General features: G+C 44.7%; 2 protein-coding genes across 3 annotated transcripts; both read right to left on the reverse strand.

Annotated features, from left to right (window-relative positions):
- Positions 1–18982: 18982 nt before the first annotated feature.
- On the reverse strand, positions 18983–22548 carry LOC125551913 (NADH-ubiquinone oxidoreductase-like protein). The gene is made up of 2 exons (XM_048715314.2): positions 22088–22548; positions 18983–19391 (listed from the first exon to the last, which is right to left on the reverse strand). Exons 1-2 carry the CDS (start codon positions 22422–22424, stop codon positions 19207–19209), a joined length of 522 nt encoding a protein of 173 aa, XP_048571271.1. The 5' UTR covers positions 22425–22548; the 3' UTR covers positions 18983–19206.
- Positions 22549–40740: 18192 nt separating this feature from the next.
- LOC125551914 (GPN-loop GTPase QQT2) lies at positions 40741–43959 on the reverse strand. Of its 2 annotated transcripts, XM_048715315.2 has the most exons (7): positions 43734–43959; positions 43490–43649; positions 43130–43359; positions 42480–42770; positions 41952–42157; positions 41421–41695; positions 40741–41013 (listed from the first exon to the last, which is right to left on the reverse strand). In XM_048715315.2, the coding sequence occupies exons 1-6, from the start codon at positions 43794–43796 to the stop codon at positions 41422–41424; spliced, it is 1224 nt and encodes a 407-aa protein (XP_048571272.1). In that variant the 5' UTR covers positions 43797–43959; the 3' UTR covers positions 40741–41013; position 41421. The 2 variants fall into 2 exon arrangements, with proteins under 2 accessions (XP_048571272.1, XP_087374638.1); XM_087518512.1 differs by having other exon boundaries at positions 43490–43939.
- Positions 43960–72089: the final 28130 nt, after the last annotated feature.

Raw genomic sequence — 72089 nt, forward strand, 5'->3', positions numbered from 1 at the left:
AGGGGGGCGTGGGGGAACAGTGCCGCCCACGCCCAATCAACCGCCACGCGGCGCCCAAGGCCGCAGGCCGTTAGGGCCCACGGCGCTTCGCCCTTGTCCTTTCGCCTCCCTGCAGGGCCAAGTCCGGGCGCGCCTTGGGCCCGGGGGCTACTGTCGGCGTTCTGGGAACGGGGGTCCCCAGACATGCCTGCCTGCGGCGTGGCTCAAAGGGGGCCCAGCACGGCCCAGCTTCATCAACGCAGACCCAAGACCCTCGCGAGGGGCCAAGCCTCGCGGGGCGGACGACACGGAGCTTCCTCAGGCACGGCCACATCAGGCTGGTCGCGAGGAGGCGGAGAGATCAAGGCGGGGTACCTCACGAGGTGCCCGTGACGCAAGCCATGACGACCAAGGGCGCCAGGCGGGCGCCAGTCCACGCAGTGTCCTCCTTTCCTCTTTGGTGCAAAGGGAGCAAGCGCAGGCGAGAGCATCAAGCAAAGGCACCCGTTTCGGTGCAACAACACCAAGACCAGTCCAACGGCAGGGAGGAAGTCATTGTGGAGCCCAAGCCAGCGTCACCACCAAAGTCTTTGGCAGGCGAGGACTAACTTTAGTCAGGATAAGTGTACCAGATGTTCCCCTTCAAAATGGCCAATTGTTGGCACCCTTCCCGCTCAATATTTGGGAAGAGGCCCAGGGCCTTTGCCTATAAATAGGACTAGCCACCCCCAGGGTAGGGAGGATCCAGAATCGGCCAACCCAGAAACTAGCTAGGGTCGCAATCAAGAAGAGAGAGAGGGAAGGGTGACTGAACTCCCCCTAGCAGTTCATCCTCCCTACCAAGAACAGACCCTCGCGAGGCTGTTCTTCCTTGTATTGCTCATCATCATTAGCCCAAGGGGCAATCCACCACACCACACACTGGAGTAGGGTGTTACACCACAATGGTGGCCCGAACCAGTATAAACCCCGTGTCTCTTGTGCTGTTCTTCCCATAGCTTAGATCTCAGCGAGGCGGAGGGGTGCAGGTAGGTAGAAGGCGAAATCTCCGCGTGCACCCCAGTGTTCGAACCTCAAGGGTCTGCCGGAACCCGAAATCCGACAATCGTCCTCCTCTTGCATGTAGTAGTCCTTGTGGACGATTTGCGCATGGACGTGGGTGATTATGTCGATGGTGTCTTGCTGCGCCAGGCGCTGCGCGGCGAGCGCGACCTCGAGGTGGACATTCTCCTGCGCGACGGCGGGCAGTCGCAGGGCCACCAGTGCGTCGAAGAGGTTGTTACCATAGTGGCCGTTGAGGGTGGCAGGCATCCCAGAGCCTAGGTGCGTCGGCTGGAGGCTTACGTCAAAGACGTCCGCAAGCTTCTTGACGAAGGTGAACTTGTCGAGGAAACCAACGAGGACCTCGTCGAACAAGGAGACGAAGTTGTCGTCCAAGTGGCCCCTCGCCCTGGCGGCCTCAAGCTATACTACCTGGAGATGTTCCTCGGTGTCGGGCCGCATGCCGGCGTCGTGGACCATCTGGCACAGCCGGCTGATGCTCGCGCTCATCGCCTCCATGGGTCTAGCGTAGCTTCTAGTCAACTGATCTTGCAATTCGAGTGATCACTCAGCCCTTGGTTAGCGTGCGTAGGTGCGTAGGATTTCGTACTACTCCTCGGCCCTCTACTGCACCTGCCTTTGGCTGTATGATAGGTGGGCCAGCCACCCCTTGGGGCCACGTGTCATTCACCCAAAGGCAGTTGCCGTAAGTCGATGAAGCTGCATCCCCCTCCGTGCCGGTGCAGTATAGTCATCTCACCGGACCTCTAGTTGGGGCCAAACGAGAGAAGTTTGATGTTTACTGGTTTATTGGTCCCCTTTGCATTTTGCGCCAAGTTTTGACCTTTGATTTAACTAATAAAATGTTAATGCATGTAAACAAAAATGTTGTGTAAGTCACCTTACGAAAACCAAATAATCCCAAAATACTTAGGCACGGTGCATTAACTCCCTCCTTGTTTCTTATTTCGTGACATATTAACCAATGAGAGATGTGGGCCGTGCATGCTTTCAATGACTTGAGACTACCAAACATGACATGCAGTGTTTAGTTCATTGCATGTAATCCTATTAGTACTCTAGTTTGGAGTAGCAAAAAAACATTAAGTTCTCTCGCCGATAGGAATAAAACACCATGTATTTATTTACAGAGGGAGTAGTACATTTTGGGTGACATGCATTACTAGATATTGCTAGTCAAATACTAAAATCCAGATGGACGTGGTAGTACTCCTAAATCCAGACGGTGGTGCTACTAGTACTAGTAGTAGTACTACCAATGTAGTAGTAGGAGTACTAGCACTGTACTACCCGTTGGTCAAATTATTATGTGTTGCTCCTCACAGTGAAGTGACAAGACCCTGTGCCAGAGATGACACCTGAGTATAGGCGCCATGTTCGGCATACCATAGTCAGCCTCACCGTCTGCAGACACTATCATCATGGCTGTAGAGCTAGCCTACTTACAACTAGCCCTGTTCGACATAATTTCCCGTGCGTAGATTCCCGTGCATTGCACGGAACACCAAGATTGGGGGTGGACGGCTCCGGCAGCGGCCATCGCACCAGATTTTTCCATGGCCTTCTACTCCTAGATGTGGTGGGGAGGAGATGAGGCTGATTGTGAGAGACAAGGAGTTGCTTGTAAATAGGGAACAAGTGCGGGCATCTTTTTGCAAAAATGGAGAAGCTTGGTTTGTATGCGTCAGATCTAGATCTGACGGCTATTGGTGAAAGATAGGAGGCACAACATCATCGCCAACTCAGGACCTGTTTGATTCACAGGATTTTGAAAACGCAGGAATAGGACACGATAATATTACAAGTTTCAAACTGATATTACAAATGTTAGGAGTAATGCTGCACCTACGAAGAGGGAATTACTAGGAAGTTTACGTAAGAACTTTCGTTACTTTAGGTGGATGCAGCATTATCGTACAAACTAAAATCCACCGCCCTGACAAGTCAGTAATGGGCAAATAAGTTTTCGAGTCTCTGGCCACTTGATGTTTCAAAAACAAATTCAGCTTCTACGGAGACTTTGTCATTTAGGCTTAGACGCTTGCGGTGATCAGCAAGCCATTCATTGTTGCGCCAGAGAACGCCAAACCTCATTACCTTGAGCACACTTGCCTCTAGAACAAAGAACCTGGCCAATTTAATCTCAGATGTGCTGCCTCGGTAGTCGATCAAATCAATTTCTGTAAGATGGAGATCAAGGCATTCGATGAGATTGTTATAGTGCAGCAAATTTTTCACTTTCGGGTCTTTTTTATCTACAAAAGAAGAAAACATATTAGAGCAGCTGGCTGCATAAGATTGCCGTGTCATCAAGAGGTACCAATATCATTCGCTCAGACGATAGGGTTGGCTGGCTAGTGATATTCTCTCTCTCTCTCTCTCTCTCTCTCTCTCTCTCTTTCGGTTTCCTCTCATTTAGCTAGGAGCACGTGAAGAGCTTGGGCATTTGTTGTCTTCCACTATGTGGCCGATGCCATATTTCGCAGAAGTATGCCACATAACACGCATCGATGTCAAATCAAAAGATTTTGGCACCGCTCTCGCGATGTGGAAGAGTTGGCACTGCTGTGCACACAGACCCACATGTATAAACAAATCAATCAAACCAACTACACCGGCCTCTCACTCTCCCAAACAAGTGTTTTTTGTTGCCTCGGTCCTCTCTCTCTCTCTCTCCCACGCAGTGTTTTTTCATTGCGTGAGTTAATTTGGCACCGGAGCAAAGTAGGTGATCCAGATTGGGACACCAGGTGAGCAATGGAGGGGCATCGATGCCAAATGCATCACAAGTGAATTTGGCACATGTTTTGGCCTACATAGCCCACTTTTGTAATACTACCTCGTTTTTAGTATAAAATTTTGACCATAGATTTACCTAAGAAAATGAGAATGCATGTCACTAAAAATTACACCATTTGAAATTATGTTCAAATACGAATCCAACGATATAGTTCTTAGTGACATGCATTAACATTTTGTCAGTTAAATCTATGGTCAAATTTTGATACTACAAAATTGGAAGAGTAAACCAGGACGGAGGTAGTACTTGCTCTTAGGGTAACCATAGAGTTACTGGAGTAGTCTAAGTTACTTTCCACTATGACTAGCCTAGGCTACTATAGTAGTACAGCATAAAAACGATGCAGGTGATCACATGAGAAAAAATACTAAAAACATTTCTTTCGGTGCAGTGCGTAGATGCAGTTTTGAACACTACACTTGTCATCGTAATTGGGTTTCAACTTACTAGCGTGCGGGGTGCTACCCCGAGTGGTTTCAACTTTGTTTACTTCACCGCATGTCAGATGGGCCTCTAGTTTACTTATTTCACCCACTGCCACATGGGCCAGCACACGAAGATACAGAACATGAGCTGACAAGGCAGCATGTGGATGGGTTGACCGGTCAACTAAACAATATACGGAGCTATACGCTGACACAGTGAGCGTATAATCCGTCGGTATAGAGAGTTTGAGTGAGAGGGGAGGCCCGTGAGAGATAGCAGAGAGAGAGAAAGAGCTACTCCCTCCGTTCGATAATGTAGTTCCAACATTTTTTTAAGTCAAACTTTTGAAACTTTGACCAAGTTTATAAAGAAATTACTTACATCTACAATACCAAAGATAAATGATAGTATGAAGTAAGTACATGTTGTGATGAATCTAATGATCATTCCAGATGTAAATGTTTTTCTCCACATATACCTGGTCAAACGTTTCTGAGGTTTGACTTTTCAAAACATCCACAAAAATATTTTACATCTCATGTCCACACCAGGCAGTACCGGCCATCAAGGCATGAGGGTCAGGTCACGAACCAAACTGGCCAATAAAGTTTGAGAGAGATTGAGGAGCCCCGATAAGGCTGAGTGGTGCGTCAGATAGCTGAGAGGGGGAAAGAGATATTCCATCCGCTCGATAATGCAGTGCATGTAAATTTTTTAGAAGTCAAACTTTGGAAACTTTGATTAGGTGTCGTATCTACTTTTCCAAACACTTTTTCCCTTGTTTTGGACTCTAACTTATATGATTTGAATGGAACTAACCTGGACTGACGCTGTTTTCAGCAGAATTGCCATGATGTTGTTTTATGTGCAGAAAACAAAAGTTCTCGGAATGACCTGAAACTCCACGGAATATCTTACAATAAATAATAAAAAATCCTCGCCAAAGATGAAGACTAGGGGGCCCACACCCTTTCCACGAGGGTGGGGGGCACCGCCCCTAGGGCGTGCCCCCCTACCTCATGGGCCCCCTGGAGACCTCCCGACTCCAACTCCAACTCTATATATCTGCTTTCAGGGAGGAAAAAATAGGAGAGAAGATTTCATCGCGTTTTATGATACGGAGCCACCGCCAAGCCCTAAAACCTCTCGGGAGGGATGATCTGGAGTCCGTTCGGGGCTCCGGAGAGGGGGATTCGTCACCGTCGTCATCATCAACCATCCTCCATCACCAATTTCATGATGCTCACCGCCGTGCGTGAGTAATTCCATTGTAGGCTTGCTGGACGGTGATGGGTTGGATGAGATTTATCATGTAATCGAGTTAGTTTTGTTAGGGTTTGATCCCTAGTATCCGCTATGTTCTGAGATTGATGTTGCTATGACTTTGCTATGCTTAATGCTTGTCACCAGGGCCCATGAACAAGGAAATATAATAATAGCATCTATATTATTGCCTTTAGGGCATATTTCCATGAGTCTCCGACTTGCACTAGAGTCAGTAATCTAGATTACATACTAATGAATCTAACACCCATGGAGTCATGGTGCTGATCATGTTTTGCCCGCGAAAGAGGTTTAGTCAACGGGTCTGCTACATTCAGATCCGTATGTATTTTGCAAATTTCTATGTCTCCATCCTTGACCTTTTCATGAATGGAGTTGAAGCGTCTCTTGATGTGTTTGGTTCTCTTGTGAAACCTGGATTCCTTCACTAAGGCAATTGCTACAGTGTTGTCGCAAAAGATTTTCATTGGACCCGATGCACTGGATATTACACCCGGATCGGATATGAACTCCTTCATCCAGACTCCTTCATGCGTTGCTTCCGAAGCAGCTATGTACTTTGCTTCACACGTAGATCCTGCCACGACGCTCTTCTTGGAACTACACCAACTGGCAGCTCCACCATTCAATATAAATACGTATCCGGTTTGTGACTTAGAGTCATCCGGATCTGTGTCGAAGCTATCATCGACGTAACCTTTTATGATGAGCTCTTCGTCACCTCCATAAATGAGAAACATATCCTTGGTCCTTTTCAGGTACTTCAGGATGTTCTTGACCGTTATCCAGTGATTCACTCCTGGATTACTTTGGTACCTACCTGCCAAACTTATGGCAAGGCACACATCAGGTCTGGTACACAGCATGGCATACATAATAGAACCGATGGCTGAGGCATAGGGCATGACTTTCATTTTCTCTCTATCTTCTACCATGGTCGAACTTCGAGTCTGACTCAATTTCACACCTTGCAACAAATGTAAGAACCCTTTCTTAGACTGGTCCATTTTGAACTTCTTCAGAACTTTGTCAAGGCATGTGCTTTGTGAAAGTACTATTAAGCGTCTTGATCTATCCCTATATATCTTGATGCCCAATATATAAGCAGCTTCACCGTGGTCTTTCATTGAAAAATTATTATTCAAGTATCCTTTTATGCTATCCAGAAATTCTATATCATTTCCAATCAGCAATATGTCATCCACATATAATATCAGAAATGCTATAGAGCTCCCACTCCCTTTCTTATAAATACATGATTCACCATAAGTCTGTATAAAACCATATGCTTTGATCACATCATCAAAGTGTATATTCCAACTCTAAGATGCTTGCACCAGTCCATAGATGGATCGCTGGAGCTTGCACACTTTGTTAGCACCTTTAGGATCGACAAAACCTTCTGGCTCCATCATATACAACTCTTCTTTAAGAAATCCATTAAGGAATGTAGTTTTGACGTCCATTTGCCAGATTTCATAATCATAAAATGCGGTAATTGCTAACATGATTCGGACAGACTTAAGCATCGCTACACGCGAGGAAGTCTCATCATAGTCAACCCCTTGAAATTGTCGAAAACCTTTTGACACAAGTCGAGCTTTGTAGATAGTGACATTACCATCAGCGCCCGTCTTCTTCTTGAAGATCAATTTATTCTCAATGGCTTATCGGTCATCAGGCAAGTCCACCAAAGTCCACACTTTATTCTCATGCATGGATCCTATCTCACATTTCATGGTTTCAAGCCATTTATCGAAATCTGGGCTCGTCATAGCTTCTTCATAGTTCGTAGGTTCAGTGTGGTCTAATATCATGACTTCCAGGACAGGATTACCGTACCACTCTGGTGCGGAATGTGTTCTGATCGACCTACGAGGTCCAGTAGTAACTTCATCTGAAGTTTCATGATCATCATCATTAGCTTCCTTTCTAGTTGGTGTAGGAATCACATGAATGGTTTTCTTTGATGTGCTACTTTCCAATTTGAGAGAAGGTACAATGACCTCATCAAGTTCTACTTTCCTCCCACTCACTTCTTTCGAGAGAAACTCCTTCTCTAGAAAGGATCCATTCTTGGCAAAAAATATCTTGCCTTCGGATCTATGGTAGAAGGTGTACCCAATAGTTTCCTTAGGGTATCCTATGAAGACGCACTTCTCCGATTTGGGTTCGATCTTATCAAGCTAAAGCCTTTTGACATAAGTGTCGCATCCCCAAACTTTAAGAAACGATGGCTTAGGTTTCTTACCAAACCACAATTCATACGATGTCGTCTCAACGGATTTAGATAGTGCCCTATTTAACGTGAATGTGGTTGTCTCTAATGCATAACCCCAAAATGATACATGCGAATCGGTAAGAGACATAATAGAACGCACCATATCTAATAAAGTATGATTATGACGTTTGGACACACCATTACGCTGTGGTGTTTCAGGTGCCGTGAGTTGTGAAATAATTCCACGTATTTTTAAATGAAGGCCAAACTTGTAACTCAAATATTCACCTCCATGATCAGATCGTAGAAATTTTATTTTTCTTGTTACGATGATTCTCTACTTCACTCTGAAATTATTTGAACTTTTCAAATGTTTCATATTTGTGTTTCATTAAGTAGATATACCCATACATACTCAAATCATCTGTAAAGGTTAGAAAATAACGATACTCGCCGCGTGCCTCAACACTCGTCGGACCGCATACATCGGTATGTATTATTTCCAATAAGTCATTAGCTCACTCCATTGTTCCGGAGAATGGTTTTTTAGTCCTCTTACCCATGAGGCATGGTTCGCGTGTATCAAATGATTCATAATCAAGTGATTCCAAAAGCCCATCCTCATGGAGTTTCTTCATGCGCTTTACACCAATATGACCTAAACGGCAGTGCCGCAAGTATGTTGCACTATCATTATCAAGTTTGCATCTTTTGGCATCAATATTATGAATATGTGTATCACTATGATCGATATTCAACAAGAATAGACCATTCATCAAAGGTGCATGACCATAAAAGATATTACTCATATAAATAGAACAACCATTGTTTTCAATAATCTCTCTTCTTCATGCTCTGAAAGGTTAGCACTAATAATAACAGGATATATCTTTTTCTCATCAAGATAAGCATATTTAAGAGTATCAGGTAACGGTTTAAGCTCAAACACGGGATAACCCTTGGGTGGAGGAGGATCCCCTAGGATTTCAATAGGTAAATTGTTTTTAAGAATAGGTTCCTGTTTAAAGAATACTTCATCTAATTCCCTTCTTTCATTCATAAACATGTCATTTTCATGGTCTAGCAAATATTGTTCTAAGGGATCACTAGGAGGTATGACAATAGAAGCAAGACCAATAATTTCATCCTTACTAGGTAATTCTTCTTCATAGTGTTGTCTACTAAATTTAGAAAAATTAAATTCATGAGTCATATCATCTAAACCGATAGTAACAACATCTCTTTTGCAATCTATGGTAGCATTAACAGTATTTAAGAAGGGTCTACCAAATATAATGGGACAAAAGCTATCTTGTGGGGAACCAAGAACAAGAAAATCAGCAGGATATTTAGTTTTCCCACACAAGACTTCAACATCTCTAACAATTCCCATTGTTGAAATAGTATCTCTATTGGCTAGTTTAATTGTGACATCAATATTTTCCATCTCAGCAGGTGCAATATCATGCATAACTTCTTTGTATAAGGAATAAGGTATTGCACTAGCACTAGCACCCATATCACATAAGCCATGATAACAATGATCTCCTATTTTAACAGAAATAACAGGCATGCCTACTGAAAGTGCAACTATCCCTAGGTGGTTTTGGTAATTCCTAACAACATATAGCTCATTGAGCTAATGCTATTCCAAGATTAATATTTCAGGAAAAGCTCAATGAATGGCATGGCATGGATGAGGAAACTGGACCCCTCAAAATATTAAGGACAAAAAGATTGGCTCAAGCTCAAAGCTCAAGACTCTACATTTTATATTTTAGTGATCCAAGATCACATTGAGTCTATAGGAAAAGCCAATACTATCAAGGAGGGATGAGGTGTTGTTTAATGAGGTTCTTGCTTCATAGTGCTTAGTGATATGCTCCAAAACCCTCAACTACCTTCCCACATCCACATATGACCTAAACCAAAAGTCAAACTCGGCCCCACCGATTCTTTCTATCCGGCGCCACCAAGTTCAGATGTCATAGCCACTGCCACAAACCCTAGGCAAATCAGTCTCACCGATAGGGATCTCGGTCACACCGAGATGGGGTTGTAATCTCTCTGTTTCCCTTCGTAACGTTTCACTCCTACAGAGATGAGCGACCGGTCCCACCGAGATTGCAATGTAAACTCTCTGTTTCTCTTTTGTAACATTTCGGTCCCATCGAAATGAGCGATCGGTCCCACCGAGTTTACCTGACCAACTCTTTGGTTAGCTTATTACCAAAATCTGTCCCACCGAGTTTGTGTAATCGGTCACACAGAGATTACGTTATGCCCTAACCCTAACCATATCGGTCCTACCGAGTTGCATCTCAGTCCCACTGAAAATCCTAACGGTCACTAGGTTTGCTGAATCGGTCTGACCGAGTTTCTCCATTCGGTCTCACCGAGATTGGTAAATTGTGTGTAACGGTTATATTTTGTGTGGAGGCTATATATACCCCTCCACCCACTCTTCATTCGTGGAGAGAGCCATCAGAACATACCTACACTTCCAATACACATTTTCTGAGAGAGAACCACCTACTCATGTGTTGAGGCCAAGATATTCCATTCCCACCATATGAATCTTGATCTCTAGCCTTCCCAAGTTGCTTTCCACTCAAATCTTCTTTCCACCAAATCCATATCCTGTGAGAGAGAGTTGAGTGTTGGGGAGACTATCATTTGAAGCACAAGAGCAAGGAGTTCATCATCAACACACCATTTGTTACTTCTTGGAGAGTGGTGTCTCCTAGATTGGCTAGGTGTCACTTGGGAGCCTCCGACAAAGATTGTGGAGTTGAACCAAGGAGTTTGTAAGGGCAAGGAGATCGCCTACTTCATGAAGATCTACCACTAGTGAGGCAAGTCCTCCGTGGGCGATGGCCATGATGGGATAGACAAGGTTGCTTCTTCGTGGACCCTTCGTGGGTGGAGCCCTCCGTGGACTCGCGCAACCGTTACCCTTCATGGGTTGAAGTCTCCATCAACGTGGATGTACGATAGCACCACCTATCGGAACCACGACAAGAACATCCGTGTCTCCAATTGTGTTTGAATTCTCCAAACCCTTCCCTTTACATTATTGCAAGTTGCATGCTTTATTTTCCGCTGCTCATAGACTCTTTGCATGCTTGCTTGAATTGTGTTAAGATTGCTTGACTTGTGCTAAGATAGATAAAATCTGCCAATGACTAAAATTGGGAAAATGATAGATTTTTATTTGGTCAAGTAGTCTAATCACCCCCCCCCCCCCCCGCGCTCTAGACATACTTTCGATCCTACAAGTGGTATCAGAGCTTTGGTCTCCATTTGCTTTGATTTCCATAGCTTTTGGTGGTCATAGCCTTGGTTTCACAACCTAGGAGAGTATGGCGTCTAGCGAGGGAAATTATCACCGTAGAGGTCCTTACTTTGATGGTACTAATTTTGCTAGTTGGAAGCATAAGATGAAAATGCATATTCTTGGACATAACCCCGCCGTTTGGGCTATTGTGTGTGTTGGCTTGCAAGGTGAATTCTTTGATTGGAGAGAACCGAATCGTGAAGCTACCGCGGATGAGTTGAACATGCTACAATACAATGCTCAAGCTTGTGATATCCTCTTCAACGGATTGTGCCCCGAAGAATTCAACAAAATCAACCATCTTGAGAATGCAAAGGAAATTTGGGATACTTTGATTGACATGCATGAAGGTACCGACTCCGTCAAGGAATCCAAGTTGGATGTGCTTCAAAGTCAACTTGACAAGTTCAAAATGAAGGATGGTGAAGGTGTCACTGAAATGTACTCTAGGCTTGCTCTTATCACAAATGAGATTGTCGGCTTAGGAAGTGAAGAGATGACCGACAAATTCATCATCAAGAAGATCCTAAGAGCCTTGGATGGAAAATACGATACCGTATGCACATTGATCCAAATGATGCCAAATTACACAGATCTCAAGCCAACGGAAGTCATTGGAAGAATTGTTGCTCATGAGATGTCACTCAAGGATAAGGAGGAGCTCCATAACAAGTCAAGTGGTGCTTACAAAGCCTCATGTGAAGCTCCCACATCATCAAGTGAGAAACAAACCTTCAATGAAGAGTTGAGCCTAATGGTGAAGAACTTCAACAAGTTCTACAAGAGTAGAAGCAAGGAGAGAAGTTCCAAGTCAAGGTCATTTGGACTCCGTTTGATATTTATTTTCTACGATGTAAAAAACACGGAAAAAACAGGAAATGGCACTTGGCACTATGTCAATAGGTTAGTACCAAAAAATGATATAAAATGACTACAAAATGATTATAAAACATCTAAGATTGATAATAAAACAGCATGGAACAATCAAAAATTATAGATACATTGGAGACGTATTAGCATCCCCAAGCTTAACTACTACTCATCCTCGAGTAGGTAAGTGATAAAAACAGAATTTTGGATGTGGAATGCTGCCTATCATGTCATATAATATTCTTTTCTTTATAGCATGGACAATTGGACTTTTTATGTGGTTCAAAGCAACAATCTAGTTTTGACATAATAATTTAGATACTCAAGCATATCAACAAGCAACCATGTCTTTCAAAATATCAATGCTAAAATAAGTTATCCCTACAAAATCATATAGTCTTATCATGCTCTGTCTTCTTACCACAAAGTATTTATCATGCACAACCTCGATGACAAGCCGAGCAATTGGTTCATACTTTTTAACGCGCTTCAGCTTTTTCAATCCTCACGTAATACATGAGCACAAGCCATGGATATAGCACTACGGGTGGAATAGAGTATGATGATAGGGGCAAATATAGAGAAGACAAAAAAGTAAGGAAGTCTCACATCGATGCGGCTAACCAACGGGCTATGGAGATGCCCATCAATCGATAGCAACGTGAGGAGTAGGGATTGCCATGCACCGAATGCACTAAGAGCTTAAGTGTATGAAAGCTCAATATGAAACTAAGTGGGTGTGCATCTAATCCTATAATGAAAAATTCCCACTAGTATATGAAAGTGACAACATAGGAGACTCTCCATATGAAAAACATGGTGCTACTTTGAAGCACAAGTGTGGTAAAAAATACTAACAATGCCCCTTCTCTTTTTCTTTTTATTTTTTTTATTTTTTTCTTTTCTTCCTCTTTTTTTATTTTTCTTTTTTTGCTTTCCCCTTTTCTTTCTTTTTCTCTTATTGTACGGAGCCTCATCCCAACTTGTGGGGGAATCATAGTCTCCATCATCCTTTCCTCACTGGGGCACTGCTCTAAAAATGAATAATAATGATCATCACACTTTCATTTACTTATAATTGAAAAAAAATAAAAATTACAACTCGATATCTATGACAAAGTATGACTCTATATGAATGCCTATGGCATGTACCAGGATGTGCAATGATCTAGCGTAACATGTATGAAAAATGATGAACGGTGGCCGAGCCACAAACACTATCTCAGCTATATGATCATGCAAAGCAATATGACAGTGAATGCTCAAGTCATTAAACAGAAATGGTGGAAGTTGCATGGAAATATATCTCAGAATGGCCATGGGAAAGCCATAATAGGTAGGTATGGTGGCCATTTTGAGGAAGATATAATAAGGCTTATGTGTGATAGAGCGTATCATATCATGGGGTTTGGATGCACCTGCAAAGTTTGCACCACGTCTCGATGTGAGAAAGGGCAATGCACGGTACCGTAGAGCCTAGCAAATTGCAGAAAGGTAAGAGTGCATATAATCCATGGAGTCACATTAGTCATAAAGAACTCATGTACTTATTGCAAAAGTTTATTAGCCCTCGAAGCAAAATACTACTAAGTATGCCCCTAGGGGGATAGATTGGTAGGAAAAGACCATCGCTCGTCCCCGACCGCCACTCATAAGGAATACAATCAAAAATAAATCATGCTCCAACATCATAGCATAACGAGAGACTATACATGCATGCTTCGGGAATCACAAACCTTAACACCAATATTCCTACTAGAGCACAATTACTCATCAACATAACTCACATATCACATCATCAGATCTCAAAACTATTACTAAGAGTCAAGTTTATTTTGTCCAATGATCTTCATGACATTTTTTATTTCTTTATCCTTCTTAGATATCTATCACTTTGGGACTAATTTTCACATGTTGCTTTTCATAGGCTCAAACAAATATATGTGAAGATCATGAGCATAACAAATTTGCTTTCTCTCAAAATAATTTAAGTGAAGCAAGAGAGAATTTCTTCAAAATTTTACTAACTCTCAAATAAACCTAAGTGAAGCAAGATAGCATTTCTTCAAAAATACTAAGCATGCCGTGCTCAAAAAGATACAAGTGAAGCACTAGAGCAAGTCCTAGCTCATAAAAGATTTAAGTGAAGCATAGCGAGCTATTCTAACAAGTCATGAAATAATTTTGGCTCTCTCAAATAGGTGTGTCCAGCAAGGATTGATGACTTAAAACACAAAATAAAACAAGCAAAGACTCATAGCATACAAGACACTCCAAGCAAAACACATATCATGTGACGAATAAAAATATAGTTTCAAGTAAAATACCGATGATCGTTGGAGGAAAGCGGGGATGCCACTCGGGGGCATCCCCAAGCTTAGTTGGTTGCTCATTCTTGGATAATAGCTTGGGATGCCGGGGCATCCCCAAGCTTAGGCTCTTGCATCCTTCCTTCATCCATCGTAAGATAACCCAAAACTTGAAAACTTCAATCACACAAAACTCAACAAAACCTTCATGAGATCCGTTAGTATAAGGATAATAAATAACTACTATAAGTGTTGTATCAAACCAATTAATATTTTGTTTTTGTATTATATCTACTATATTCCAACTTTTCCATGGCAAAAACTCATCAAAGAAAACCATAGAGCCATCAAAATAAGCAGACAACACAAAGAAAACAAAATCTGTCAAAATAGAACAATCTGTTGCAATCTGACTATTTCGAATACTTCTGTAACTCCAAAAATTCAGAGAAATTAGGACAACCTGAGAAATTTTTATATTGATATACCGCAAGTCGAATGTGTATTTTATCGCTCTCTGGTAAAAAAAATGGAAATTAATTTCATGAGCGTAAAAGTTTCTGTTTTTTCACCAAGATCAAACAACTATCACCCAAGAAGATCCTAAAGGCTTTACTTGGCACAAACACTAATTAAAACATAAAAACACAATCATAACAGTAGCATAATTGTGCTAGCACACAAGAACATAAAGCAAAAATAGATTTTATTCATTGGGTTGCCTCCCAACAAGCGTTATCGTTTTATGCCCCTAGCTAGGCATAAGACTTTATTGATGCTCACATGAAAGATAATAATTGAAACACAAATAGAGCATCCTAAAACATGTGACAAACACACTTAAGTCTAACATACTTCCTATGCATAGGAATTTTATAAGCAAACAAATTACCATGACAAGAAATATCTAACATATGCAAAGGAAAGAAATAAAACATTGACAATCTCAACATAACAGATGAAATTTAATAACATGAAAATTTAAACAACTATATTTCCCTCTCTCATAATAATTACATGTGTGATCATATTCAAATTCAGCAATATAACTATCACATAAAATATTCTCTTCATGATCCACATGCATGCAATGTTGACACTCTTCCAAAATAGTGGGATCATTATTACCTAGAGTTGACACTCTTCCAAACCCACTTTCAATATTATTGCAAACATATTCATCATGAGGCTTAAATAATTTTTCAAGATCATAATAAGAATCACCCCAATCATGATCATTGCAATAAGTAGTGGACATATCAAAATTAGCATCCCCAAGCTTGGGGTTTTGCATATTATTAGCACAATTGACATTAATAGAATTTATAGTAAAATCATTGCAATCATGCTTTTCATTCAAGGAGCTATCATGAATCACTTCATAAATTTCTTCATGACAATTTTCAGATTTACAGATCTCAAGCAAAATTTCATAAAGATAATCAAGTGCACTCAACTCACTAGCGGTTGGTTCAACATAATCAGATCTTTTGAAAAGATTAGCAAGTGGATGAGGATACATATCAATAGATTTTTAGAAAGTGAAGATGCAAGCAAATAGAGGGCACATGGTAACACAAGAAAAGGTAGCGAACAAGATTGCACACAAAAACAGATCTGGCGCGAAACGGCGAATGAAAAAGAGGGGCGAATAAAACAGCACATTTTTGTGAAGTGGGGGAGAGGAAAACGAGAGGCAAATGGAAAATAATGTAAATTGTGAGGAGATGAGGTTTTTCATTAGGAACCTGGTTATGTTGAAGATCTTCCCCGGCAACAGCGCCAAAAATTCCTTTTGATTGCTCCCTGACTATAGCGCCAGAAAACTCCTGTCTGCTAGGACTACGTCGGTGTTTCCCCAAAGAGGAAGCGATAATGTAGCACAGCGAAGGTAGGTATTTCCCTCAGTGATAAAACCAAGATTATCGAACTAGTAGGAGAAGCAAGCAACACAACGTAAACAGCACCTGCACACAGTAACAACACCTCGCAACCCGATGTGTTAAAGGGGTTGTCAATCCCTTTAACGTAACGATGCGAGAAATTTGTAGTAGATTGAAATAATAGATCATAAATAAATAAAGTGCACCAAAGTATTTTTGTATTTTTGGTTTAATAGATCTGAATAAAAATGCAAAGGAAAAGTAGATCGCAAAGGCAAATATATGAGGAAGAAGACCCGGGGCCGTAGGTTTCACTTGTGGCTTCTCTCAAGAAAGATAGCAAATGGTGGGTAAACAAATTACTGTTGGGCAATTGATAGAACCTCAAATAATTATGACGATATCTAGGCAATGATCATTACATAGGCAACACATCCAAGATTAGTAGACCGACTCCTGCCTGCATCTACTACTATTACTCCACACATCGACCGCTATCCAGCATGCATCTATTGTATTAAGTTCCTTTGAGTAAAACCAAATCATCGTCCTATATATCAATATTTACCTCCGAACCATTATGAAGCTCCTAGTCATGTCCGTGATCTCATCCGGGACTCCGAACAACATTCGTTCATCAACTCACATAACTCATATAATACTATATCGTCAACGAACGTTAAGCACGCGGACCCTACAGGTTCGAGAATGATGTAGACATGACCGAGATGCCTCTTCAGTCAATAACCAATAGCAGAACCTGGATGCCCATATTGGTTCCTACATATTCTACGAAGATCTTTATCGGTCGAACCTTTATGACAACATACGTAATTCCCTTTGTCTGTCGGTATGTTACTTGCCTGAGATTCGATCGTCGGTATCTTCATACCTAGTTTCATCTCGTTACCGGCAAGTCTCTTCACTCATTCCAGAATACATCATCTCATAACTAACTCCTTAGTCACTTTGCTTGAAAACTTCTTATGATGTGTATTACCGAGAGGGCCCAGAGATACCTCTCCGATACACGGAGCGACAAATCTCAATCTCTATCCATGCCAACTCAACAGACACCTTCGGAGATACCTGTAGAGCATCTTTATGATCACTCAGTTACGTTGTGACGTTTGATAGCACAAAAGGTATTCCTCTGGTATCCGGGAGTTACATGATCTCATGGTCGAAGGAATATGTATTTGACATTAAGAAAGCAGTAGCAATAAACTGAACGATCATATGCTGAACTAACGGATGTGTCTTGTCCATCACATCATTCTCCTAATGATGTGATCCTGTTATCAAGTGACAACACATGTCCATGGTTAGGAAATCTTAACCATCTTTGATCAACGAGCTAGTCTAGTAGAGGCTCACTAGGGACATGGTATTCCTTTATGTATCCACACATGTATTTAAGTTTCCGATAATACAATTCTGGCATGAATAATAAACATTTATCATGAACAAGGAAATATAATAATAACATCTTTATTATTGCCTCTCTAGCATATTTCCATCACGACACCCTCGTGTGTCTTAGGGCCGGGTCAACCGGCGGACAGCATGCACCGATGGTGACAAGGACAAGAATAGAGGTGTTGTGTAGATGAATTAATGTATGCCAGCGATAAAAAATTCCGTTCGCATCTGTGGAATCCCGTAAAGGCTGGGCATGGGCGCTTGGAGAGTACTACATGAGTAACATGACGAGTTGATGGAACAACTTGTACTTACTCCAACTTGATCCATCAACTCGTCATACCCCCAAGCGCCCATGATTCATGTTACTCATGTAGAAGCCATCAAGTTAGCAGCATCAAGATGGTGAAGCCATGACTCATTGGTCATGGTGGAACTATGGTAACCGAAAGGTTATGCAAGAAGAAGAAGAAGACGACGCAAGGAAAGAGAGGAATCATGAGAGGTGACCATATTGCCATTTTTTATCCACTAGATTAAGTATAATTCTTACCGCTAATCTATATCGAGATCTGAATAACTTTTTAAGTGGGTGGCATTCCTCAATTTAATTTTTAACTTAACGTCTGAGATTTAATTTTGCTCATTTCTTGAGTCGGTTTCAGAAGTATATAGAGATCGATGGTGTAGGTTGTACCTTGAATAGAACAGTTGGAGATATAGATTTAAATTTGCATAAAAAGTTTGCATCATGTAAGTAAGCCATACAGGCCCTCTGTAAACAAATATAAGAGCGTTTAGATCACTAAAAATAGTGATCTAAACGCTCTTATATTTCTTTACGGAGGAAGTACTATATTTTTGTATATTTAAATATAAAATAGTGATCTAAACGTTCTTATATTTTTTTACGGAGAAAGTACTATATTTTTGTATATTTAAATATACATGATATTTTAAAGAACGAGCGACTAAAATATGGAACTAAATTAATATGACCAATAACTAATAATTTTCTACCGCAACGATACATTGATGCTGCTATGCTAGCAGTTTCTACCACACAATAGTCCAATTTCGCCCCCAGTGTATCCCGTTGCAACGCACCGTAATGTAGTTTTAGAATTTACTACATGGGTTCTATTTTAATCACGGTCAGGTTTTAGTTTCAAGACGGGCAACCCACCTAAAGAGCCATCCTTTCTTGAAAAAAAAACATGAATGTGGTAGAAGGAAAGAAATACCATGCCTACAGGAACATTTGTCAAATACAGTACATGGAAAATGGTGCTTTTGAAATGCTTAAAGACATTAATACAGGTTGCAGGTAATCACTAGGCAATGACACTTAAAGAAGTGCAGGGTTCTAGAAGTACATGAATCGAAAAGTATAAAACAAACCAGCATTTGATCTTTTGTCAACATCGATTAATAGAAAACAGAAACAGTATTTTACTGTGTTGAAGCACTGCGTTAAAAACGCATTCACATTCACAGAAACAAATTTATTCTGCTCAGGACAACAAGCAAACTGCAGGCAAAGGACCCATGAGACTAGTCTCAACTACACACTGCGGCAGGTGAAAAATGATGCATCTTGAAGAGTTCAAGTTTCATGACTTCACTTGCGGAGGAGAGTCGCCCTGCAGAGCTGGATCTGATTTGATGGCATCTAATGTCTTGAAGAACTCCTCAGGTAGTGCAACGGGCCGGTGCTGCGGAACATGCTTGGGAATAGGTGTGTCATCTTCAATCACCTCGCATTCGTAGTCATCAGGAACACCCCAGGGATCCCACTCTGCAATGCATTGCAACATATAGTAATTAAAATAGAACTGATACTGAAAGCTTTTGTATCAATTAGAGATTCTCATACTGGAGACAATAGCCTAAAAAACAGCATTTCGGGCATAGGCACAGTCTGCGATCTTAATCCAAAAGAAATGGAAGATGGGTACATCCATTAACTGTATCAAGTGTTATGGCAAAAGTAACTTTGCGAACCAGTGATGAAACACAAAACGGTTCAGCTTTCGTATTCAACAAATCACCCTGTAACCAACAGGTCACTTTTCAATTTAATAAAACCGAAAGAAATTGTTCTCATAAGGTGTTATGCATTAAGCATATATGGTGACAGACTGACAGATTAAAGAAGGGTTTTTATCAGTTATGCCACCGGTTGTGTCCCACTACTCAGTTTTGCCATTAGAAGTTACAACTGCTCAAAAATGCCATCAATCTGTGAGATGCTTGCTCAAAAATGCCATTAGATATCTCAAAAATGCCATCGTTCTGTTAGATGTTTGCTCAAAAATGCCATTAGACATTGTTATTTTTACGTCAAACCCGTTGACCATGTTCTATGAGAAAAATAAGCCTAGACCCACATGTCAGTTCTCTCTCTCTCACAATGATATGTGCGGCCCCACTTGTCAGGAGTAACCAAGCGAATAATTTTATAGGAAAATAAGAACGTTGTTGGGATCAAGGGGGCCCTATACTTTATTGTAGTGAGATAGAGGGAGAGCTGGCATGTTGGTTCATAGGTATTTATGTCATTATAACATGGCAAAAGAGATTTGAGATCACAATAATGGTGTTTAGTGGCATTTTTGAGCATGTGTCTAATGAAGCGATGGCATTTTTGAGCAGTTGAAATTTCTAGTGGCAAAACTGAGTAGTGGGACATAACCGGTGGCATAACTGATAAAAACCCATTAAAGAAATGTAACTATGATGGTTGCCTTGAGCATCAAATAGCCTAAATAGAATATCATTAGACAATCACTCTTGTGAGTGCATGCTACAACTCTTTGATATCTGCCATCTAATTTGCTCAAAACATATTTACTCCATAATGTGAGCTGACCACTCCCATCTATAAAACAAACCATAGTACTAAACAAAGTATAATGTGCCGAGAAGATTGGAATTCCCAGTTTCTGAAAGAAAATCTGCTGCCATAAAGAGCTTAATACATGTATTGTAATCAGCCGAGCTACCTTGCTAATGATATCAATGAGATTACTTCAAGAAAGCGCCCGTGATATTTGTATCAAATTGGAGCTAGTAACCAATCCCAGCATGATATTTGTATTGAAAAAACTTATATAAACAAAAAATCTCAAATATCCTTCATCGTGAGACATATAACCATTACTATAAATAAGACACTTTTTCACGTATTCACCCGAGATATTGTAGAAATTGGCCATATTGATCTGTCGTCTTGTTCTCGTGTCTAATAGAAATATGGCAGTACAATTATTCCCCAATTAGGAGCATATAACTTGGTTATGTAGATATGAATACTTTAAGTTGAGGTGCTTCCAGATCATTAGATGTCTTATTTTCGCTGGTAATATCATCAAATCCCTCACTCCCTGTACCACCATTTCAACAAGGGGAGCTAAGAGGTGAAGAGCAGGCCACAAAATGTTTAACACCGACCCAGCAACATAGCCAAATTTGCAGCTCATTTAAATTTTACTATGCATAGAAAGAAAAACCATAGTTGATTGTTTCTTCCAAGGTTATCTCAGTTTTAAATGGGATAGAGGTGCATTTAATCTGAATTTGACGAAACAAAAAACATTACATAGCTGATACGTCCAACATCGGCTTAAAAGATGTGTAAGGGGATAGGCTAAAGCTGCACCCTTGTTCTGCCACGGTCTAGCAACGTTTCGGAAAATGTGCACTGTTCCTAATGGGAGGACAATGTTACCAGAAATGGACATTTTCTGATGTAGCACCCGTTGAGCTCCTGAACTGGATTCTGGGTCAACAATGTTATGGGCATAGCAATCCACCGTGAGACCAAAACTATGAAAGACTATAGGGTGTGTTTGGTTTGTGTCCAAGTTTGTCCTGCCAAAATTTTGGCTAGCCAAAATTAGAGGTTTCGCTTGCCCATGAGTTGGCCAACATTGGCTAGACAATGAACTAGGATTACCAAAGAAGCATTGGCATGCCCAAATGTTGGCAATCATCCAAACATGGACCGATGTTTTAGACTTTAGGTCATGACCAAAAAATTGGTAGGATAAACGTTGGTGGCAATCCAAACATACCCATAGTAATCCCACAAAAAAAAAACATACCCATAGTACACCAATAATCACGCAGTCTTGTGTATCTCAATGTTTGAGATGAACATTAATTAATTTCACACAAATTTCCATCTGTTGACAAAGGTTGCCAGATCTACTGGTAGTTGAACAGTAAGCGTTAGCTGCTCCTATGCAACCCTAACGTACCATTTGCACTAGGTGAAGAGCAGAAAGGACATTTTCTCAACGAGCAATCCGCAGGCAACCTCGCATTTCCCCGTATCAAAAGAGAAGACATCCCTTATCACCAAACGGGCAAACAAACTACTCCCCGCACATCCATCGATTGCCCCATATATCGATCAGACAAGGATAATAAAACACAAAAGTAACTAATCGGGGCAAAGAAAGGGGAACGGGTAATCGTAGAGGCACGAACCGATCATCTTGCCGATGAGCTTAAGCTCGTCCTCGGCCTCCTCGATGAGCTCCTCGACCTGGCCGCAGCCGAGGCGGTCCTCGATGCGCTTCCAGTCCTCCTCCTCCTGGCAGATCTGGAGGCGGTAGCGGGTGAAGGACTCGACGGCCTTGCGGTAGCCCTCGTCCTTGGGGACGGCCTCGATCTCCTTGAGGGTGCGCGTGTAGAGCCCGATGAGCACATCCCGCGCCTCGGGGACCACGTCCAGACCCACGATCCCCGTCGTCTCCTTCACCGCCCGCGCAGAGCGCATGGCCGCCAGCCCGCCCCCGCCGCTTAGGATCCGCCGCAGAAACATCCCGCCGCCGTCTTCTTCTTCGGACTCTCTCTCTTCTCTCTCTTTCTCTCTGGTGAGATGAGGTGAGGTGCGGGTGCGACCGTGCGTGTGGGTTAGTGTAGGAGCGAGCAGCAAAGTGAAAAATGGGCCTGGGCAGTGGGCTCGTTCTTTAGATGAGGAAAGTGGTGTGTATATGTTGCATTGCCGTCTGGGCCAATGTTGGAGATGAACCGATCATAACTTCGAGTCCATTTCTCTCTATTTGATCCTCGGAAAAAAAAAGTTTCTCAAAAAAATGACCCTAAAAAAAATTATCTCTATCTTCTTGTCTTAAAAAAATCCTCTCTATTTTCGCATGGAGATTGCCCAAACATTCATTGCCAACTAGTGATGTTCCTCACCATCGGAACATGGGCACCTCCCATGTTTGTGCCTTGTGTGGCGCTCCACACAATAGGTGTCACTCGCTACTCAATTGCAGCGTGTCGTGAAGTGTTTGGGCTCTCTCCAAATTGAGCCGCTCCGTTGCTCGCCGGAGAGCACCGTCGCCCGCGCCTGTGCCCGCCGCTGCCCGATATTGCTGCTGCCTGCCGCTCCAGTACGCCCCTCCGTCCACGCTTTTGCTCCTCGCTGCTGCCACCCCTACCGCGCCCCGCGGCCGCTGAGCTCACGCAGCCCGCTGCTAGCCCCAGCCCCGTCATGGCCGCGACCTCCACCGCCGCTTCAGGTCACCGCCACCGCCGCTAGAGTCCTCCCTGGCGCCAGCCGACGCCACCGTTGGAGGCGCCGCTTCGGCAGTTTTCCAACGGGCCCAGCGGCGCGCCCTTCCGTCGCCGGAGTCGACCGAACAGCCATCACCGGCGCGTTCTGCCATCGCCGCCGTTAGCCGCCGACATGGCTTTGCCTTTAGCGCTAATGACTCTGCTAATTAAGCCCCACTAATGCACACTGACCACTGGGCCCCACTGCTAACAAAAATGATTAACCCTCTATTTTAAAATAAACGTCTCAATGACAAGTGGGCCCGGGGGCCCTGTTGACCAGTCAATGGTCCACTGTTGACTGCTGCGTCAGCAGTCAACTGGGCCCCAATGGTCAGCCTCTGGCGCACTGCTGGGTGCACTGCACCGGGTGCATCTAACACTTTAGTTGGATTTTTGAATTAAAAATAATTCTAGAAATGTTTAAAACTTTGAAAATTAATAGAAAATAAACCGTAACTCTGATGAAAATGTTTTATATATGAAAGTTGCTTAGAAAAATACAACGAATCCGAATAAGCGGCCCATTCATCTGTCACATGCCCCTAGCATGCTGAACATGGAATCGTCCCCTCTCTTTCGTCTGTCCGAAAAAAGCAAGACGCCGGGAAAACCCCTTCGGACAGTTTTCCTCTCCGTTTGCAACGTGTAGTACCGCGTTAGAGCACCCCTAGCATAGCTTACTGCCATGTCGTGCTTTCTGTTGCATTTGTATGCTTGCTATTTATTGTTTCTTCCCCTTCTTCTCTCCGGTAGACCCCAAAACCGATACTGATGCCCTTGTGACCGACTATATCGACGACGACACTTCTTCCTTTTCAGCAGAGCTTCCAGGCAAGCCCCCCCCCCCTTGATCACTCTGATATCGCCCATTCCATTCACTCTCATGCTTGCATTAGATTTTGCTACTCTTATTGTTTGCTCCTATTCTGATGCATAGCCTATTTTTGCTACCTGCTTTCATACCTTACCTGCTTACTCTAAACTGCTTAGTATAGGCTGGTTAGAGATCCATCAGTGACCCCCACCTTGTCCCACTTGCCCCGCTTTATGTTCGATGACTCGATCAACGTGATCGACGTCCAGGCCCCGACAACGCACATTACCCCTTCCCCCCTTAGTTGTACGACTATGCAGAGTTATTATCAAGTGTCGAGGGTGATACCTCGTCAGCACTTCTGGTGTTAACCATGTAGTGTAGCTATTCAGTTGTGCTAATCGAGGATGATTCCTCCTTCACCACTCCTGATAACAACTCTGTCGTGCAACCCCTCAAGTGTGGACGAGGCTGATTCCTCCAAGTCCACCTTGATGGCTACATCGTGTGGGAATCCATCAAGGGTGATTCCTCAGGTTCCCCCTTGCTGTTTCAAACACACAGTTTGTCACGCCCAATATGCGACTCTATCCTAAAGGAACTTGAAGGTCCCGCCAAGGATAGAAGCACATATTGGAGACGCTTTTGCAAGGTGGATATCATTACATCGTACCATTACATAATAATTGGGGATACATACAAAAGGCATACAATGCCACATGAATACATCAAACATCATACATAAGAACAACATCCGACTATGGATGAAACACAAACAGAAACTCAAACGACATCCACCCTGCTAGCCCAGGCTGCCGACCAGGAACCTAACGCAAGATCGACGATGAAGAAGAAGAACTCCAAGACAAGCAAACATCGCTCTCACGATGTGATCATCGCATAACCTGTACCTGCAACTGTTCTGTAGTAATCTATGAGCCACGAGGACTCAGCAATCCCATTACCATGGGCATCAAGACTAGCAAAGCTTAATGGGTATGGAAGGGGTAAAGTGGTGAGGTTGCAGCAGCGACTAAGCATTGTATGGTGGCTAACTTACGAGTACAAGAGTATGAGAAAATACGCAAACGGTCGCAAACTAGTAATGATCAAGAAGTGATCCTGAACTACTTATGTTCAAACATAACCCAACCGTGTTCTCTTCTCAAACGCACCCGAAAAGAGACAGTCACGGTTACGCACGTGGTTGGTGTATTTTAATTGAGTTTACTTCAAGTCCTCTACAACCAAATATTAACAAATTCCCATCTACCACATAACCGCGGGCACGGCTCTCCAAAGTTTAAACCCCGCAGGGGTGTCCCAACTTAGCCCATGACAAGCTCATGATCCCAGGAGACAATCCTCCATCGCGGGAACCTCCGATCAGACTCGTAATCCCAGTGCACAAGACATTTCGACAATGGTAAAACTAATCCAGCAAGACTTCCCGACATGCCGACACCCTGATAGTAGCCGCGCGTATCTCTTCTCAGGCCACGTCCGGATGAGCAGTCCGTACAACTAAAATCAGTCCTCGAGTTTCCCTGTGGCGGCGTTGCAAGGGGCTCTAGTTTGGGACCAACACCATCAGCACTGGCCCCCTGTATGTAGAAAAGAATCCTCGGGTTCATGATGCCATATGCCAATTAATTATTTAGTTCAAGTTTTTATTATGGCAAATGTTAAAACCAATGTTGGGCCTTGCTGGAAGAGTTTTATTCAAAGCGAACTGTCAAGAGGGGCCCATAAACCCTCACCGTGTTAGGGACGCAAAATCAAGGAACATAACACCAGTATGACAGAAACTAGGGCGGCAAGAGTGGAACAAAACACCAGGCATAAGGCCAAGCCTTCCACCCTTTACCAAGTATATATGTGCATTAATTAAATAAGAGATATTGTGATATCCCATGATATCCATGTCCCAACATGGAACAACCTGCAACTGCATCTGCAACTAGCAACGCTATAAGAGGGGCTGAGCAAAGCGATAACATAGCCAAACAACAGTTTGCTAGGAAGGTAAAAAAGGTTAGAGGCTAACATGGCAATTTGGGAGGCTTGATAAATAAGTGGTAGGTAGCGCAACATAGCCATAGCATCGAGACAACTAGCATAGAAAAGCAGTAGTGAGATCTAAGGTGATGGTCATCTTGCCTGAAATCCCTCTAGGAAGAAGAACAAGTCCATGAAGAAGACGATCCCACGTAGTCGAACGAATCCTCACAATCGCAATGAAACAGGAACTATCGAGAAGGAGCACAACCGGAAAGAAGCAAACAACATGGTAAACACACAAGCATGAACAAGACATGATGCTCAACCAAGTATGATGCATCATAAGTCTATATGATACTACTCGTGGCAAGAGATGATGCATACAAGAACAACATACCAAAGCAAGTTTAAATGAGGTCGGAAACAACATATAACAATTCCAGAAACTCCCCATATGCAAATTTCAAAATTGGTACTGATTTGAACAAAACATTATGTTGAAGTTATTAATCATCAAGTTAAAGTGCACCAAGATGATCTACACGCTTTTCTAGTCAAGTTACATATAAAGTTCGTTTAATTCAAAGCTATGGTATAGAAGATATGAGCAAAACAAGTTAAACATGTCATTGATGCAAAAGCAAGCAAAACAACATCACAAACACTCCAAAACATGGATGCAACAAGGTAACATGAAACTACATGCAAAACTAAGCAAGTTTCATATAGAGCATACTCCAAACGGAGCAACGGTTCAACAGATACACTCAATACAAGTTTCACACACAATCTGCCCAAAACTGCAACTAAGCACTTTGCAATCAAGGAAACAACATGCTACAGGAATCATATGGATACAAACTTGATATGCACTCAAAGTATAGACAACATGCTTCAAATAACATTAAGGTTCAGGTTCATAGGCATCAAGATTAATCCAAGATGATCAATGCAAAAAGCCACTTGATAACATGATACGTCTCCAACGTATCTATAATTTTTGATTGCTCCATGCTATATTATCTACTGTTTTGGACATTATTGGGCTTTATTATCCACTTTTATATTATTTTTGGGACTAACCTATTAACCGGAGGCCCAGCCCAGAATTGCTGTTTTTTTGCCTATTTCAGAGTTTCGCAGAAAAGGAATATCAAACGGAGTCCAAACGGAATGAAACCTTCGGGAACGTGATTTTCTCACCGAACATGATCTAGGAGACTTGGACCCTACGTCAAGAAATAAAGGAGGAGGCCACGAGGTAGGGGGCGCGCCTACCCCCCCCCCCCCAGGCGTGCCCTCCACCCTCGTGGGGCCCCTATTGCTCCACCAACGTACTCCTTCCTCCCATATATACCTACGTACCCCCAAACGATCAGATACGGAGCCAAAACCCTAATTCCACCGCCGTAACTTTCTGTATCCACGAGATCCCATCTTGGGGCCTGTTCCGGAGCTCCGCCGGAGGGGGCATCCATCACGGAGGGCTTCTACATCAACATCATAGCCTCTCCGATGAAGTGTGAGTAGTTTACCTCAGACCTTCGGGTCCATAGTTATTAGCTAGATGGCTTCTTCTCTCTTTTTGGATCTCAATACAATGTTCTCCCCCTCTCTTGTGGAGATCTATTCGATGTAATCTTCTTTTTATGGTGTGTTTGTTGAGACCGATGAATTGTGGGTTTATGATCAAGATTATCTATGAACAATATTTGAATCTTCTCTGAATTCTTTTATGTATGATTGGTTATCTTTGCAAGTCTCTTCGAATTATCAGTTTGGTTTGGCCTACTAGATTGATCTTTCTTGCAATGGGAGAAGTGCTTAGCTTTGGGTTCAAACTTGCGGTGTCCTTTCCTAGTGACAGTACGGGCAGCAAGGCACGTATTGTATTGTTTCCATCGAGGATAACAAGATGGGGTTTTTATCATATTGCATGAATTTATCCCTCTACATCATGTCATCTTACTTAAGGCGTTACTCTGTTTTCATGAACTCAATACTCTAGATGCATGTTGGATAGCGGTCGATGAGTGGAGTAATAGTAGTAGATGCAGGCAGGAGTCGGTCTACTTGTCTCGGACGTGATGCCTATATACATGATCATACCTAGATATTCTCATAACTATGCTCAATTCTGTCAATTGCTCAACAGTAATTCGTTCACCCACTGTAAAAATACTTATGCTCTCGAGAGAAGCCACTAGTGAAACCTACGGCCCTCGGGTCTATCTTCATCATATTAATCTTCCAATACTCAGTTATTTCCTTTGTTTTTTACTTTGCTTTTATTTTACTTTGCATCTTTATTACAAAAATACCAAAAATATTATCCTATCAGATCTCACTCTTGTAAGTGACCGTGAAGGGATTGACAACCCCTTATCGCGTTGGTTGCATGGAGTTATTTGTTTTGTGCAGGTACGAGGGACTCGCGCGTAGCCTCCTACTGGATTGATACCTTGGTTCTCAAAAATTGAGGGAAATACTTACGCTACTTTGCTGCATCATCCTTTCCTGTTCAAGGAAATCCAACGCTGTGCTCAAGAGGTAGCATAACACAGATTATGACTTAGTGAAAAACAAAGCATATGCATGAGCAGAGTTTATACGATGGCATGTTGGAGGCAAGAAATAATTAAGCTACAGTGCAAGAACATGGAAAGCAAAAGCATGGCATGCTAGTACATATCATAGAGCTCAAAACACGCAACATGGCATAACCATATGAGCAACATGTTCATGGGAATCATCACGACAAGATGCAAACATGATATAAGTTGATTCTCAGACTTGCAGGAAATCTGGGAATGCAACACAATAACATTATGATGCTGACTGTGGAGGCACATAACAACAAGCATAGCAACTTTAATAATTATGCAAAAGACATGGACATATAGTAGACATGATATAATTCAACTTAGTCCATGGGAACAAGTTCATATGATGCATGGAGTAATTACTATGATACTTGCAAAATGGAACATACTATTAACAGGTTGACAGATTTAGCATGAAGGCAACTTCAGAGCAAGAAAGAGACAATCTTCAGCAAGTTATATGGCAAGCAAGGACATGCCACCAAACTACACATAACAAGGAGCAAATAACATCAAGGCATCATAACCATACGACTCATGGACTAACGGGAACCATCAAGACAAGTTTGAATTTTGTAACAGTTTCAGCAAGTGTAAAACAGCAACATCATCGTAGCATGTTTACAAGCTTAGACAAGAGGTCATATTAAGTCCAAAATTATCAAACTTGCCATGTGGACAAAGTACTCATAGCATAATTCAAGTCATGTAATTGGAACATCTCCAAAAAAGGCACAGGTTAATCAATAACAAGCTCACAACATGACATCATGAAGTTAACAGAAAACTGGAACATCATTTAGGCATGTTCATGGCAACGACAAGATGTGCTACATGACATATATGAGGCATCAAATGGTATGGCATGATAGAGAATAACATGGACATCAAAACATGTCAACTAGGCATCTACAGATTATGCATGGAATTGATGGTAGCATCAAGTTAACATGGCAACATAATGTAACAGTTACAGACTTAGCAAAAATCACCAAGTCTCAGAAAACAGCAAACATCAAGTAGCATACTTTGCAAGCTTGTGCTAGTTACCACAGGGCACACCAAAAAACATGGATTGCACCACTGTAAAGATGGCATGAATATGCTCCTAAAACATCTTGACATGATGCTCAAAAGATAAACACACAAAATGCTATGAAAAAGACAAATCAGCAAGTTACAACAGTTTTCAGCAGTTAACATCATTTAGCACTTTTGCAACGATGATTAAGGCATACATATGGACAGTAACATGCATGCAAATGACACTAGCATGTAGAGCACTCAGAGATGAACATTTTCTTATAAAGAACATCATCATAGGACACACATGCACCAAGTTGCACGCATCACAATAATGCAACATGACATGATTTTTGCAGGGACTTAGTGAACAAAATGGACCTCGGGGAAAAACTGGATCGGGACGGAGCGGTGCGATGCGGCCGTTTGAATCGGGGGTCGGGGGCGTCCTAGTGGCGGGTCGCGGAGCTCCGGCGACAGTTCCGGCGACTGCGGGCTGGAGGAGCTCGAGGAGGAGGTCGGCGGCATGGAGCGAGGCAGATCCGGGCGCTCCTGCCTGGATCCGGTCGGAGACGGGGCCGGCGGAGCTGCGGAGGCCGGCAGCGGGTGGCAGAGCAGAGAGGGGCCGGCGAACGGGCAGGCGGCGGCGGCGTGGCGCGGCAGAGGTGGGCGGGCGCGCAGCGGGCGGTGGCGGCAAGCGCCGGCGAGGCGGCGACGGCAGCGGAGCGCGACGGCGGGAACCGGAGGCATGCGCGGGCGGGCGCGCGGGCCGCGGCTGGGACCGGCGGGCCGCGGCGGCGGGGACAGCGCGGTTGGACAGGTGGCGGCTCCAGATTCGCCGAGGGCGGCGGCGCTGGACGCGTCCGGCGCGGACGGACGTGTCCGGTGGCGCAGAGGGGGAGGGAGACTAGGGTTTACCTGAAATTTCGGAGGGGGAGGTGTTTATATAGATTCTGGGAGCTAGGAGAGGGCTATTGAGGTACAGTTTTCGCCCACACGGTCGTGATCCAACGACGGAGAGCATGGAGGGGGTTTAGATGGGTTAGCGGGCTGTTGTGAAGGGGTGGTGTGCTGCAAAGGGAAGGAGGGTTTCGGCTAACGCGGTTAACCGTTGGGGCAACAAACGACCTCCAAATGGAATGAAATTTGACAGGAGGTCTAACGGTGATATACCAAGGCCACTCGACAAATCTCGGCCCATTCTGAGAACGTTTTTATGCCAATTATGAAACGAGATCTGGAAGGTGCGGCGGGTGCATGTGAGAGTGTCGGATGCCGAAACAGACAACGGAGAAAACTGGGAAACCCGTACGGCTGCAAGTTTCAAAAAACATGAGGATGCAATGCACATGATGACATGGAAAAATGCAACATGCAAGAAAATGACATGGCAATGACGGCGAATAATTGGAAGACACCTGGCGCATCGGTCTCGGGGCGTTACAACTCTCCTCCACTAACAAGAGATCTTGTCCCAAGATCTTAGGAACGAGATGGAAGAGGAAGAGGAAGAGGTGAAACAATATTTAAGAGAGAAGGTGAACAAAGTCGAGATCACCTGGGTAGAAAAGAGGAATGATGAATATGACGAGAATCAAAAGCTTAAGGAACAAGATATACTCTGAAACCACTCCGGTTAGAAAAGATAGAAAAGGAATAAGAATGAAAGAATTTAGGCAGCACTCCGACTGACATGGAAGGAATAGAACATGAACTTGTGAAGATGGAACGATACTTGACGAGAGGAACAACACAATGCCTCCAAAAGAATTGAAAGAGTGGAATGAAAAGAACGGAGAAGAATATGACAACTTCTACCACCATTGAGTTTGAAAGCATCCTTACGAAGAAGGTTGAACGAAGTTGTTGGAAAATCAACAACAAAAGAATTGATTTGGGTGGTCTTATGTAAACATCTCAAAACTTGAGGTGAATTTCTGCCACCACCAAATGGTTGAATAGGTGAGAAGAATGAAGAAATGCAAAACTCCACTTCAAAAGCATGCGGAGAATTAATTGCACTTCGAGACGCAAGGGAAAATATGTTTGCGCTCCTTCAACAAGAATCTTGATGAACACTTGAAGAATGAATTAAATCCTTACGAACCATCGTGAAGAACTCCGGTAACAAAAGAATGATGAGATAGAATTGAAGGATGAAAAGAATAAGATTACGCCTAGCGATGATTTAGATGGAGCTTCGCGACGAGACAAGCGAGAAAAACTTGGAACTCTGAAAAGAAAAAAAGAACAACTCAGGACCAAGAGACTATTCATCATGAAAAATCTCCGAAGGAAGTAATTAATCTACTTGATGAAAGAAGAATAATAATTATGTTATGCGCATCCTCCACCAATTAAATTGATGAGAAGCAATGGATTGCATATGACTTATTGTGTTGGAAAAGATTAAGGGGAGATATAGCGCAAAACTTGGGAAGGTCTTCCTGAACCACCGGTAGGGCTGGAAAGAACGACTGAATTGATATGATAACAAAGGAGAAGGAATCATGAACAAACCACCGTAAGAATTTGAAAATGAATAAAGAAAGGGAATGAATCACCGGAGGAATTGGAAAACGAACGAAGATACTTGAGTGAATTTACATGCAAGAGAACGAAGAGATCACGAACTGATTAAGGAATGCTTGAACGAAGCACCAGTACAAATATGGGAACGAACGAAGCTAAAAACTTGGAACGAACAAATATTTTGAAATGGAGGCCTCCGGATAATCGAAACGAAAAAACAACTCCTGAAATACTCCGGATGGGTAAGAAAAGAATTCTTGACGATCGGAACAAAATAAGAGGATAGCAACAAGCTAGCACCACGAATCTCTGAGAGAATGGAAAAGATTTAGAGGAATACTCTTCTTCAGTCTTCAAATGTTGAGAATGACGATGAGAAACATCACCAAAAATTGTTGAGATACTTCGGGAGAATGAAAGCGAAGAGGTTGAGCCAACCAAAGAAAATAATTTGAAATCGATCTTGGAAAAGCATCTGACTGATGAAATTTATTCTTACGTCAAACTTCAAAAAGAATTTGAGAATAACTCCGAAAAATTAGAAGAGTCAGGTAAGATCCTAGAAAAAGACCTGTGGGTTAGGGCCCACTGAAAGAAACGTCGTTGGAAAGGATCGGTTGATAGAGAGATGATGCACCGGAATGATTGAAAGACTCGAATGAGGTGACAACCTCGAATTAATTGAAGGCAACCATGAATCTTCTGAGATGTCTTGGGCACTCTGGAAGGATAAACTGGCGAGAGGCAAACGAGCAAGGGGAAGCACTTGAGACAACGAAAAGAATATGATCAACAACGAAAAAGCTTGAATTGGATTCACCGGAAAGAAAATGAGACGAACAATGATTAACAAGACGAGAATTCACCGGCTAAGACAATTGAGGAAAGACTGAAGAGACTCCGCAAGAATGAAATTGATGCTCGAAAAGAGGCTCAGACTCCGGGAAGAAAAAGGGTTGGGAGGGCAGGTAAAACAAAGGCAACTTGGAATGGGGAACCGACGAATAACTTGAAGAAAAACACTGGTTGAAATAAGTGAGGAAAGAATGCAAAGGCTTCGCACGAGTAGGATATATACTCGATTAAGGACTCCGGCTCCAAGAATAAAAAGGGTGGGCGAGCGGGAAAAACAAAGACAACTTCGGATGGGGAAACAACATCGTTGGGAAAGAACTGAGGATTGATCTCGCGAAAAACGACGAGGGTCGAATGAGTCAAAAGAAGTGTGCTGGATGAAAAGAGCTGACATCGCAACAAACGAAAACTAACTGCGTGATGCTAAAAAATTTGAAGGGGAAGAGGAGTATATCAAAACACCTACGTCAAGATTTCTCACCAAGGCGACGAAGGGACTGAGGAGTAAAAAGAATTCCTACTCTCCGATATAACTAGACTCCGAAAAAAAGTTTTTCTTCTAGACTCGACAACGGCCAACTACGACCAATCAAGGGGGCTCCTATGGTCGGTCGAGGCTCTGATACCAACTTGTCACGCCCAATATGTGACTCTATCCTAATAGAACTCGAAGGTCCCACCAATGATAGAAGCGCATATTGGAGACGCTTTTGCAAGGTGGATATCATTACATCGGACCATTACATAATAATTGGGGATACATACAAAAGGCATACAATGCCACATGAATACATCAAACATCATACATAAGAACAACATCCGACTATGGATGAAACACAAACAGAAACTCAAATGACATCCACCCTGCTAGCCCAGGCTGCCGATAAGGAACCTAACCCAAGATCGACGACGAAGAAGAAGAAGAACTCCAAGACAAGCAAACAACGCTCTCACGACATGATCATCGCATAACATGTACCTGCAACTGTTGTGTAGTAATCTATGAGCCACGAGGACTCAGCAATCCCATTACCATGGGTATCAAGACTAGCAAAGCTTAATGGGTATGGAAGGGGTAAAGTGGTGAGGTTGCAACAACGACTAAGCATTGTATGGTGGCTAACTTACAAGTAGGAGAGTAAGATGAGAAACTACGCAAACGGTCACAAATTAGTAATGATCAAGAAGTGATCCTGAACTACTTACGTTCAAACATAACCCAACCATGTTCTCTTCTCGAACGCACCTGAAATGAGACAGTCACGGTTACGCACGCGATTGGTGTATTTTATTTGAGTTTACTTCAAGTCCTCTACAACCGGATATTATCAAATTCCCATCTGCCACATAACTGTGGGCACGGCTCTCGAAGCGCATATTGGAGACGCTTTTGCAAGGTGGATATCATTACATCGGACCATTTCATAATAATTGGGGATACATACAAAAGGCATACAATGCCACATGAATACATCAAACATCATACATAAGAACAACATCCGACTACGGATGAAACACAAATAGAAACTCAAACGACATCCACCCTGCTAGCCCAGGCTGCCGACCAGGAACCTAACCCAAGATCGACGAAGAAGAAGAAGAACTCCAAGATAAGCAAACAACGCTCTCACGACATGATCATTGCATAACCTGTACCTGCAACTGTTGTGTAGTAATCTGTGAGCCACGAGGACTCAGCAATCCCATTACCATGGGTATCAAGACTAGCAAAGCTTAATGGGTATGGAAGGGGTAAAGTGGTGAGGTTGCAACAGCGACTAAGCATTATATGGTAGCTAACTTACAAGTACAAGAGTAAGATGAGAAACTACGCAAACGGTCGCAAACTAGTAATGATCAAGAAGTGATCCTGAACTACTTACGTTCAAACATAACCCAACCGTGTTCTCTTCTCGAACGCACCCGAAAAGAGACAGTCACGGTTACGCACGCGGTTGGTGTATTTTAATTGAGTTTACTTCAAGTCCTCTACAACCAGATATTAACAAACTCCCATCTGCCACATAACCGCGGGCACGGCTCTCGGAAGTTTAAACCCTGCAGGGGTGTCCCAACTTAGCCCATGAAAGAGACAATCTTCAGCAAGTTATATGGCAACCAAGGACATGGAATCAAAGTACACATAACAAGGAGCAAATAACATCAAGGCATCATAACCATATGGCTCATGGACTAGAGGGAACCATCAAAACTAGTTTGAATGTTGTAACAGTTTCAGCAAGTGTAAAATAGCAACATCATTGTAGCATGTTTGCAAGCTTGGATCAGAAGTTATATGAAGTCCAAAATTATCAAACTTGGCATGTGGACAAAGTACTCATAGCATAATTCAATTCATGTAATTGGAACATCTTCAAAAAAGGCATAGATTAATCAATAACAAGCTTGCAACATGGCATCATGAAGTTAACAGAAAACGGGAACATCATTTAGGCATATGTTCATGGCAACGAAAACATGTGCTACAGGACATATATGAGGCATAAAATGGCATGGCATGATAGAGCATAACATGGACATCAAAACATGTCAACTAGGCATCTACAGATTATGCATGGAATTGATGGTAGCATCAAGTTAACATGGCAACATAATGTAACAGTTACAGACTTAGCAAAAATCACTAAGTCTCAGAAAACAGCAAACATCAAGTAGCATAATTTGCAAGCTTGTGCTAGTCACCACAGGGCACACCAAAAAACATGGATTGCACCACTGCAAAGATGGCATGAAGATGCTCCTAAAACATGTTGACATGATGCTCAAAAGATAAACACACAAAATGCTATGAAAAAGACAAATCAGCAAGTTACAGTAGTTTTCAGCAGTTAACATCATTTAGCACTTTTGCAATGATGATTAAGGCGTAAATATGGACAGTAACATGCATGCAAATGACACTAGCATGTATGAGCACTCAGAGATGAACATTTGCTTATAAAGAACATCATCATAGGACACACATGCACCAAGTTGCAGGCATCAGAATAATGCAACATGACATGATTTTTGCAGGGACTTAGTGAACAAAATGGACCTCGGGGGAAAAACTTGATCTCGTGGATCGGGATGGAGCGGTGCGATTCGGCTGTTTGGATCGGGGGTCGGGGACATCCAGAGGCGGGGGCGTCCCATCGACGGGTCACGGAGCTCCAGTGACGGTTCCGGCGACCGCGGGGCAGAGGAGCTCGAGGAGGAGGTCGGCGGCACGGGGCGAGGCGGATTCGGGTGCTCCTACCCGAATCCGGCCGGAGATGGGGCCGACGATGAGCTGCGGAGGCCGGAGCTAGCTGCGGAGCAGAGCGGGGCCGGCGAGCGGGCGGGCGGCAGAGGCGGGCGGGCGCGTAGCGGTCGGTGGCGGCGGGAGGCGGCGGCGGCGGGCGCACAGTGGCCGGTGGCGGCGGGAGGCGGCGGCGGCGGAGCGCGGCGACGGGGACCGGAGGCAGGCGCGGGCGGGCGCGCGAGTCGAGGCGGGCCACGGCGGCGGGGACGACGCGGTTGGATAGGGCTGCTCCGGATTCGCCGAGGGTGGCGGCGCTGGACGCGTCCGGCGCGGACGGACGTGTCCGGCGGCGCGGAGGGGGAGGGAGACTAGGGTTTGCCCGAAATTTCGGAGGGATGGTATTTATATAGATTCTTGGATCTAGGAGAGGGCTATTGAGGTGCGATTTTCGTCCACACGATCATGATTCAATGACGAAGAGCATGGAGGGGGTTTAGATGGGCTAGCGGGCTGTTGTGAAGGGGTGTTGAGCTGCAAAGAGAAGGAGGGTTTCGGTTAATGCGGTTAACCGTTGGGGCATCAAACAACCTCCAAATGGAACGAAATTTGATAGGCGGTCTACCGGTGATATAGCAAGGTCACTCGACAAATCTCGGCCCATTCCGAGAACATTTTTATGCCACTTATGAGACGAGATCTGGATGGTGCGGTGGGTGCATGTGAGAGTGTTGGATGCCGAAACGGACAACAGAGAAAACTGGGAAACCCGGACGGATGCAAGTTTCAAAAAACATGAGGATGCAATGCACATGATGACATGGCAAAATGCAACACGCAAGCAAATGACATGGCAATAACGGCGAATAAGTGGAATACACCTGGCGCATCGGTCTCGGAGCATTCACAATTACTTTTGACTTACCACAGGACCATGATGACATCGGGTTGGCCCCGAGGGGTGCCCGCGAGTGATGTGAAGTCGGGTTGATCTGGAGGATACCCACAAGTTTTCCACGCGGCGCGGCTGGGCATTCTTAGCCCCTGCTGCAAGTCCATGAGATGGGGCGACGAGGCCACATGTCGTGGATCATTGATCGTTACCGCACTTCCAAGACACTAACGGTTTGGATATTTGATCCGAGTAGGCCTCTGGCCTTTTTCGCACTAACCACCACGCGGGAATAAGTATGGGCACTCGGCGTCGTATGTATCAGCCGAAAACTCAACGGACGTCAGCGATGGAGCGGCGCGCGCCGGGTTGGACTGGAATGCCTCGCCTTGTATAAGGGGAGCTAGGTCTGCTCACCGACTACGTATGCAACGTGCAGGAGTGCAAAGGGCGATGGCCCAAGACCCCTGCGCGCTTAGGATGTAGACCGACGTGTTGGCCTCTCTGATGAGCCTAGGTAGGACTGCGGTGTGTTGATCGTCCGAGGCCGGTCATGACCGGATGGCGTGTCCAGCCGGAGTTGATCGAGCGTGTTGGGTAAGTTGGTGCACCCCTGCAGGGAAGTTTTCTATCTATTCGAATAGCCGTCTCCACGGTAACGGAAGCTCGGAGTTGTATCCCTATCGATACAATTAGAACTTGATGCTGAGGCATGTAATGGAAATGATGGCTCCGGGATTATTTTCTCGCAGGGAGTCGAGGAAGTGATCTCTGGGCATGTTACAACATACTTACTAATATTATAATATGCCACTCTTATCTCTTCTGATGTTGCAAGATGCTTGGAGCTGCTTGAAGATGCTAGTCTTCGATAGGCTAGGCTTTCCCTTCTCTTCTGGCATTCTGCAGTTCAGTCCACAGATACTATCCATTTCATTGATACCGATGTATATGTAGTGAAGATCCTTACTTGCGAGTACTTTGGATGGGTATTCACGGTTGCTTTGCTCCCCTTTTTCCACCTCTTTCCACTCTTCTCGGATGCTGCAACCAGATGGTGGAGCCCAGAAGCCAGGCGCCAGCTTCGACGACTACTACTACTACTATACCGAGGGTGCCTACTGCTACGTGGAGGTCGCCGATGACCAGGAGTAGTTTAGGAAGCTCCCAGGCAGGAGGCCTTGCCTTTTCGATCGTTAATGTTTGTGCTAGCCTTTTTAAGGCAGAACTTGTTTAACTTATGTCTATACTCAGATATTGTTGCTTCCGCTGACTCTTGTGAATTCGAGCCCTCGAGGCCTCTGACATGTAATATAAAGTTTGTATTATTTTAATTTGTGTCTAGAGTTGTGTTGTGATATCTTTTCGTGAGTCATTGATCTTGAGCGTACAGTTTTGTGTGTATGATTAATATACGATTGAATCGAGGGTGTCACAATGATTATACTTGAATGATTGTAACCATATGGGTGATATGGGCTGCAAGACGAAAGGTAATCCACGAGGAGGACATCTTCCACACTCCGTTTGCGATACACTCATCCATCAACAACTTCGTGGATGAGATTAGAGTTCTGCATAAACCGAGGCACTGGCTAACCTCGAGGGATGGACACGCCAAAATAAATGTTGATGTGGCGGTTCTTCGGGCAGGAGGAAGAGGAATCATAGCGGCTATGTGCAGAAATCAAACGAGAATTTACCAAGGGCCGTCCGTAGTGGTGAATAATCATATCAACAATGCTACTATGCTTGAAACATTGGCGATCAGAGAAGCACAAAACACTGGCTGAGGACTTATACATCACTAATATAGATGTGGCATCGGGCCGCAAAAAAGCAATTGAAGCGACTAAAGAAGGGAGCGCGGCGTCGTATGGAGCAATGATACATGAAATCATAAATGGAGCTGGTTTGTTTAATTCTTGCCTTTTTTAGTTATGAGTTTAGGACCTCGAATGTCAAGTCTTACAATTTCGCTAAGCATGTACTTAAATTTTAAATGCATGGACTGCCTTGCTTTGTCCTAACCTGCCGAGCCGAAGTCTTGCAGCATCGGGGGTGATCCTACGGAATAGCTACAGTATGAGAACTGTTACCAGATGACGATTGAATTTGTAAGATCATCTTTGGACATTGCCCGCGCACGAAGCAAACATGGCAGCTGGCCTGGCCAAGGGTAGTAAGCGCCTGCTACAAATCAGGCGGATGATTTCCTAGAGAAATCATCCACCCAGCCAGCCGTTCGATCCTATCCCGATGGCCGTTTGATCGAGTCACCACAGGCTTGGCCTTTCTTCTCTAATCCTCATCCATCTGATTCTGATACAGAGCAACGCCGTCTGATGCAAAGCAGGACAGCACCCCCGTGGCACCTTGCGTTGGCGACCTCGCGTCAGTGGAGCCGCCGGCAACTGCTGCATCGCAGCTCCAAGAGTCGTCGGCAACCGCTGCATCACACCATCGAAGCCACCGGGTGCTGCTCCATAGCAACACCGAGCGTGGCGAAGAAACTTGGATGCATCGCCGATGAGCTCTGGCGAAGCTTCATTGCAGCATCGCCTGCTGTCGTCGCAGCACTGGCGAAGCTCCATCGTAGCGCCGGTGTGGCAAAACCTACAGGGTGAGGGCAGCAGCTCGGGGAAGCTCCATTGCAGCGTCGGAGTTGCAACGCCATGGCCGGCCTGTCGCGGTCGTCGTCTCGGCACCGGCGAAGCTCCAATGCAGCGCTGGAGTTGCAACCGCCATGGTCGTCACAGTCATCATCACAGTGCCGACGATGCTCCAATGCAGCAGTGACGGGCGCGCGCGATGCTCCGTCGTAGCGTTGGCAGCCACGGTCGGAGGCGCTGATCAATTGCAGCACACCGTGCTCGCCTAGCTGATCTCCATGGATGTTGCTTGTCGTCTCGGCACCGGCGAAGCTCCAGTGCAGCGCTGGAGTTGCAACCGTCATGGTCGTCGCAGTCATCATCACAGTGCCGACGATGCTCCAATGCAGCAGTGACGGGCGCGCGCGATGCTCCGTCGTAGCGTCGGCAGCCACGGTCGGAGGCGCTGATCAATTGCAGCACACTGTGCTCGCCTAGCTGATCTCCATGGATGTTGCTTTTTTGGAGAGGTAGCAGGGCAGTAACAGTGTTGGGGCGGGCTATACGGCAACGGGTGACAGTGGTCAGCGACAAGGAGTTTGCAGCGTGTCTTTTGGGAGAGGTAGCAGGGTAATAGCAGTCGTGTGTAACGGCGGCGGTGGTCGGGAGAGGTAGCACCACCTGAGGAAGAAGAAGGCCTGTGAGAAGAAAAACTTGTGAACGGGAGCTTTCCTGTAAAGATAACGCTACGAGGAGAAAGCGGTGGGTGGGCCAGTAGGGGACGCGTGTCGTTCGCTCAAGGGGGCTTACAATCGAGTGGGATCATCCGGTTGTTTTTAAACATTTTCCTTCAGTAGTATTGTCGGTTTGATGAGACCCCAGGTTTTATTGTAAAAGTTTTGGTGGATGACGTAACCACTATTGCTGTAGATAATAACATACTGTATTTTTAAATGTAAAAAAAGTAAGCCCGGGCATTGCTAAACTTCTTGGAATCCAACCGAGGCTTTGCCTAAGCAAGTAACCGAATTACCGCCCCAGCAGTTTTCAAAAAAGTGTGCAGAACAAGTCAAGGAAACAATTCGTACAGCGTAGCCAGTGAATACAGTTCAGTTCATCATGAGATTGCAGCGAGTTTGGTAAAGTGCGAGTTGATTTACAGACTAACGGCAGTGATCCACCTAGTGATATCGATGGCATTTCATTTCCACTGTAATAACCTGGAAACAAACACCACTCCCGACCGGGTCCTCCTGAACACCCTCCAGTAAACGCCCTGTTCAACTCAATCAACCTGTCAAGACAAGCTTAATACGATGAGAATGGAATCAACGAACCTTTACATTGACAGGAAAACTAATAGCTCGAGTTGGTGATCTACTGATCTTATCAACAATAAAACCATCTCAATCCGGTAATATAACAGCAATGCAATGCCACCCCTCATGCAGATTTCAATCTTACAAAATATAACTACACACGGAGTGTGAATCTGTATATTAAATATTCTATATCCCTTGAGAAAACAGCATATACCTTTACACGCGCCCCCAAAAAATTCATGGTTATGTCACATTAATTGCCGGAATCAACAATGCATGTTAAGATGAATGCCCATTATCCTGACAGTAATAGATATTCAACTAACGAGAACACCTTCAGAGCAAACAGAGAAGTGCTAGAATACCAGTGCTAGAATACCTTAAAAGCCAAAATGAGTCACTTCATCATCTTCTCCTTCATCTTCATCATCATCATCCTCGGAGATCCTGAAATCCTCCAACGCCTCCTCTTCTTCCTCCTCATCAGCGTCCCCCATCATCTCTGAGGCAGGAGTTTTGTCCTTCAAACCAGTGCTGAGCACCACAGTTTGTCCTTTGGACTTCTCCATATCTCTCCTCAATCTTTCCATGTTCTCATTCCTACGCTCAGCTTCTAGTCTCTCCTTTTCAGCAATCCTCTTGTCAAGATCAGCCCTGATAAAATTGTTAGATGATAGCAACTAATAAGTTACTCCCTCCGTTCCTAAATACTTGTCTTTCTAGGCATTTCAACAAGTGACTACATACGGAGCAAAATGAGTGAATCTACACTCTAAAATATGTCTACATACATCCGTATGTAGTAGTCATTTGAAATGTCTAGAAAGACAAGTATTTAGGAACGGAGGGAGTAGTTTTTAGTATCAACAATTCATTCAGCAATTGTAGGACTATATGATAAGGGACAGACCTGTAGGTCTCCATGTATTCATTAGCGCTTGCTTCTATAGCTTCAAAAAATGCATCAATTCCAGTGCCAGATACCGCCGATACTCCAACAGAGCGTAGGTTGTTGTAGAATTCGTCCAACACAAGAGAGAGACTCCGGGTAAATGAAGATGAGTACGATGAGTCGGAATCCAAAGCTGTCTGAAATGCTTCAAAATCTTGCATCCACTGGTCCAGCACATAAATGAAGGCCAAGTTACCAAAATTTGAAGAAAAGGAAAGGAAACCAAGAACTAAATTGAAGAAACATCATGGAGAAAAACTCTGTTAGTGTATTGTTGATTAATATAAATGTTCAATAAACCTAAATCATACGGCTCAGCATGGCAGCTCAAATGTTACATATTGACAACAAAAGAATACCAAAGGGAGAACCAGTGCGCATAATCAAATGTTACACACAACGTGAATACATGATAGTAGCTAAATGCAATACTAGTGTACATAATCAAGAACAGTGAAACAGAAATCATCACAAGGGTGTACTTACCTCAAGAGCAAACTCGTGCTTGGCTACATCAACCTTATTAAATGTCAGCACCAGAGGCAAACGGGTCTTGTAGAGGATACTGCATGCATACATCATGTTGCTCATAAAGGTCACAGGGCTTGTCGACCTGGGGGTGTCAACCACATATGCAACAACTGTTGGAAATGTTGATGCAAAAGCTTCGGTTATGATAGCTCCTGAAGCCGACCAAGTAAAGATTTCAATCTGCCCTGGGGTGTCCACCAGCACATAATCCAGCTGGTCTGCTCGCTTTTCAATAACAGATATAACCTGTAAGGATGAATATTAGACATATATTAGCTGAATGGCACAATAATAGAGTGGGAAAAGATGTCTCACATACCATAAATGTAGAATACAATTTCACAAAAAGTTGTCACTATTCAGAGCAGAATCAAATAAATTTCTATGAACTCTACATTATACTATTCATTAAGCACAATTCATGCAACAGTTTACATTGAATGATGGAAAAATTACATGAATCAATTACCCGCAAAAAAAATGAAACAACCCGGCTTGACGGCGTGGTTCTAAGTTTGTACTACCTTGAATTTTATAGCCTAACAGAGTACATAAATAGTGCACATTACCATTCTAAACATTCTTGATGCATATAAGATTAGTACCTCATCAAACTTGGTTGAGAACAGGTTGAGTGAGGTAAGAATGCCACCATTGGGACCAAGTCCGTACTCTTTCATCACCTCCTTGTAGCGCACGGTATCGCGGATATCAATGTTGGCTCCGAATGGCAGTGTCATCACCGCAGGGTCAAGGTTGAGCACATAACCCCTCATGTTCGCTGATGCCTGCATATGACACACCAAACGGTGCATGAAGGTGGTCTTCCCCGTCCCTACATTGTAGGCCAAAACAGAGTAAGCTTCCCCAAAATCTTCTCAATAAAAGCTCGACATATCACCGGTTCGGTCGGCCATCCGTCCTGCTAAAATGACAACTGAATAGGGCAAACGAAATCGACGCACCGGCCATGCCGATGACGAGGATGATCACCGGCTTCTTCTTGAAGTTGGCGCGCCCCGGGCCGATAGATAGACTCCCGATGGAGTCCGCGAGTTCGTCGCCCTTCCCCTTCCCCTTTCCTTTCTCCTCCTCCGCGGCATCGGCCTTCCCCTTCGCGTCCGCCTGCGCACGGAAAATCGCATTCAAAACCCCAAAAAAGAAAGAAAAATCCCCGAGAGAATAAGTTCGGCGGCGGCGGCGGCTTGCCTGGTCCTCGAGGTCCATCTGGGTGGGCTTGCTCTCGGCGGACGGTTCGGAGTCGACGTCCATGGGCGGCTCGGGTGGTGCCGGGAGACGACTGCAGGCTCCGCTAAACCCTAGACTTGACGGCGAGGGTGCGTCGAGTGGGGAAAGGGGGAAGAAAGACGAAAGAGAATGGCAAGTCACAACAGTGGTCTTCGCCCTTGTTGGGCTTTGCTCATAGACTTGCCAACCGAGGAGTCCGCTCGGTTTGCTCTTGCTCTTTCTGGTTTCCGGGAAAATCGGCTTCTCAATCACGAGTTAAAAACTTTATTCCCTATTACTCCCTCCATTCCCAAATATTTGTCTTTCTAGAGATTTTAACGAGTAACTACATTCGAAGCAAAATGAGTGAATCTACACTTTAAAATAAGTCTACATACATCCATATGTTGTGTCCATTTGAAATGTCTAGAAAGACAAATATTTGAGAACAAAGGGAGTATATATTAAAAAAGGATTGATTTTTGAACGGCGATATCTATATCTATATCTACTATTAAAGGGAATAGGTATTCTTGGTTTAATTTTGCTGTGTTTCGTCCCGTTTAAATGTTTTTTTTCTGGTTTCATCCAATTTAGATGATTTTTATTATCTGAGATGGTACTAAAATTTCGTCTGTCCTGGAATTTTAAAAACGTTTTGCTGTGTTATTATTGAGTTTTTATGTCTGGGCCATAGCTCCTTTTTTCATCACGGGCCGAGCTGAGCTGCTGCAGCGAGAAGCGAAAAATATAGTTGCGCTGTTATGCGACATGCTATGCAGTTTTTTATCGCATCAGAGGATGCAAGCAACGTAAAAACTCATCGCGTTCAAAACAGCAGACCAACTCAGCTAGCATTCAACAGTGCTATGAAATAGGATACATTACTTAATAGTCTCACTGCAATTCTTTATCTCTAATAGACAATTTCTTTTTCTCCATGCCTGGCAAAAAAGCAAAAAAACAATTTGTCCCGTTCCGCCTCCCCCCTCTATGCACGACTCCACATTGTGCCTCGGGATTTATATATTATTATTAGCTAAACATTAAATGATGTGTCTTCTTTTGTCAATAGTCCAACCTCACTCAGTTAAACCGATTGCCGCCACTTATACATTATCAACTCAATTGCCACGAGCCATCCTGGGAGAAAACAATGAACTGGTAAAAGAAGATTAGTGTGTGTTGCATGATGTGTCAAATACCTAACGTCTCGAGGATTCTAGATGCAAGCTTCTCTGCATGATGCCGGGCACCACATGCTCGGGGTCCAGGGGCCAGGGCTACTCGCGACTCAAGACCAACGGCGGCTACCTGTAATCCATTAATTAAATACAACATGAGACAAAGGAACATCACATGATGTGCCAATTTTTTTTTCACACAAATGTGTTAAAATTGTAACTAGAGCATGCATGGTCGTGTGTTCAAGGGCTCTAGACATGATGCATGTGTCAAAGACAAAACGAGACAAATGGGCCTAGAGTCCAGACCGATTGTATTCTTCGATAACTCAAATATTTTTTGAGTCCCTGGTTTGGGTCATGGAAGTGCAGGAAAAAGGATAAGCGGCCATATGTTTTGAAATAGATGATGACGTAGACATATGATAGTTTTAATTCAGACGAAGAAGATGATAATTAAGTAGCAATACGAGTTCCGCTTCGTGTTCAAATAGATGATGTGGACCTTTGTGAGTTTTGAGCCATACTTACTGGATTGGGAGCATGATATTTTTTTCCGTTGCAATGCACGGGCATGTGTGCTAGTTAAACTGATGTTCGGTATGAGAGAGCCTCAAATAGAACGATTCGTTCGCTTCTTTTTTTTCTTTCGGTATGGGAGAGCCTCAGATCGAACGATTCGTTCGTTTCTTTTTTTTTCTTCCTTTTTTGAGGTGTGAACGATTCGTTCGCTACCAGGGGGCATCCATCGAACGAATCCATTCGCCACGAGAAGCGCCAGAGCGAACCCCCTCCCCAGGGGGCCTACAGGCCTTTTTACTGTGAAAAAAGGAAAAATAAAGCCCAGTTTGACCCATATTTTACTGTGACTAAAAAAGCCCACTTTTGGCTGTGACTAATAAAGGCAAGATTTTTCCATGCTCTGAAAGAAATTGCAATGGTCCAAAAATAAAATTATTCGTGATACATAGAGAATGAAAAGCTAGATACTACTAAAAATTCCGAAATGGTTCAGAAAAATCATTTTTAATGCAAATTGCACAAAAGAAAAAGTTCAAGGCAATTTGCATCTCTATATGGTGGCAAGAAATGTAAATTAAAAAATTGTATGATATTTTTACTATGATACATGAAGAGTGTGGATAAAAATTTGCCATCATGTGGAACGCAAAACAAAAGTGCACCATCTACTGTTAGTACTAATTGACATGTTTTGTAAAGTAAATGTGTCATAGTCTATAGAAGCAAAAAATTCCCATGAATTGTCGAAACATGCAAAAATTGCCGTTGATGTCACGTATTTTTGTCATGGCAAAATAAAAGTAAACTTACCATGCTCCATAAATGTAAATTTGTCATGGGAGTTACAATTGCCATGGCGATAAAGGTAGTCATAGCAATAAAAGGGTAAGTTTGCCATGCCCAAAATTTAAAAGTAAAAAATTGACATGGCAAAAATAAAGTAAAATTGTCATGGCAATAAAAGTAAATTTACCATACTACAAAGTAAAATAGCCATGTTTTTAAAAAGGTAACATGTTTTGAAGATAAAAAATTCATACATTTGTTGTGTGACTGTTCCAAAAAACGGCTTCAAATTTTGCTATGATGTACGAGACAAACTTTTTCCAAAAAAATTGCCATATGATCAAATCCACACAAAAAATTTGCCTCATGGTATGCTTAATGTACTCAATCATTGTAGACTTTGTTTCTTGTTCATTTGCCATGCTCAATGTACTTGGAGTAAAAATTGCCATGCTAAATTTACTATGGTCCAATGAAAGGCAAACAAATTGGAATGAGCTAGTAAATTGGCATTGCAAAATAAAACAACATTTGTCATGGCAAATGAAAATTACATTTGCCATGGCAATAAAATTGAAGAATTTGTAATGCCTAACTATTTTTGCCTCATGGTATGCACAATGTACTCAATAATTGTAGACTGTGTTTTAATTTCCCATGCTCAGTGTACTTGAACTAAAATTGCCATGTCAATTTTATTATAGTCCCGCGAAAAAGAAAAAAAATGTGTGATCTATTAAATTAAAATGTAAAAAGGTAAATTTTCCATGACATATATAGCTAATTTTGTCGTGGTAATTAATGTAAATTTGCCATGGCAAATGAAACTACATTTTGCCATGGCAGTAAAATTGAAGAATTTCCCATGCCTAACATGTTTTTTCTCATGGTATGTACAATGTACTCAATGATTGTAGACTTTGTTTCTTGTTCATTTGACATGCTCAATGTACTTGAAGTAAAATTGCCATGGCAAAATTAACATTGGTCCCATGAAAAAAAGGAAAAAAATGCCATGAGCTATTCAATTGACATGTAAAAGGTAAATTTGCCATGGAAATATAGGTACTTTTGTCGTGATAATGAATGTAAATTGCCATGGCAAATGAAAACTACATTTTTTCCATTGAAATAAAAACGAAGAATTTATCCATGGTGGTGTAGTTACATTTGTAGTGCCAACAAAAGGTAAATTTTCCATTGCCAATTTATAAAATTGACATGGCAGATAAAAGTAAAAAAGTGCCATGACTGACACACCAAGGAAAAGAATTTTTGCCATCTTAGTCTTAGCATGACTTTTTTGCCATGTGGACATTACCAAACAAGTGTAAAAATTGACCATGTCCACATGATTTCACTTGAACTAAGCTTGCCATGGTCCATAAAACAAGTTTGCCATGGTACTTGAATTAAACTTGCCATAGTCCATAAATAAAGTTTGCCATGTTAGAGAAATAAAAAATATATGTTTGAAGAAAATGGTGGCAAACAATTTGAAGGGTGGCAAGTTTGACATGTTGTAGAAACTTTCAGAAATTGTCATGTTTAGAATTTGCCGTATTGTTAAATAAGAGCAATTTTACATTTGCCATGTGACCATGGTCCCAAATTTTATCATGCCATTACATGTTAAATTGCCGTGGCAAAAACACATCACAAATTCGTAAACTATATCTACATTTTTCTAGTTTGGTGGCAAATTGTGCTTAGCTTCTATGGCAAAACACTTGTTTAGACAGAGAAAAACCCATGAAAAATCACGAAAAAAATATACACCTACTTCTCCATACACTATGATACATCTACTCCTACAGCAAAAAATGTGGACAGACTGGAAAAAATCCATCTCATTGGATCCTGAAATTCAGCCACATCATACCCTAGATTGATCTAGAAATCTGGTGGATCAAAAAACCCAAGCCACGTCCCTGCATCAGCAAGCACGATTTTTCCATTTGTTGACACCATGCATGGATCACCTCAAAAATAGCAAGCATGACAAAGCGGGGATTCGACTCGTACCTCCAGCGAGAGAACGCGTGAACGCACAACTTGATGCAAGGCACCAACCCGCCGTACGCCTCCTCCCCCGCGATGGCGCTCCACCTCATCGAGCAAACCTTCAGAGCGACAGGAACACCTCCTCCTCGGGCTCCAACAATTCCTATTTACCATGTTCCACTCAATAACATGTTTTTGATCAAAATAGCCATATCTATCATTTTCAACAAAATTTCCATGTTCTACTGCTACTTGTGACTGCATTGGGATTTCCTCGAAGAGGAGGATGATGCAGTACAATAAAGATAAGTATTCCCCTTAGTTAAGAACCAGGGTTATCAATCTAGTAGGAGAACCTTGTTAGCAGCACCTGCACACAAACAACAAATCCATGCAACCCAACGCATACAAGGGTGTCGGTGTATTAAACATGGGTGTATAATACCCTGACCTATGCACAGACAAGTAGCAGACCCCTCGCTATACGAAGTTTCAAAGAAGATTGCCAAATCAAAGGAGCCGTTCTTTGAGAGATCAAGGAGCGCATCAAGAAAACCAAGGTTCAAGACAAACATCGGGAGAGAACACTAGAGGCGGCCTTTGCTCGCAGGGCCGAGCCAGCAAGGCAAAGGCCCGGCAAGCACCGTGGCTAGCAAACCCCCGCCAACTACCAGCGCTTTGTCTCACCAGCTAGCTAGTCGTTGATCTGTGAGGTGTTGAGCCCGCAGGCAGCAAGGTGGGGTTTTCTGGCATGTGTCAGCACGTTGGAGAGAAGATTACCTTTATCGACACTCGTCCAAATGGCGTGTCAAGCTAATAGGAGTTAACCGGGCAAGCGGTGCTATATCCTTGCCGAGGCTTCTCCTCCTCACGACACCTAGCAACACATTTAATGCTTTTTGTCCTAACTAGCAGAGTTATGTATGCTATCTAATCATCGTGTAATTACCTTTTTTCCACTATGGTAACCCCTTGACCTATAAAAGGAGGGCCAAGGCAACCTTCACAAGGGTTCAAACCCATTCAAACCCCTAGCACATTTGATCGTGTAGTTGCCTTCTCCTAGCACCTTACCGGGGAGAGCGCTCCATGTACTTATGCTCCACACACTTTCAATACACCAAAAGCAGGAGTAGGCACTACTGCAGGATGATGCTAACGCGACACTACGATCAGAGACCCTTTGACAAAACTGTGTGTGATGCATTAATCACAAACGGGGATGTAAAAACTCGTCAAAATGTGCAAAACGTTTGCGATGGCGGAGCCATCAAACACGGTTCATATTTTAGTTACGTGTGCGATTCAGGGCACACGGTTAACCCGTTCGAACTGTTTGCGATGAGGCAGAACAACAGAAACGGGCAGCCATATCAATGTGTGTGCGTTATACATCATACAGTTCGCTCTGATAAACCGTTTGCTATTAGGGAGTGCAACATAACGGTTAGCCAGATCAAGGTGTGTGTGATATAGGGCATACGGTTCACTTGGACTAACTGTTTTTGATTAGCGAATGCAACATAAACGGTTCAACTTAACAAGATGTGTGTTTATTATAATTGTATGCATATGTAGGTCATGAGTGTTCTGGGCCTTGCTGCATTTGACATTTTTAATTATCCTGAATATGTAAGACAATTATTAAGAATTATTAACCGTTGCCATTGTAACTTTGCCTCAACGGCGAGCAGAGCATGCGGATGGACACCAGAGCGGAGTGCGCCGCAGCCGCCTCAACGGCGAGCAACCACGTGGTCAACCTTCTACCATCAATAAATTTTGACCTTGTTTCTCGTCACATTGCTGATTACAATGCAATAAGTAATTGCAAATCTGTTCACACCTATCAAACTAATATGTGTTCACACTTAGCACCGGGCTATAAAAACTACCCACTCGAAAATTACTTCACAGTTCCTCTCCTCATCACCCACAAAACTGGTTTTTTTCTATCAAGTCATTCCGCCATGACCTGTAGGAGGAGTTTAGGGTGGACATATAACCAGGCAGCAAAGACCAAGGCCGCGAAAGCACTAGAGATGTCCCGCCGCGAAGCCGCAGTCGCAGCAGAGATGTCCCAGCGCGCCGCGGAGCCCTCGAACAAGCTCTCACAGGCACGCGAGGGCTCTCACAAGCGCATTTGCGGCGTCGGCTATCGCGACGAGCCGACGTTCATGAAGTCCTTTGCCGGCGACGACGACATTCTCGCTGGCATCACTACGCAACAGGAGCTGGTCGACGACTTGATGAAGCTGCTCAAGATCAGCGATGCCTCAGTTGACAAGGCGACCGGCCTCGTCGAGCAAATCATGGGTGACAATGCGAAGATCCTCAAGTTGGTCGCCGAGAAGGAGGAGGAGGAGGCCGCCGGCTGGAAGATGCCGCATGAGCAGAGCAGTGCCTCGGAGATGACGCTGAAAGCGGTCATCGAGGAACTGATGGGTGGCTTGAGGAAGCTTCGGATCAAGCGCGAGCAGGAGGCGGAGGAATCCGTGGCTGCTTTCAGGCAAAGTCGTGGGGAATTGAAGAAGGAGTTGGAGGATTTCGCCGCCCAACGATCTGTAGGAGATATGCCCTAGAGGCAATAATAAATGATATTATTTATCTCCAAGTTCATAATTATGTTTATGTTCCATGCTATAACTGCTATGGTTCTCGAGTCTGCAATAACACGAGGCTTGGAGGATGACTCATATGCACGTGTGGGATAATAAACGGCAAGAAGTATTCTTAGTCTGGCCTCTAAGACTAGCTCAAGTGTTGCATGATGGTTCTGTTTTCCTGATCATGGGCATGTCTATGCCAACAACTTTGAGGGCACAATGTTAAGAGAACATTTGTGTTGAATCGACCCGGATTGATGTTATGCTATGAGATTCATTCGTCACAAGTTAATGGTACGTAACACAGAGATGGTTAACGTTTGCATGATTCCTTAGACCATGAGAGTATCGAGTTTCTTCATGCTTGCTTCATGAACTTTGGGGTTTGTTAAACATCATCCGTAAATGGGTGGCTATTACGGCGGCTTACGGGTTTATGGAAAAGTATGTCAAGTAACTTGATAGCTCAAGATTGGGATTTGCTCCTCCGACGATGGAGAGATATCTCTGGGCCCTCTCAGTGTTACGATATCCATCATCGTCTGGCCAGACACTTTGTGATTTGATCACGGGGCTGCAGGAACACGGGGACGAGAAAAGAGAACAATACCGGTAACGAGGTAACTGGCATAGTGGACAAGTTGTTGATCCACGGGGATGCAAACATGTCTCACCTCGGGTATTTGTAACATATCACGAAGCAACAAGAATAGCACGCGCCAACTGGAGGTTCACTCGAATATTCATTTGTGTGGGTATAGGGGTCAATATGGGTGTCCACGGCTCCGATGTTGATCATTGTTCGGAAAGTGTTCCGGTCATGTCTATGCTTCACCGAACCTATAGGGTCACACGCTTAAGGGTCATTGATACGTCTCCAACGTATCTATAATTTTTGATTGTTCCATGCCATATTATATTCTATTTTGGACATTATTGGGCTTTATTATACACTTTTATATTATTTTTGGGACTAACCTATTAACCGGAGGTCTAGCCCAGAATTGCTGTTTTTTTGCCTATTTTAGGGTTTCGCAGAAAAAGAATATCAAACGGAGTCCAAACGGAATGAAACCTTCGGGAACGTGATTTTTGGAACGAACATGATTCAGAGGACTTGGACCCTACGTCAAGAAATCAACGAGGAAGGCATGAGGTAGGGGGCGCGCCTACCCCCCAGGCGCGCCCTCCACCCTCGTGGGCCCCCTGTTGCTCCACCGACGTACTCCTTCCTCCTATATATACCTACGTACCCCCAAACTACTAGATACGGAGCCAAAACCCTAATTCCACCGCTATAACTTTCTGTATCCACGAGATCCCATCTTGGGGCCTTTTTCGGAGCTCCGCCGGAGGGGGCATCGATCACGGAGGGCTTCTACATCAACACCATAGCCCCTCCGATGAAGTGTGAGTAGTTTACTTCAGACCTATGGGTCCATAGTTATTAGCTAGATGGCTTCTTCTCTCTTTTTGGATCTCAATACAAAGTTCTCCCCCTCTCTTGTGGAGATCTATTCGATGTAATCTTATTTTGTGGTGTGTTTGTTGAGACCAATGAATTGTGGGTTTATGATCAAGTTTATCTATGAACAATATTTGAATCTTCTCTAAATTCTTTTATGTATGATTGGTTATCTTTGCAAGTCTATTCGAATTATTAGTTTGGTTTGGCCTACTAGATTGATCTTTCTTGCAATGGGAGAAGTGCTTAGCTTTGGGTTCAATCTTGCGGTGTTCTTTCCTAGTGACAGTAGGGCCAGCAAGGCACGTATTGTATTGTTGCCATCGAGGATAACAAGATGGGTTTTATATCATATTACATGAGTTTATCCCTCTACATCATGTCATCTTGCTTAAAGTGTTACTCTGTTCTCTTGAACTTAATACTCTAGATGCATGCTGGATAGCGGTCAATGTGTGGAGTAATAGTAGTAGATGCAGGCAGGAGTCGGTCTACTTGTTTCGGATGTGATGCCTATATACATGATCATACCTAGATATTCTCATAACTATGCTCAATTCTGTCAATTGCTCAACAGTAATTTGTTCACCCACCGTAAATACTTATGCTCTTGAGAGAAGCCACTAGTGAAACCTATGCCCCCCGGGTCTATCTTCCATCATATTAATCTTCCAATACTTAGTTATTTCCTTTGCCATTTATTTTACTTTGCATATTTTATTTCTCTTTATCATAAAAATACCAAGAATATTATCTTATCATATCTATCAGATCTCACTCTCGTAAGTGACTGTGTAGGGATTGACAGCCCCTTATCGCGTTGGTTGCGAGGACTTATTTGTTTGTGTAGGTGCGAGGGACTCGTGCGTGGCCTCCTATTGGATTGATACCTTGGTTCTCAAAAACTGAGGGAAATACTTACGCTACTTTGCTGCATCACCCTTTCCTCTTCAAGGGAAAACCAACGCAGTGCTCAAGAGGTAGCAGTCATCTATCTACTGAATACTAGACAGGGAGTTTGAGAGAAAATCACCGAAAAAGTTTCAGACACCGAAATGTTTCCGACAGCAGAAAAGTTCCGCAGAGAGAGGTCATCGGATGAGTTTCGGTGAAATCGAGAAGTTGTTTCGGGATATACTATTAAGTCAAATTGGTTTCGGCACATGACTGATAATTCTTGGAGGGTGCCAGAGTCATTCTGGAAACTTTCTGGAATTTTCCGGGATAAAAGCTGGAATTGTTCCGGAGCTGTCGGTACCGGTTTGGTTGCTTTTCGCAGATGAAATTCACTAATCTTAAATTGTTTCGGAATGAATCCAAAATCATTTTAGTGGGTACTGGAATTATTCTAAGACCCACAAAAATATTTTCGGATTTAATGGACGCGAAATATTGTCTTCATGAATAGTGAGAACGCATTCTTGTTTTCTTTTCGCAGATAAAATTCACTAAATCGAAATTGGTTCAAAACGCGATGAAAATTATTTTAGTGGGTACTGGAAATGTTCTGAGCCCACATAAATATTTTCAGTTCGTACGGACGCTGAAAAATGTTGTCGTGAATAGTGAAAGTGCTTTTTTGCTTGGCGTCTTGGAGAAGCCACCTTGAGGGCCTTTTGGTATTATCCCCTTTGGCTTCTTGGAGAAGCCACCCTTGGGCTTGGCCTATAAATAGAGGTGGAGGGGGCTGCCTAAAGACACACTCTTGCTCTCATACAAATGCCATGCATGATCTGGCTCTCTCTCTCCCTCTCAGCGAAATAGTTTCGTAGAGCCGAAAGGCTGTCTGGGTTCCGGCAGGAACTAGTTCTGGACGGCGAAGCCCTGCCGGATAGATGACACCGTATGTGTGCAACCCCATAGAGAGGTCGTAGTTTCGATCCTTTTGCCCGAAGGTCTGTCCAAGTGACGGTCCGAGTTCTGTGAGTCCTCCCGAAGGGCTGTCCGAGTGACCGTCCGAGTTTTGAGGGTACCCCCGAAGGGCTGTCCGTGACACCGTCCGAGCGCCTCCCGGAGGGCTGTCCGTGGGGCGGATGAGGGTATACATCCTCGCGGTTGGGAGGTTGTAAATCCTAGCTGCGGGGATCTGCACCGCCGTTCGTCATCGACTCTACTTCCGCTGCGCTACGAGTCGGTAACGAAAAAGATCAAACCATGTATGCAGTCTCCATAGTGGTCCTAGGCTGGTGCGTAGGTCGGAATTTTTTTGTTTTCTGCTGCATTACGCTACACGATCCATCGACGAGTAGAGACAGTAGCGACCCAGATCGTTGTCTGCAATTTCCTTCTTCTCTTGCCCCTGTGTCTTCTGGGCTTTGCCGCATGTGGCATTTTAAATTATCCAGAATATGTAAGATAATTATTATCTGCGCCATTGTAAATTTGTCGTCGTATTATCCGTTGCCATTTTATTTGTGGTCGTATTATCCGTTGCCCTATGTGGCAATTTAAATTAGGGCGGAATACGAGTTGAAAACATGAACAAAGCAAATGTGTGCGAGAAGTTGTGAGCGAGGCGGGCGGCGGCTGGTGCATGGAGGTCAAAGAGCTCACTTTCCGGTGAGCATGGGCGGCCTTTCTGCTCGCACGTGTCTCGTCGAGCCTGCGAGGTGGACAGGATGCACGCGTCACGTCGAGCCTGCGCGGCGGACTGCTCGCACGCGTCCCGTCGAGCCTGCACGGCGGACTTCTCGCGCTCATCTTGTCTAATCAAACAGCTGCACGCACGCCACCGAGTATGGTTAAATTTCGACACGGTTAATATAATACAACCGTTTGCGATATTAATGTGTCAGCTTTTTGTTTCAAAAAGGACTTCGTTGGCTACTAATGTGTGCGCCTCTTCTCAAACTGGACTTTTTTTACCATGGCATATATGTGCCATGTCATGAAACCATGCCAAGTTTCATGTTTTTGGGGTGACTTTTTGATTTACTGGGATTTAAAAACCGAGATTATCAATGTTTCAGGACGACGACAAGTTTGTAATTCATTCCCATTACTTAAATGAGACCTAAACATGCACCCAATGACACATGTACGATTTCCCATCCATTTTGCTTCACTGGAGCATGTGGTTATAGTTCAGATTTGAATTATGAACTACATTAAATGCATAGAAAACTTAGTAATTAGTAATATATATATATACAATGACCAAACGAACCCTGTACAGTTTCAAATTTTAGCCCGACACTCCTGTTATTCTATGTTGCCTGTAGAAAACAAAGTTCAATGCGAGAAGAGGCAGCGATTATGGTTTTGCCCACAAGAGGGGCATGCTTCCCTACTGGAACCACGAGGGTTGCGACATGCTCCAGTTTGTAAAAGGCTTGTAACATAGCTTCGCCCAAATTGGAAAATTATATGTACCATGTAGTGACACCATGCCAAGTTTCATGATTTCCTGGTGAGTTTTGGATTTATAGGGATTTAAAAACCGATATTCGCAATGTTTGTGGCCAAGCCAAGACGGCGAGACGGTTGAATTCGTTCCCATTCGTTCCATGGGACCTAAACATGCACCCTAAGGAAACATGTACGTTTTTTCTAGCCATTTTGGTGCACTGGAGCATGTATTTGTAGTACGGATTTGAATTATGAACATTAAATGCCTAGAAAACTCAACCAATGAATAAAAAAGGTCAAACGAACCCTGAATAATTTCAAAGTTCAGTGTGAATCTCTAGTTGTTCCGGGTCATGTGTAGAATAAAATATGAGGCTAGAAGAGGGAGTGATTATCGTTTGGCCCACTAGGGGACACGTTTCCCTATCGAAACCACGAGGGTTATTGCGACAGGCTCCGGTTTGTAAGAGGTTTGTAATAAAGCTTGGCCCAAATTGGCAATGTTTTTACCACGACATATATGTGCCATGACGTGACACCATGCCACCTTTGATGACTTTCTGGTGAGTTTAGGATCTATGGGGACTTAAAAACCGAGATTCGAAATGTTTAAGGACGAGCCACGACACCGGTACGATTGTAATTCATTCCCATTCCTGGCATGAGACTTAAACATGCACCCAAGGACACATGTATAATTTTTCTAGCAATTTTGGTGAACTAGAGCATGTATTTGTAGTTTAGATTTGAATTATGGACATTAAATGCCTAGGAAACTCAATTAGTGTATAAAAAGGCCAAACGAACCCTAAATAAGTTTAAATTTTAGCATGGATATCAGGTCGTTCTATGTTGCCCGTGGAAGAAAATACAAGGCGAAAAGAGGTAGTGATTACGTTTCGCCCACAAGGGGAACACGTTTTCCTATCGGAACCACGAGGCTTCTTTGAGAGAAGCTTTGGTTTTTGTAAGAGGTTTGTAATAAAGCTTGGCCCAAATTGGACATTGTTTTTACCATGACATATATGTGCCATGACGTGACACCATGCCACCTTTGATGACTTTCTGGTGAGTTTAGGATTTATGGGGACTTAAAAACCGAGATTCGAAATGTTTGAGGATGAGCCATGACACCGGTACGATTGTAATTCGTTCCCATTCCTGGCATGGGACCTAAACATGCACCGAAGGACACTTGTATATTTTTTCTAGCCATTTTGGTGAACTGGAGCATGTATTTGTAGTTCAGATTTGAATTGTGGACATTAAATGCCTAGGAAACTTAATTAGTGTATAAAAAGGCCAAAGGAACCCTGAATAAGTTTAAATTTCAGCATAGATATCCTGTCGTTCCATGTTGCCGTAGAAGAAAATACAAGGCGAAAAGAGGCAGTGATTACGTTTCGCCCACAAGGGGGACACATTTCCCTATCGGAACCATGAGGCTTCTTTGAGAGAAGCTCCGGTTTGTAAGAGGCTTGTAATAAAACTTGCGCCACAATGGACGAAAAAAATCCTCGACATATAAGTGCCATGTCATGACACCATGCCAGGTTTCATGATTTTTGGCTTAGTTTTGGATTTACGGGGATTTAAAAACCGAGATTCTTCTCACAAAATATTTTCAAATAGCACATGGTTCACTCACGAAAGCCGATATTCAATGAAAACTTCGTGGAAACCATATTTTAAAGTTTCATAAAAATCTAAAAAAATGCGGGATGTTAAGAAGGTGATGTTTTATTGCGACACAAAATTTCAAGTTGAAAAACATTACGAGATGTGAGCTATGAAAAAGACAAATTCAACCCTGAATAGTGACATTACTATTCGGCACTATTCAATGCTGATTTTGTCTTTTTCATAGCTCACATATCGTAATGTGTTTTAACTTGAAATTTTGTGTGGCAATAAAACATCATCCTCTTAACTCCCGCATTTTTTCAATTTTTTTGAAACGTCAAAACATCTTTTTCTCATGGTTTTCACTGGTTTCCACTGAATGTTGGTTTCCATATGGTATTATCCCCCCCGCTGCGCGCACGATCTGAGTCGTGCGTTCTGATTGGCCAGAACCCAAACCCACGGATCGTACGTGTGCACCGTTGGTTGCTCCCAGATTGAATGGCAACCCTGAGCCCTTTCGATAGCACATGCAGTACATGGGTAAGCATTGCGCGCATGCGTCGTCTAGCTCACGCTTCCTTCTCTACTAGGTTTTCATTCAAAACAGGCTACCGTTTCTCGCCATTCCTCTCATCGATTTCCCGCCTCTTCTCCCACCGTTTTCCCGCTATCAGTGTCAGTGCTCATTGAAGGCTAGCGGTGACACACGGCCATGTAAAATATCCCACACAGTTTCTAAAAGCACAAATATGTGTGATAGGAGGGAGTAGGTCCCATAGGGTGACCAGCATGAAACGCCTTAAAGGCAAGGAGGCAATTCTTATCAGCAAGGGCCGGCTTCCCATCCGCTAGCCTAGTCGAATAGAACGCAGAAGTTAAGCATGATCGGGCTGGAGTAGTCCAAGTATGGGTGACCCGTTGGGAAGTTACATATCTTAAACTTCATTTAAATGTCATGACACGATCACTATAGAGATATATATCTCTATAGTGGACTATGTTTTTATGGGTTATTTTTTGCTCTAAAAAATAAAGAATGATTGAGTGGACCTGTCATGGCGATTATATAAACCTACTTTGTTTTTATGGGTTATTTTTCCTCTAAAAAATTAATGAATGATTGACTTGACCTGTCATGGTGATTATATAAACCTTTTTCAGGTTGCATGCTGGGTATAGGGGGCAGGGTGTTCTTCTTGAGCATGTCTCCCTTGTGCGACTTATAGACACGGCACATATCTGTGCGCTCCCCGAGGTATATATACTATCCTTTATCGACAATTAGGGGGCCCCACACAATCTATTCCTTTGACCCAACAACAAGAAGGGTTTAACCATAATGGTTTCCTATTGATACTAGTAAGGTACACATGCATTGCACGCATGGGATTTGGTAACCAAATTATGAATAAATACCACACTATAGCATGCAAGCTTTGAGTCATATATGCATGATGTAGATGTTCGTTTAATTCTTCTAGTTCGTCTCATCCAAAATCAATTAGTTTTATAAAAAAATCTATTTTAAGATTCATGGAATTATGCATTGTAAAGGTAAAAACAAAAAGAGACAATTCATTTAGAAAAAAAGTTTGGGCAATTAAGATATGAAAGATTCTAGAGAACAAAGGAGAAGTGCTTGTGTTTTGAGGTTTGTGCATTATGCTTAAGTTCAACCATGGAGTCTTCTAAATTGTACATGTGGCAGAATCTGGTGGAATGTAGATGATATCCAATGACTTGTAGTGCTCGGATTTGCCATCTCTGTACCATCGGATTGGCTTCATCCAACGTCCAACTTTCAAAGTTATTCGCACACTATATAGGTGTATAGATATAGATGTATATATATATAGATGTGTCCCATGCTAGACAAAATAAAGTTTGAGCACATGCATGGGACGACCACCCCCACCACCGCCGCCTCGAAGTTGGGAAACTGAAACACATCATACACCATTGTACTGATGACCCACAAGTATAGGGGGTCTATCATAGTCCTTTCGATAAGTAAGAGCGTCGAACCCAATGAGGAGCAGAAGGAAATGATAAGCGGCTTTCAGCAAGGTATTCTCTGCAAGCACTAAAATTATCGGTAACAGATAGTTTTGTGATAAAGTAATTGGTAACGAATAGCAAGTAATAAAAGTAAATAAGGTGCAGTAAGATGGCCCAATCCTTTTTGTAGCAAAGGACAAGCCTGGACAAACTCTTATATGAAGGAAAGCGCTCCCGAGGACACATGGAAATTATCGTCAAGCTAGTTTTCATCACGATCATATGATTCGCGTTTGGTACTTTGATAATTTGATATGTGGGTGGACCGGTGCTTGGGTACTGTCCTTACTTGGACAAGCATCCCACTTATGATTAACCCCCATTGCAAGCATCTGCAACTACAACAGAAGTATTAAGGTAAACCTAACTGAGGGAGTCCTGGATTAGGGGTGTCCGGACAGCCGGATTATAACCTTTGGCCGGACTGTTGGACTATGAAGATACAAGATTGAAGACTTCGTCCTGTGTCCGGATGGTACTTCCCTTGGCGTGGAAGGCAAGCTTGGTAATACGGATATGTAGATCTCCTCCCATTGTAACCGACTCTGTGTAACCCTAGCCCCCTCCGGTGTCTATATAAACCGGAGGGTTTAGTCCATAGGACAACATACAATCATACCATAGGCTAGCTTCTAGGGTTTAGCTCTCTGATCTTGTGGTAGATCAACTCTTGTAATACTCATATCATCAAGAATAAATCAAGCAGGACGTAGGGTTTTACCTCCATCAAGAGGGCCCGAACCTGGGTAAAACATCGTGTTCCCTACCTCCTGTTACCATCCGCCTTAGACGCACAGTTCGGGACCCCCTACCCGAGATCCGCCGGTTTTGACACTGACATTGGTGCTTTCATTGAGAGTTCCTCTGTGTCGTCGCCGTTAGGCTTGATGGCTCCTAAGATCATCGATAGCGATGCAGTCCAGGGTGAGACTTTTCTCCCTGGATAGCTCTTTGTGTTCGGCGGCTTCGCACTGCGGGCCAACTCGCTTGGCCGTCTAGAGCAGATCGAAAGTTATGCCCCTGGCCACCAGGTCAGGTTTGGAAGCTTAAACTACACGGCCGATATCCGTGGAGACTTGATCTTCGACGTATTCGAGCCCCTGCCTTGTGCGTCACACGGTCACAATGAGTACGACTTAGCTCTACCATCGGACAGCGTTCAGGAGATCGCACCGGCAGCCGCTCCAGCCCTCAATTCGGAGCCAGTTGCGCCGTCCATGGACGGATGGATGGACCCCGCCACGGAGGCCTTATCCTCAGCGGCGATCGAGCCGAACATCGACCTTACCCTGCACGAGAGCCATGTTGTCAAACTGCCGGATCCTTCTCCGACCACGGACTCTGAACTGCCAGCGCCCGTTCCTACCGAATCCGATTGGGCGCCGATCATGGAGTTTACCTCCGCGGATATTTTCCAGCACTCGCCCTTTGGCGACATACTGAACTCATTAAGGTCTCTCTCCTTGTCAGGAGGATCCTGGCCGAACTATGTCTGGCAGGATTGGGATGCGGATGATGAAGAAATTCGCCGCCCACCCACCACCCACTTAGTAGCCACTGTCGACGACTTAACCGACATGCTCGACTTCGACTCCGAAGACATCGACGGTATGGACGACGATGCGGGAGATGAATAGGAACCACTACCCACAGGGCAATGGACATCCACCTCATCATACGATATATACATGGTGGGCACACCCAAAGAAGGCAATGGCGACGAGACAGCGGAGGATGACCCCTCCAAGAAGCAACCCAAGCAACGACGTCAGCGGCGCCGCTCTAAGTCCCGCCAAAGCAAAAGCGGTGATACCGGCACAGGAGATAATAACACTCCGGATAGTGCCGAAGATGGCAACAATCCCCTCCAGCACGATTTAGGACAGGAGGATGGAGAAGCCAGCCCTCCAGAAGGAGCGGCAGACGGAGAGGCGGAGGATGATAATTACATGCCTCCCTCCAAAGACGAGGCAAGCCTCGACGATGACAAATTTGTCGTGCCAGAGGATCTCGTCGAACAAGAGCGCTTCAAGCGCCGGCTTATAGCCACGACAAATAGCCTTCAGAAAAAGCAGCAGCTGCTTCAAGCTGATCAAGATCTGCTAGCGGACAGATGGATTGAAGTCCTGGCAGCCAAGGAATATAAACTCGAACGCCCCTCCAAGAGTTACCCAAAATGCAGGTTGCTACCCCGACTAGAGGAAGAAGCGTATGCCGCGACTGACCGGCCACCTCGTGGCCGCGACAGAGAGGCATTCTAGCCAAAAGCTCAGCCTGCACCCCGACGCCATTCAAATAAGAAGGCATGGGGAAATATGCCAGACCTGCGAGACGTATTGGAGGACAAAGAAAAACACGCAAGATCGATCTACGGATCACGGGGGCGCGCCACTACGCGAGACGATAATCGTCACGCCGGATACAGTAAAAGTAAATCCGGCCGGGCCGAGCCGAGCACAGCGGGCAAGACTCATTGGAGCTGCGTCGCGATATAGCCCAGTACAGAGGCGCCGCACACCCCTTATTCTTCACAGACGAAGTAATGGATCATCAAATCCCAGAGGGTTTCAAACCCGTAAATATAGAATCATACGACGGCACAACAGATCCTGCGGTATGGATCGAGGATTTCCTCCTGCATATCCACATGGCACGCGGTGATGATCTACACGCCATTAAATACCTCCCACTCAAACTCAAAGGACCAGCTCGGCATTGGCTCAATAGCCTGCCAGCAGGGTCCATTGGCTGTTGGGAAGATCTGGAAGCCGCATTCCTCGACAACTTTCAGGGCACTTATGTGCGACCACCAGATGCCGATGACTTGAGCCACATAATTCAGCAGCCAGAGGAATCGGCCAGGCAATTCTGGACACGGTTCCTAACAAAGAAAAATCAAATCGTCAACTGTCCGGATGCAGAGGCCCTAGCAGCTTTCAAGCACAACATCCACGACGAGTGGCTAGCCCGGCACTTTGGTCAGGAAAAGCCGAAATCTATGGCAGCCCTCATGACACTCATGACCCGCTTTTGTGCAGGAGAAGACAGCTGGCTGGCTCGCAGTAATAACATATGAAAGAACCATGGTACTTCAGATACCAAGGACGGCAATAGCAGGTCATGTCGCAACAAACATAAGCACCGCATCAACAGCGATAATACTGAGGATACGGCAGTCAATGCCGGATTCAAAGGCTCTAAGCCCGGTCAGCGGAAAAAGCCATTCAAACGATGCACTCCGGGCCCGTCTAGTTTGGACCGTATACTCGATCGCTCGTGTCAAATACACGGCACCCCAGACAAGCCAGCCAACCACACCAACAGGGATTGTTGGGTGTTCAAGCAGGCCGGCAAGTTAATTGTCGAAAACAAAGATAAGGGGCCACATAGCGATGACGAGGAAGAGCCACGGCAGCCGAACACCAGAGGACAGAAGAGGTTCCCCCCACAAGTGCGGATGGTGAACATGATATATGCAACCCACATCCCCAAGAGGGAGCGGAAGTGTGCGCTCAAGGAAGTATATGCGTTGGAGCCAGTCGCCCTAAAGTTCAACCCATGGTCCTCCTGTCCAATCACCTTCGATCGCAGGGACCACCCCACTAGTATCCGTCATGGCGGATTTGCCGCACTGGTCCTAGACCCAATCGTTGACGGATTTCACCTCACTCGAGTCCTTATGGATGGCGGCAGCAGCCTGAACCTGCTTTATTAGGACATAGTGTGCAAAATGGGTATAGACCCCTCAAGGATCAAACCCACAAAAATGACCTTTAAAGGCGTCATACCAGGTGTAGAGGCCCATTGCACAGGCTCAGTCACACTGGAAGTGGTCTTCGGATCCCCAGATAACTTCCGAAGCGAAGAGTTAATCTTCGATATAGTCCCGTTCCGCAGTGGTTATCATGCACTGCTCGGGCGAACCGCATTTGCGAGATTCAATGCGGTACCGCATTATGCATACCTCAAGATCAAGATGCCAGGACCTCGGGGGGTCATTACAGTTAATGGAAACACAGAGCGCTCTCTCCGAACGGAGGAGCACACTGCGGCCCTCGCAGCGGAAGCGCAAAGCAGCCTCTTAAGGCAATCCACTAGTTCGACGTTTAAGGACCCGAACACCTTCAAGCGCGCCCGGAGTAATCGGTAACAGGACCGCCTGGCACGTCCCGAGCTCGCATAGCAATGCGGCCCCCACCCGGCCCAAGCAAAACGGCGAAACTTGTGCCACGCGTACATAATTACGCATTAAAAATACCATGTGCACAGGTAGGGAGGGGGCACAATTACGACACGCTCCAAGACGCGACTTAAACCGCACTAGGGGCTTCCCGCTTTGTTGTTTTTCTCTCTTCCAGGACTTTAATCTCTGGAAACTCTATCCGGCAGCATGATTGCCGAACATATGATGCAGCATCCAAGAAGGCAGAAAGCTATGTCACACCACGGAACTCCCAGGTGGATTACGATAACGAGTGCAATACTTGCTTTAATACTATTCTCCAGCTTCCCCTTGGAGGGGACATAGTCCTACTTTTTGCTTATCGCACTACCTGTATCATTCTGCTTTAATGCACCTTTTTCGAATAAACAATGCTTAGCTTCAGTCTATTATTGCATCCTCTATTCATTCCTTTTTATGTATATATGTTCATTCATGACATTTAGCACCCGTACACTTTGGTACGGCTAATACGCCAGGGGCTCAAGCACCCCATAATACGGCGTGAGAAGTCCGAACACTTTCACAAGTGCGTCACTCCGAACTTATAGCATTATATGCATCAGCTCCGAATCATGTCTTTGGTCAATAGTTGGGTTTGCCAGGCTCCCATGTTTTGGTACCTTACGTTCCGCTATATCGGCTAAGGTAGCACTGGGAGAACTACTGCGATTGTGCCCCGGTTCAGCTGGGCTAAGAACCTCAGTAGAGAAAGCTAAAACTGACTGTCATGATAAGGCGAGAGACTGGTCGCTGTTCGAGAGGTTTTCGAGTCCCTAAAGACTTATGCCGCTTAGAGCGAGGAGTCGGCTTTGTCCGGCTTAAGGCGTGTATAGCACCCCAAACTCGGTCTTCCAAACACTAGGGGCTTTGCCAAAATTTAAAATTATAGAATTCTCTGGCTAAGTAAGAGTGATAACGCATTATAGTCCGATTGCCTTGTTCGTTGTGCTGAGCACCTCCCTCGAAGGACCCAAGAATGGGAAAAAGAGTGCTCAGGTTTATCCCAAACACCCCAGCACTCGTGGCATGGGGGCAAAAGCCGACGACTCGCCATCTCTCAGATTTAATAAACGGCCTTACAGAAGGTAATATTTTAAATTCAAACAAGCGTTGCATAGCGCATATGAAAAAGTTTTCAGCGTACAGGATCACAAATGTGAGTTCACTCAAAAATTACATCCTTGGAACATTCATCCGCCACAAGGCGGGCACCCTTCAGGACGCCCTCATAGTACATCTCGGGGTTGCGATGCTCCTTGCCCTGCGGTGGCCCGTCCTTCACCAGCTTCTCAGCATCCATCTTGCCCCAGTGTACTTCAACACGGGCAAGCGCCCTGCGGGCGCCCTCGATGCAGACGGAGCGCTTGATGACTTCAAGCCACGAACAGGCATCCGCCAGCCGCCTCACCAGCCCAAAGTAGCTCCCAGGCATGGCCTCTCCAGGCCACAGCCGGACTATAAGACCCTTCATGGCCTGTTCGGCCACCTTATGGAGCTCGACCAACTGCTTCAGCTGGTCGCTCAAGGGCACCGGGTGTCCGGCCTCAGCATATTGAGACCAGAACACCTTCTCCGTCGAGCTCCCTTCCTCGGCCCGGTAGTAGGTGGTGGCATCTGACATGCTGCGGGGCAAATCTGCGAACGCTCGTGGAGAGCTCCGGACTCGGGTAAGTAACAAGTAATTCACTTTCACGTGCTTGCTTTGCATAATGAATGCCTTACCCGCCGCTATCTTCTTCATCGCCTCAATTTCCTGGAGGAATTTTTGGGCTTCGGCCTTGGCATACTTGGCGCTTTCGAGGGCCGCAGCGAGCTTGGACTCTCGAGTCTTCGAGTCCAGCTCCAAAGACTCATGCTTCTTAACGAGAGCATGGAGCTCTTGCTGCACCTCGCCAACCCGTGCCTCATGTTTCTCCCGCTCGGTGCGCTACGTGCCTGCCTTCTTTTCGGCCTCGGTAAGCGCTTGCTTCAGGGTCGCCACCTCGGTCGTGGCCCGTAGCACATCCATAACGATCCTATCATTTTTTTGCAACTGCATCTTTTTTACATACTCATATAGAAAAGGCATTACTTACCTTGGCTCTCCTCGAGCTGCTTCTTGGCAAGGCCAAGCTCTTTCTCAGACCGCTCGAGGTTCTGCTTCAGCGCATCAACCTCCGCAGTCAGTGCGGCAGAGACCAGCAGCGAAGCCTGCATACACATATCAACATAATTATGTTAGACTCCTGCGAATATTATTAGATCCTCTATTCGGCTTTTCTTTCTGAACACCAAACAGAGCATCAGGGGCTACTGTCTATGTGGTAATATTTCCATATATTTTTTACATACCTCAAAGCCTGTTAGAAGGCTAGCACAGGCTTCAGTCAGCCCGCTTTTGGCGGACTGAACTTTTTGGATCACCGCACTCATAATAGTGCGGTGCTCCTCGTCGATGGAGGCGCCGTTAAGCACCTCCAGCAAGTTATCCGGTGCCTCCGGTTGGACGGAGGTCACCGGCGCGGTAGGCTTGCCCTTCTTAGTGGGGGGCCGCCTACCGGAGTCCGGAACCACTGAAGGTTCCGGTGCGGTGTTCGGCACAGGGCCGGACTTGGAGCCCTTGGGAGCCTTGCTCCCTTTTCGCCTATAGTCTGGAAGGTCGCCTTGCGGCGCCTCTAGGACCACCTCCCCTTGGCTTGGAACCTTTTGGGACAACACCTCGGCATTGTCCGTAGGGCGAGGGGTGGAAGCGGTCGGAAGTGAAAAGCTATTCACATCGGACGAATCCAAGGAACCACTCGACGATATGTCGACTTGGGCTCGGGGTGGACTGCATGATTATATTCGGCGTTAGGAGAAGCTGTGCAATAAAGGAACACTACGAGTGACTCTGGTGTCCGAATACTTACGACTTCGCTAGGGGCTTGGCCCTGGGCGGCCACTCCTCTTCGCTGTCGGCGGTGTTGGTGGAGTAGTCCGGAGGAAGGGTCCTTCCCTTCTTGGACCCTCCGGCCTCCCCAGTTGGGGCGACCTTCCTTTTCTTTTCTCCCCCTACTGGAGGGGAAGAAGCCTCTTTTTCCTCCTCCTCATCTTCGTGGGAGGAGTGCGCCTCGGAGTCATGGGACGATGAGTCCGACACCACCGGGCACCGGGAACTCTTTCGGGTTCCCGTGGCCTTCTTCTTGGCCTTCTTCTCCGACACCATGTAAGGTGCCGGAACCAGCAGCTCCACCAAGCGGCCGTCTGCTGGGCCTTCAGGAAAAGGAGCCGGACAGTCGATCTGTCCGGCCGTCTCCTGCCAATCCTGTCAAAGGTACGGGAGCTTTGATACCGCATAGAGTCAAACTATGAAAAACGAGTATCCTATAAGAGGTAAAACAGCTTACCACGCTGGCTTGGCGCTTCGTGCAGAATCCGCGATCCTCGGTAGTGGGAGGGGGAACCTCGGCGCCCTTGAATAGCACCTTCCAGGCATCCTCATGTGTTGTGTCGAAGAGCCTGTTCAGAGTTTGGTGCTGGGCCGGGTCGAACTCCCACAAGTTGAAAGCCCGTTGTTGACACGGGAGGATCCGGCGGATGAGCATGACCTGGACTACGTTGACGAGTTTGAGCTTCTTGCTCACCATGTTTTGGATACATGTTTGGAGTCCAGTCAGCTCTCCCGAACTACCCCAGGACAGGCCCTTCTCTTGCCAGGAGGTGAGTCGCGTGGGGATGCCAGATCGGAACTCGGGGGCCGCTGCCCATTCAGGGTCACGCGACTCGGTGATGTAGAACCACCCCGATTGCCACCCCTTTATGGTCTCCACGAAGGAGCCCTCGAGCCATGTGGCGTTGGGCATATTGCCCACCATGGCGCCTCCACACTCCGCCTGGCGGCTGCTCACTACCTTCGGCTTGACATTGAAGGTCTTCAGCCATAAGCCGAAGTGGGGCTTGATGCGGAGGAAGGCCTCGCACACGACGATAAACGCCGAGATGTTGAGGATGAAGTTCGGGGCCAGATCATGGAAATCCAGGCTGTAGTAGAACATGAGCCCCCGGACGAATGGGTGGAGAGGGAATCCCAGTCCACGGAGGAAATGGGTAAGGAACACTACCCTCTCGTGGGGCCTGGGGGTGGGGATGAGCTGCCCCTCATCTGGGAGCCGGTGCGCGATGTCGTCGGGCAGGTATCCGGCTCTCCTCAGCTTCTTGATGTGTCCCTCCGTGACGGAGGAGACCATCCACCTGCCTCCCACTCCGGACATGGTTGGAGAGGGTTGAGGTGGGGAATGCGGACTTGGGCGCTGGAGCTCGAGTGTGCGAAAATGGATGAGCAAAGGAGGAAGAAGGCGTGGATGAAAAGGTGAATCCTTATCCCTTTATATGGGCGGGCGAAACTATGCGTCCCCACCAGCCTGGTAAAACTCGCTTATCCCTCAAGCACCGTAATCAATGGCACGGTTGGGTTACCCACGCCCGTATTGATGAGAATCTCGTGATAAGGGGACACGATCTCTGCTTCGACAAGACGTGCCAAGGAAACCGCCTCGCAAAACGCACTGAGGTGGGACAGTAAAAAACGATTCGAATGAAGGCTTGGCTGTGGTGTGATGTCACGCTACAGAGTACGTCAACAAATTAGATTTGTGAAAACGTTACTCTCTCTCTATGATGGTATGTGGAACTTGTTTTGCAGAACCGGACACGATCCTCGTGTTCAAAATCTTCTATGAAGTATTCGGAGGAGGAACCCGCCTTGCAATGCCGAAGACAATCCGCGCGCCGGACTCATCGTCATTGAAGCCTGGTTCAGGGGCTACTGAGGGAGTCCTAGATTAGGGGGTGTCCGGACAGCCGGATTATAACCTTTGGCCGGACTGTTGGACTATGAAGATACAAGATTGAAGACTTTGTCCTGTGTCCGGATGGGACTTTCCTTGGCGTGGAAGGCAAGCTTGGCAGTACGGATATGTAGATCTCCTCCCATTGTAACCGACTCTGTGTAACCCTAGCCCCCTCCGGTGTCTATATAAACCAGAGGGTTTAGTCCGTAGGACAACATACAATCATACCATAGGCTAGCTTCTAGGGTTTAGCCTCTCCGTTCTCGTGGTAGATCAACTCTTGTAATACTCATATCATCAAGAATAAATCAAGCAGGACGTAGGGTTTTACCTCCATCAAGAGGGCCTGAACCTGGGTAAAACATCGTGTTCCTTGCCTCCTGTTACCATCCACCTTAGATGCACAGTTCGGGACCCCCTACCAGAGATCCGCCAGTTTTGACACCGACACTAACCATAGCATGAAACATATGGATCCAAATCAGCCCCTTATGAAGCAACGCATAAACTAGGGTTTAAGCTTCTGTCACTCTAGCAACCCATCATCTACTTATTACTTCCCAATGCCTCCCTCTAGGCCCAAACAACGGTGAAGTGTCATGTAGTCGACGTTCACATGACACCACTAGAGGGATGACAACATACATATCATCAAAATATCGAACGAATACCAAATTCACATGACTACTAATAGCAAGACTTCTCCCATGTCCTCAGGAACAAACGTAACTACTCACAAAGCATATTCATGTTCATAATCAGAGGGGTATTAATATGCATAATGGATCTGAACATATGATCTTCCACCAAGTAAACCAACTAGCATCAACTACAAGGAGTAATCAACACTACTAGCAACCCACAGCTACCAATCTGAGGTTTGGATACAAAGATTGGATACAAGAGATGAACTAGAGTTTGAGATGAGATGGTGCTGGTGAAGATATTGATGGAAATTGACCCCCTCCCGATGAGAGGATCGTTGGTGATGACGATGGTGATGATTTCCCCCTCCTGGAGGGAAGTTTTCCCCGGCAGAACAGCTATGCCGGAGCCCTAGATTGGTTCCGCCTCGTGGCGGCGGAGTTTCATCCCGTAAGCTTGCTTATGATTTTTCTCGGATGAAAGACCTCATATAGCAGAAGATGGGCATCGGAGGGCCACCAGGGGGCCCACGAGGCAGGGGGCGCGCCCCCACCCTCGTGGCTGGTGGGTGGCCCCCTCTAGTACTTCTTGCGCTCAGTATTTTTTGATATATTCTAGAAATAACTTCCGTGAAGTTTCAGGACTTTTGGAGCTGTGCAGAATAGGTCTGTAATATTTGCTCCTTTTCCAGCCCAGAATCCCAGCTGCCAGCATTCTCCCTCTTCATGTAAACCTTGTAAAATAAGAGAGAATATGCATAAGTATTGTGACATAATTTGTAATAACGGCCCATAATGCAATAAATATCGATATAAAAGCATGATGCAAAATGGACGTATCAACTCCCCCAAGCTTAGACCTCGCTTGTCCTCAAGCGAAAGCCGAAATCGAAAAATATGTCCACATGTTTGGAGATAGAGGTGTCGATAAAAATAAAATACGAACATGCGGGCATCATGATCATTCTTAGAACAACAACATATATATATATATATTATATATTGTCATATGATCTCTTATACTAAAGTAACAATTCAATCACAATTTCAAGTATGAATCATAAACTTCATTGAAAACTAACAAACTCTAATCTCAGTCATTGAGGCAATTGCAATTTATCATGACATAGGAAAGAGTCAATATAAGAGCTTTTCAGCAAGTCCACATACTCAACTATCATTTAGTCTTTCACAATTGCTAACACTCACGCAATATTTATGGGTATGGAGTTTTAATCGGACACAAAGAAAGATATTGGCTTATAGTTTTGCCTCCCAACGTTTTACCTCAAGGGTAATGTCAATAATAATAGCTCATGTAGACTCACATCCAATTAGCTATATGTATCTGGATCTTTCCAACACATTGTGCTTGCCAACGGATAAAATGTAAAAAGGAAAGGTGAAGATCACCATGTGTAACACCCATAATGCGGCTATATCTCCCACGTGTCGGGGCACGACTTAGAGGCATAGCCGCATGGTAGATTTGTCGCAAGAGGGGTAATCTTCACACAATCCCATGTACTGAATGAGAAAGGGATAGAGAGTTGGCTTAGAATCGCCACTTCACACAAATACAAGTTAAACATACATCATCCAAATTACAATCAAGGTCCGACTATGGAACCAAAGTAAAAGAAGAAAACCCCAAATGCTAGATCCCCGATCGTCCCTGTTGGAAATATGCCCTAGAGGCAATAATAAATTGGTTATTATTATATTTCCTTGTTCATGATAATCGTTTATTATCCATGCTAGAATTGTATTGATAGGAAACTCGGATACATGTGTGGATACATAGACAACACCATGTCCCTAGTAAGCCTTTGGTTGACTGGCTCGTTGATCAATAGATGGTTACGATTTCTTGACCATGGACATTGGATGTCGTTGATAACGGGATCACATCATTAGGAGAATGATGTGATGGACAAGACCCAATCCTAAGCCTAGCACAAGATCGTGTAGTTCGTATGCTAAAGCTTTTCTAATGTCAAGTATCATTTCCTTAGACCATGAGATTGTGCAACTCCCGGATACCATAGGAATTCTTTGGGTGTGCCAAATGTCACAATGTAACTGGGTGGCTATAAAGGTACACTACAGGTATCTCCGAAAGTGTCTGTTGGGTTGGCACGAATCGAGACTGGGATTTGTCACTCCGTGTGACGGAGAGGTATTTCTGGGCCCACTCGGTAGGACATCATCATAATGTGCACAATGTGATCAAGGAGTTGATCACGGGATGATGTGTTACGAAACGAGTAAAGAGACTTGCCGGTAACGAGATTGAACAAGGTATCGGGATACCGACGATCGAATCTCGGGCAAGTATCGTACCGCTAGACAAAGGGAATTGCATACGGGATTGATGAAGTCCTTGACATCATGGTTCATCCGATGAAATCATCGTGGAGCATGTGGGAGCCAGCATGGGTATCCAGATCCCGCTGTTGGTTATTGACCGGAGAGGTGTCTCGGTCATGTCTGCATGGTTCCCGAACCCGTAGGGTCTACACACTTAAGGTTTGATGACGCTAGGGTTATAGGGAATAGATATATAGATATACGTGGTTACCGAATATTGTTCGGAGTCCCGGATGAGATCCCGGACGTCATGAGGAGTTCCAGAATGGTCCGTAGGTAAAGTTATATATGGGAAGTCCTGTTTTGGTCGCCAGAAAAGTTTCGGGTTTTATCGGTAATGTACCGGGACCACCGGGAGGGTCCCGGTGGTCCACCAAGTGGGGCCACCAGTCCTGGAGGGCTGCATGGGCCAAGTGTGGGAGGGGACCAACCCCTGGTGGGCTGGTGTGCCCCCCCACCAAGGCCCAAGGCGCCTCCAAGAGGGGAGGTGGGCAAACCCTAGGGCAGATGGGCCCTAAGGCCCACCCCAGGTGCGCCTCCCCCTCTCCCCCTTGTGGCCGCCACCCAGATGGGATCTGGGGGCTGCCGCCACGCCTAGGGAGGGAACCCTAGGTGGGGGCGCAGCCCTCCCCTTCCCCTATATATACTTGAGGTATTGGAGGCTGCAAGACACACGAGATCCTCCCCCTCTT

The sequence above is a fragment of the Triticum urartu genome, chromosome 4A, assembly GCF_056163025.1.
Source record: "Triticum urartu cultivar PI428250 chromosome 4A, HENAU_Tu73, whole genome shotgun sequence".
Lineage (NCBI taxonomy): Eukaryota > Viridiplantae > Streptophyta > Magnoliopsida > Poales > Poaceae > Triticum > Triticum urartu.

Bases quoted from the DNA above. Each gene is read 5' to 3' on its own strand.
- LOC125551913 (XM_048715314.2), bottom strand. From the start codon at position 22,424: ATGTTTCTGCGGCGGATCCTAAGCGGCGGGGGCGGGCTGGCGGCCATG. The intron at 19,392-22,087 runs GTTCGTGCCTCT...AATGCATTGCAG, and splicing joins GCTCATCGGCAAGATGATCG to AGTGGGATCCCTGGGGTGTT.
- LOC125551914 (XM_087518512.1), bottom strand. From the start codon at position 43,796: ATGGACGTCGACTCCGAACCGTCCGCCGAGAGCAAGCCCACCCAGATG. The intron at 43,360-43,489 runs GTGCGTCGATTT...CCTACAATGTAG, and splicing joins CCTCGTCATCGGCATGGCCG to GGACGGGGAAGACCACCTTC. The intron at 41,696-41,951 runs GTCTGTCCCTTA...CAATTTTATCAG, and splicing joins GAATACATGGAGACCTACAG to GGCTGATCTTGACAAGAGGA.